General features: G+C 37.7%; 3 protein-coding genes across 3 annotated transcripts; 2 read left to right on the top strand and 1 right to left on the bottom strand.

Annotated features, from left to right (window-relative positions):
- Positions 1 to 982: 982 nt before the first annotated feature.
- On the top strand, positions 983 to 2,134 carry LOC142623130 (zinc finger A20 and AN1 domain-containing stress-associated protein 6-like). The gene has a single exon (XM_075796529.1). It carries the CDS (start codon positions 1,389 to 1,391, stop codon positions 1,914 to 1,916), a length of 528 nt encoding a protein of 175 aa, XP_075652644.1. The 5' UTR covers positions 983 to 1,388; the 3' UTR covers positions 1,917 to 2,134.
- Positions 2,135 to 26,620: 24,486 nt separating this feature from the next.
- Positions 26,621 to 59,213, top strand: LOC142623612 (uncharacterized). Its single transcript, XM_075797050.1, has 26 exons — positions 26,621 to 26,863; positions 27,580 to 27,766; positions 27,878 to 30,139; positions 31,479 to 31,554; positions 32,297 to 32,419; positions 37,257 to 37,512; positions 37,606 to 38,091; positions 38,285 to 38,470; positions 38,688 to 38,975; positions 44,235 to 44,882; positions 45,604 to 46,003; positions 46,135 to 46,262; positions 46,499 to 46,669; positions 49,693 to 49,893; positions 50,005 to 50,562; positions 50,646 to 50,705; positions 50,820 to 51,154; positions 51,302 to 51,734; positions 53,334 to 53,801; positions 54,431 to 54,547; positions 54,626 to 54,747; positions 54,831 to 55,566; positions 55,770 to 56,024; positions 56,426 to 56,608; positions 57,249 to 57,590; positions 57,896 to 59,213. The coding sequence occupies exons 2-26, from the start codon at positions 27,592 to 27,594 to the stop codon at positions 58,643 to 58,645; spliced, it is 9,759 nt and encodes a 3,252-aa protein (XP_075653165.1). The 5' UTR covers positions 26,621 to 26,863; positions 27,580 to 27,591; the 3' UTR covers positions 58,646 to 59,213.
- Positions 59,214 to 60,166: 953 nt separating this feature from the next.
- On the bottom strand, positions 60,167 to 60,520 carry LOC142625221 (uncharacterized). The gene has a single exon (XM_075798911.1). The coding sequence runs from the start codon at positions 60,518 to 60,520 to the stop codon at positions 60,167 to 60,169; it is 354 nt and encodes a 117-aa protein (XP_075655026.1).
- Positions 60,521 to 60,948: the final 428 nt, after the last annotated feature.

A 60,948-nucleotide genomic window follows, 5' to 3' on the forward strand; every position in this document is an offset into this window, starting at 1 on the left:
AATATATATATATATATATATATATTTAACTTCTAAGTGGGTTACTGTCATGCAAAAGACGAAGAGTCTAATATAAATAAATCATAAAAAAAAACCCAATAAAAAAGAGTAAACTCATGTGTATATCCAAAAAAATGATAATAATAAATAAGAAAAAAAGAGTAAAATTCATGCATATATCTATGACATAAGTAAGGTATAATTTGAATCAATATATTTGTAATTGTGTTGTTTTTAACTGTACTGTGCATATACATGGATTATACACTAGTAAAAATAAATTAAGAATTACTTTATAAGTATTCAAATTATTTTAGTAAAATTTGAATAATTATCTATCACTAAATTATATAGATTTATTTAAGCAACTTAACTAAAAATAATATAATTATCATACAAATAAAAGTTACCACCTATCAATTTTGAATTTTCCTCTAAAAAAAAAAAAAACTATCAATTTTGAATGGTGTGAGTCATGTGACTTTATCATAGTTTTTTCCATTCAATAATAAGAAAAGTTAGGTTTGAAACATTGAAACTCTCATTTTTATTTTTATTTTTATTTTACCAAAATAACAATTTTTAAAAATTATGTAACAAATAGCTTTTTTGGTATCTTATAGGAGTACTTTTTTTTAAGACACTTATGAGTCTTATGGCATAAACTTTATTATAATTGCTCTTTATGTTTGCCAACAAAGAGTTACCAAATAAGTTAATTAAAACCTATAAAATTTTAGATAACTTCAAAATTTGTTATTTATTTATTATAGATGCATTATTTATAAATTAAACTTAAAAAAATATAATAAAATTTTTTTTTTTTAAGAATACAAAGTATTTTTAACAGACACGAAGAGAAGAGATAAAGCTTTCGGTGCATATGAATGTGAAACGCAAACATGTACCCAATGTACCCGCGTACACGGAACCACAACCCTTTCGTATAAAAAGGGTAAAACCAGCTAGACTTCCCAACATCCTCATTTTTCTTCAAACCTCGGCACAATAAAGTTCCGTCTGAAAGCACAACTCTCTCTCTCTCTCTCTCTCTCTCCCTGTGCCAAGCAAATCAGAGCCGTTGATTTCAGGTCCGTATCATCGAGATCTCAAAAACAAATTCCCCCCTCAAAGTCCTTCTCTTTACTACTCAGTGTTGTCATCATCTTCTGTGATCTGAACGAACTCTTTTGGTAATTTCTGATCTGAATATCTGTCAAACAAGAACCCAAAAAAAAATATATTATTTATTGAATTTCCAAATTTTGAGTACTTTAGAGAAATGGGTTGTGCTTAGTTTGGGGGTTTTAGGCATCGTGAAGTTTAAATTTGTTGGAATTTGGGGTTTTGGAATAGTGGGTGTGAGTTGTTGTTGGCTGATATTGACAATGGAGCAAGAATCACAAAAGAGGAAGCTTGATGAGATGGGCCGCGAGCCCTCGAACGCACCGATTATGTGTGCTAATAATTGTGGATTCTTTGGTAGTGCAAGTACTAACAATCTTTGCTCCAAATGCTACAAACAGTTCTTGTTAAGTGAAAATGTAGTTGTTGTAGAGAAAAAAGTGTGTGAGGAACAGAATGTGAAAGATAAGGCTGAGGTTGTTGTTAAAGTGGTTGATGAGGAAATGAATGATGATGGTAATAATATTATTGATAAGAGTCAAGTTGAGGAGGAAGGGGCTTCTTCGGTGGTGGTGGAGGAGAAGCGGCCTGCGAATCCCACAAATCGTTGCAACTTCTGTAAGAAGCGCATTGGGCTGATGGGGTTTAAGTGTAGGTGTGATTTGATGTTTTGCTCGATGCATCGCTATTCGGATAAGCACAATTGCGTGTTCGATTACAAGGGCGAGGCACAGGACGCGATTGCCAAGGCTAATCCTGTGGTGAAGGCTGACAAGGTTGAGAAGATATGATGGTTGTGTTGGTGATTGTTCATGTGGTGGTGGTGGTGGTTGTTCACTATACGGAGTAAGCTTTTCAAGATTAAAAATACTTTGATGCATTAGGAAAATAAGCTTTTATATTGAATGTTACTTTGTTTGATATGTACAGTTTGGTTGATTGTGGTCTCAAATAATGATCTTTTGCTGCAAAACATTTGGATTATTTATGAATTAGTAATTTGCAATAAGGATTTGATGCTGTTGCTATTTATCTAGTGTTGTTAGTGTTTCATGTTTTTTTAATAGTTTGATTGCTCCCCGGGTCATTGCCATGTGGGTTAAATTCATTTGGAAAATGATGGTAGTTTGTCAAGAATATGTTAGCTCATTGGAGCTGTTAACACATTTAGCCCTCTTATTGGTTGCTAGCAGCCCGTGCAGATTTAGTATTTTAAGAAGAATAATGTTTGTTTTCTGTGTCCTAATTCCTCTTGATACCCCATTATAAGTAATTGAACTCAGGAACATGCCTACTCTACAAGGCTTAGGCTAGGACTAGTTAAAAGTAGCTTAATATACTTCCATTTAGCACATTATGATTTCGCTGTTAACACACCGTTAATACATTTCAATTTCCTGAAAGACAATAGTTTGCAGGGCTTTTTATTGACTACTACATGGCTTTCAATCTCTTCCAATTGCTTGGTAGTTGGCAGAATGATCCAGTTGTTGCTGTAATACAGTTCATCACTTAGGTTTTAGTGTCTTACTTTTTCATATCTTTTATTTTAAATGTTAGTGTGGGATAGGAATTTCAATTTGTCAACATGTTTTAGCAAGCATGTTATGATTTCTCTAATAATACAAGCACAATTCAGTTCCATGTCTGGAAAGACTCCACCTTGGAAACCAGGACCCTCTCCATTTCAAATGATGCAATATTAGATGTACTTTCAGATAATTCAGTTCCATATCTGAAAATGTTTCACCTTGGAGAACAGGGTCCTCTCCATTTCAAATGTTGTGGCACTGTAAAGATTAAAAGGGTTCATTTCATATAGAATTTGCTGTGTGGTCTTTTGTCTCATTCAATTGTTTAAGAATTTCACTTTGATGTCATAACCAGCTAGCTGGGTTTTGGTATCACATGTTTTCTTGTATATATTTTAAATCTGTTGCCAGTATGGAACGGCAATATTGAGGTGTTGCTAGTTTCTATCCATGCCTTATGCTTACCTGTCTGTATGGTGCAAAATGCGATTCTGAGTTCTTTGGTAAAAGGGTATTTATGATGTAGGTTGTTTATTTCTTTTAGTTAGTTGATGTAGTCGTGTCTGTGGATACCGGGTGGCAATGTGGCATCTCTTCTTCCTCTTATATTATATACTTTATTATAGCTTGTTTTTCGAGGAGTCAGCTGAGCTGACAAGGTATTGAAGATAAAATGGCCAGCTGACAATGGCAGCCTTCGATGATTGACATCACACAGTCAGTAATGACAAATTCTAGATTCCTTTCCCAAGTTCCACGCCTTCATCACTTGCCAGCTGCCACCATGTTTCATCCTACCCTTTATCCATTGATCTTTCAATGATTAATTAAAAGAACCTAACGGAAAAGGGCCATCTCCATTCCAAATCTTATCTATTTCTAATTTCATCCATTTAATAGTTTAGATTTTATTTTCTAGGTCTTCCAATATATAGACTACCATATCATTTAAAATTATAAAAGATGTGGTAGTATGTACACCTCTAGATTTATCAACGACAAAAATGTATACCTTTAGATTTGTAAAATAAAATATCATCGTTGAAATTGACGAAATGGACTGGATTTAAAATGGAGAGGATCTCATGGCTCATTTTATCATAATTTGTTTTCAATTTATTTATAGCATATTTAATCTATTTGTAAATTTTTAAAGATTTATTTCTATTTTTAAGTACAATTATATTTTTTTTAAGCCCAATAAATCAATGAAGATACATTCTTCTAAACAAACACTCAATGAAAATACATTCTTCTTAACAAACACTTGGTTCAAATGACACCTCCTTTACTGTAAGCAAGGTTTTTTGGTCAAAACTCACTAGCATGAATAGCTGATATTTTACTCGAGAAGATTTATAAGCTCATTTGTTAGCAATCCAAATAACAACCATCCTGATTCAGAAATTGTCATTAAAGCTTAGTTTGGATAGGGAGTCTGCGACAGAGACAGCATGTATTGTTCACCACTGTGCGTGAACAGTAACCGCACAGTGATATACTGTTCATGTACTTTTCAGGTTTTTTAAAATTAAAAATGGAACCCACAACACTATTTACATATTTAAAAACTATTTTGCTACAGTATTTTCAGTTTTCAGCTGTATCCAAACGGACCCTAAGTCCTTAAGAGGTGAGGATGAATCTTCTGCTTTTTTTTGGCCATCCAATTGCGAATGCGAGGATCCTTAAATATTGTAGGATTTGAACCCACCTCTTCTCCTTACCAAAGAGAAATTTTATCGTTCAAAGTTAAATTTTATTATTCAACTATATATGCTTGTTCTTGATACACAATGGATGGGCCATATTTGTTCAAAGTTAGATCAAATACTCTTTTTTTTTTTTTTTTAGAATGATTTCAAAATGTTTATTTTCATTAATAAAAAATGATATTAGATTTTTTTTATATATAAATTATTAATAATATTATATTTGAATTGCATACAATTAAATATTATTCAACTAGAAATTCAATATTTCTAATATCAATACTATATATTGTTAACAATAACTGTATGGTTAAATTATGATATATAAATTTAAAATTTTAATAATAATAATAATAATAAAATTATATTGTTATTATCAGATAAAAATATTATTATCAAAATAGTATTATGAATATTATATAAAATTTATAAATAATAATATATTATAAATGTGGGGGGTAAAAAGATCCTGATGGGAACATGGGCCTTTTGGGCCGTGTTAAGGAAGGCCGACCTGACCCTGGGTTTGGAAATTGTTAATACTATGGGTCGGCCCATGCGCCGAGGTTCCGAAGACCCAGCCGAGGGTGAACTTACCCTCGGACTAACACCAGAGAACCCGGGACTTCATGGTACAGGTTAGGGAATGACACGGTCAAGACCAGTGGTTAAAAGGGGTGAACCCTTGAATGCCCCAGAAGCACCAGTGTTGAAGAAATGTCAAAGACAAAGGCTGCTACCTCCACATTAAAGACCTTGCACCTACTACCTTGGCCGCATTAATGGGGAGATGACACTTAAACAGTGGAAGGGAAACTTCTAGTTACTGTTCAAAGGTATTAAGAAAAGAAATATCTATACTAAGGGAGGAGTTGGGGGCAACACGTGTATAAAGTATTAAGAAGAAGAGTATTTAAGAAAGACCTGGAACAGAAATGAGGACGAAACTTTTTGTAACCTAAAAAGAAAAAAAGACAAAGAGAGAGATAATATAAGAACAGCTCTCGGCTTACGTCCGAGGAGACCTATTTACGTTACTCTTTGCTGTTTCCTAATACTGGCAATCTTTAGTTTGTCATTTAATCTTCACTCACTTCTAACCTGGGTTTCAAGCCCACTCTCTACAAGTTTTCATTGTTTAAGGCTCATTGGGCCTGAGCCCATAACTGTTCTTGGGTCCAGGTGCAATTGTGCACTTACAATAAATATAAATTAATATTATAATAAAATTATTTAATTAATATTTTTTTTCTTTTCATTTTAAAATATTTAAATATAAGAAGTTTATTTGACCCCTCACTTTCAATTTTTTGTTCTTTATTTGCATTTTGGGGGCTTATATTTCATTTTAACGTGTCTCACAAAATGAAAATAAAAGAATTAGGAGGGGATCATTTCATTTTTGGATCTAAACGAATAGGTTCAAGAGATGAGAGAATTAAGAATACCCACCAAAAATACTAATCCAATCCACAATGATTTACCAGAAAATACAACATTTTTTTCTATCCAAACAAAAAATAACACAACATTTTTGTTATTTGACCAATCATTAAGTGATGCAAATACATCAGTTACACTGATCAGTAAGATTGATGAAGTAACCATTATTGCAAAAACATCCAATTGGAAAGCAATAGTCATACTTCTAATCCTCCAATCTATCAACAAAAGAAACTATATACCATTTGATTTTTTTATTAGTATCAACCAAAAAATTGTATTAGCCAAAATTCTAATAAAATGTATCATAAAGGGATTTTACCACAAATCTAATGATGTTGTATGATTTATCAGTGCATTTTAGCACTTTATTATATTAAGGCATGAGATCAAAGCACAAAATCAATAAAATCATCAAGAATTAACTAGAAGAAAAAAAATGTTAGTTTCACAATTTTGCTTCTTTGATAAAACAAACTCAAATTTAATAAAATCTAAAAGGCCTATTTTTCTATCAGGTACCAAAATAATACATGTACAGACCTAAGTCTTCCTATAAGCGTGGGACAAGAATACTCTTAGACCTTGAATAATTCCAACTTTCCAAGATTACAGTAGAAACAAAACCAAATATTGAGGGGCTTACCTAAAATTCCAACGCACAGCCACAAAGAAGAAAATAAAATAAATCGTGTGGTGCCGCTAAAAGAGGAGAAACCTCTTATTTATATATACGAAAAGATCAAGGATAAAAGGCTAGGATTTTAAAACGTATCAAGGCCTGTATATTTACTTATACTATCTCTCTTGGGCCTCTTATTCCATAATAATTATCTTATTTCAATATCTTAGACCCAAATCAATTAAAATTCATTTAATTGTTGGCCTCCTCTTTTATTTATATGCATATGAAATAAATTAGTAATAAAATTATGGGTTGTTACATCCTTCCCCCCTTAAAAAAAAAAAAAAACATTGTCCTCGAAATTGTACACTCACGGTGTTGGGAAAGTCTACATAAAGCTTTTGGTACTGATCTTAACTTTAATACAACTTTCCACCCACAAACAGATGGACAATCAGAAAGGACTATTCGGATTTTGGAGGATATGTTAAGAGCTTGTGTATTAGATTTCAAGGATAGTTGGGCAAAATACTTGTCTTTAGTGGAATTTGCATATAATAATAGTTACCAAGAAGCTTCTACCCTCACTCACATTCGTCGGTCTTGCCCAATCAACCACAAATTCAATCTTACTAGGGTCCACAAAAATCTCTGCCATAGATATCACATGCCCTAGAAACACCACTTTGTCAAGCCAAAACTCACACTTCTTAAACTTTGCATCTAGCTCTTCTTCTCCCTCAAAATTTGTAAAACAATTCTCAAGTGCTCCTCATGTTCTTCATACTTTTGGAAAAGATTAGAATGTCATCAATAAAAACAATAACAAAGTGGTCCAAGTACTCATGAAACACCCTATTCATCAAGTCCATGAATGTAGTTGGGGCATTGGTCAATCCAAAAGGCATTACCAAGAACTCATAGTGCACATACCCCGTCCTGAATGTTGTCTTAGGTATGTCTTCACTCTTGATTTTCAATTGGTGATACCTAGAACGAAGGTCAATCTTAGAGAAGACTTGTGCCCCTTGCAATTGATCAAATAGGTCATCAATATGAGAGAGAGGGTGTTTGTTTCTCGCTATAACTTGGTTTAACACACGGTAGTCAATACATAACCTCATAGTCTCTTCCTTCTTTTTTACAAATAACATTGGTGCACCCCAAGGAGATGCACTTGGTCTGATAAACCCTTTATCAAAGAGCTCCTGTAATTGTTCCTTAAGTTCAGTTGGTGCCATTGAATATGGTGCTTTTGATACAGGAACAATTTTATAGATTAAGTCAATGGAGAATTCATAACTAATGAGTAACTGCATCACAAATATATAATCTAGGTATTCCTTCATTTGACAAGTTAGATGACTAGGATCTTGTATTTGGCTACCATACATGACCCCATTCTGTTGATGCCATATCATTCATACTTGTGAAGGGAATATACACGAAATTTCCAGATATGTGAGATGCAAAAATAGAGAAAAATATATATACCAAAGAAAACAACCACACAAGACAATATTTTCATGGTTTGACAATTTGCCTACATTCACGGAGTTGCAAAGATTTCACTATTTACAGGAAAAAAAAATTACAAAATGCGACAGTACAGTTGTGGACTCCAAAACCTCCATAAAGCATCATCAATATAGCTTCCAAAGCTTCTTCCACATTATCCCGTTAGATCTTCTAGTTGTGGACTCCACCCAATTATCCTTCCTTACTAACATGATAACCAGACTTTACATAGTAGAAACCGTGTTTAGTATGGAGCCAAAACAACAAATCTGATGGAAAATTATTACTTAAAAGCTAACCGTTCAAGAACTAGTGAGCTGACCTTATCTCTCATAAGATTAATAAAACTACCATTCAATTCAAATAACTTTACCAAACATGCACTTTCTTAGTCATAAACTTTGAGATTAAATATTTGGGTACTCCGAACTACTTCATTGATCTTAATGTCACATTCTTCTTTGATGGCTGCTACCTCTCACAATAAAAATATGCATTTGATCTTATATTCAAAGTTGGCTTCATTGATAGCAAGGTAGGCACTAGCCCATTAGAGTTCAATGCAAAGCTCACTATCACTAATGGTGAACCTTTTTTAAAGGCCACGCTCTATTGTCGAATACTTGACGATCTAATTTATCTCATTGTCACTCATTCAAAAGTTGTCTATGTCATTCACTTAATGAGCATCTCCAACAGCATAAAACCTAAATACCCTCAATAATAGAGAGTGAAACCAAAAAATAGGTCTCCAACAGTCTCTCTAAATCTCAAATTATGTTTTGCTCATAAACAGTAGCTCACTAATCCTGATGGGCTACTATACATTAACAATCGATTTTTTTTATTAAAAAACTCCATCAGCTAATATTATATAGTTCTTTCTGCTTCTCTTTTTTTCTTTTTTTTTTCTTTTTGGTTTCATACTCATTCTCATTTCTTCTCATAGAACACATGTTCCGATACTCTAACTCTCAATTTATTCTTGATTTCTTCTCAAATTTCCGCACCTATGACAACATAGACTCAACCAAAAAAAATCAAGCAACTGAACAAAAAAAGAATTCTTCTCTCTTCTTATTCTCTTTTTTCTACAAACGATTGCAGATCTCTCTCTTTCACAAAAATTATCGTAGATTTCTCTCACAAAGCTGAAATCAAACTAGTATGCCAACTTCAAGTATTTGAAATCAATTTTCTAATTGGATATTTTTGAGTTTAGAAAAGTGGGGTTATGGGTATGACGGGTTTGTGTTTTGTTAATTGCTCTTGATTTGGATTTTTAGGGTTTCTAGTGAATAGTGGTTGATTGGCTATTTCTAGGTTTGATTGAGTTCAAAATGGGTTGGTTAATCTTCAAAGGAATTTGGATGTGGGTTTTGGGTTTTGAGTATTCGGGTCTGCATAATATATGCAAATGTGTTTGTGTGTGAAATTTGTATTCAATCATTACTATTCTTATATTAGAGTAAACACAATGAATAATTCTTGTTATACTTGAAGCTAGAACTTAAGAGATATTTTATATGTTTAGTTTTTTTATTTGAATTCAACATAACAACCAAGTTATTGCAGTTGTATATTTGGCAATGGTTGTAGCCCTACAACTATGACCAACTTATGGAGTTATGCTTTCAAGTTTGACTTTAGAGATTTGATGCCTTAAGCAGTAGATGTGTCCATAGTAATCTTATGTAGTTTTATTGGTTTAAAAGCCCAGCCCGACTTACGGTGGCCACTTTGAGATATAAGTCTCATTCATTTGGGATATAGATTTATGATTGGCAAGATAGAGTGTAAAAAAATAGAAAATAAAAAAATAAAACTCAAGCCTTGACTATTGATCACAATATATTCTTCATACCCCTGTTATTGGTTGTAATTGATAAGATTTTTTTTTTTTGTCTGCCCTTGTTATTGGTTTCTAACTATTAGCTGTTGATGAGTATGATTTATTCTTGACCACCGATTTAAAACTTGTGGATTAGTTGTGTAGGGTCATTGGGTCCAGGAATATGTGTGGGGTGGCCCAAGAGTATTCTTTGGGCTAAAGGCCCAATTTGAGGACATTGAATAGTAAAGAGGTAATGCCTGAACAAGCATGTTCAAGAAGATGGTCCGAGGAGGATTACGTCATCGGCTATTTAAGGTCGAGGTTGGTAAAAGGCTGGTTAACATCTACAGGTAATATTCTAGAAAATCCTATAGGTAAGGGTAAACATGGTACACGTGGAAGATAAGAAGAAGGGCGGTGGAATATCTATTATAAAGCTGTTACCACCACCCCGCATTGAATGCTCTGAAACTGCTATTCTGGCCGCATTAGTGGAGAAGTGAGACCTGAGCATCATAGTTTAGCCTGACTTTTGTCTCCAAAGATTTCAGGGAAGGTGGATGTAATTGATAAGACTTTAGCCTGGCTCTTGATTCATACCCCTGTTATTGGTTGTAATTGATAAGATTTTTATTTTTGGTCTGCCCTTGTTATTGGTTTCTAACTATTAGCTGTTAATGAGTATGATTTATTCTTGACCACCGATTTAAAACTTGTGGATTAGTTGTGTAGGGTCATTGGGCCCAGGAATATGTGTGGGGTGGCCCAAGAGTATTCTTTGGGTTAAAAGCCCAATCTGAGAATACTGAATGATCCGAAGATGTATAAATGTTAACTCACAAAGCAATACTAAATAGTAAAGAGATAATGCTTGAACAAGTATGTCCAAGAAGATGGTCCGATGAGGATTATGTCCTCGGCTATTTAAAGCCGAGGTTGGTAAAAGGCTGGTTAACATCCACAGGCAATGTTCTAGAAAATCCTATAGGTAAGGGTAAACATGGTACACGTGGAAGATAAGAAGAAGAACGGTGGAATATCTATTATAAAGTTGTTACCACCGCTCCGCATTGAATGCTCTGCAACTGCTATTCTGGCCGCATTAGTAGGGAAGTGAGACCAGAGTATCAGAGTTTAGTCTGGCTCTTGTCTCCAAAAACTTCAGGAAAGGTGGATGAGACAAGTATCTAAACCAGCAATCTAACCCTAATGTGGAAGATGAAGAGGAGAAGAAGGAGGGGATATAAAAGGAAGAAGGGACCTTCAGCAGGGGGGATCGGAAGAAAAGAGAAAAACAACACTGTATACCTCATAATCCATAGTTGAAATCTATCTAAGGAAGAGATAATATAAATGATCCTCGACTTATGTTCGAGAAAAATATTCTTTCATATAAATAGTTCCTTGTGTGTATCATTGTGAGAAAACCCATCATTTTTGTTATCTAACATTACTAAAACCTAAATTTCAAGCCCACTCTCTACAAATTTTATTGTAAAAAGCCTTTCAGGCCCATCCCCTTCTGATTGTGGGTTCGGGCTCGAATTGTGTCCTTACAAGTTGTATATGATGCCTTATTTTTCGGTTAATATGGGAAATATGTCAATTTTTCAATGATGGTTTTGGTTCTAATACTTCATTTATATCTATTGTCAGTTCATTTTCTAGCAAATGTGAATATGCATATCAATCAATTCAATCTATTGACTTCTAATCAACCCTTGGGCTTCTAGTTAAGCATATTATTCAGATAATGAAATGGGATAATAGAGCTAAAATGGGGCTCATTATTGTAGCTAGAAATACCATGCTTCACAAAGTTCTAAGTGCTAGTTGGAATTTTTGTTTGTTTCTTGGTTTTTGCAGATTATGAAATCTGTCTAAAGGTGTTGCCTCTGTTTTTATCAAAGTGTGTAGGCTTTTTGTCTTATTTGTTATATGAAATCTGCTGAATTATTATAAGGATTAAAATATCTCATTTCAATTTCTCTTAAGTGTGTTTGTTTTAATTTATTCAAGTCAAAAGTTAATGAAATGATATTTTATCATACTATTCCATATAGTTGTTGTGGTATCTTATAGTATACTTTCATAATTTTATTAATTGTGTTGCTAATTATTAAGGTGCTGTGTAATTTTTTTTTTTTTTTTGTTGAGAAAGAGATAGTTGCTGCTTATTACTCATGATTGTGAAAATCAGACAAAACATCCAGTGGAACAAGCTCCATCCAAACAACTAAAGGAAAAGAATGTCTTGTTCTCTGGGTTAAGGCATATGCAACTACATTGTCTTGCCGAACAACATGAAAAAAAAAAAAAAATCTGAAAAAAGTTTACAACGGATAAAATATCTTTGATGAGATGACCACCCTGAGAATTTTCTCAACCCCTAAATCTTAAAAACCTGATCACAAACTCGGAATCTCCTTTGAGGACATAATTGATAAAACTTGCTTTAAGAGAGAAGCATACAGCTCGCTTGGTAGCAAGTAATTCCAAGACTTTAATAGTAGTAGGATTCTAAATCTTCTCAAAAAGTGCAGCCATAACTTCACCCTTGGAGTTTCGGATGACCACTCCAATACTAGCCTCATTAGACTCCCTAAACATTGCACCGTCAAGGTTAATCTTCAAAAATTCAGTTGCAGGAGGACACCACTTTTTTGGGACACTGCGACGGGATCTAGGAGGAATATTTACTAGGTTTTGAAAGTCTCGAATATAATCTTAGGCAAACACTGCAATTTTACTAGGTTTTGAGGAAAACACAACGTGGTGCCAACTTCTCCATCCAAGAAGACAACTTCTTGTGTCTACATTTCTCAATATTAACCAAGATGTAATACAAAGTGCTAAAAATAAAAATGAACTTACTGGAATAGAATTTCAGAGTACTACCATAAATGGAGGATTTTTAGTCTACACGTACTCAGACTTCTCTAATGAATTAGTGGTCAACAATTCAACAATGCACCAATAAGTTTTGTGGTTATATGTAACAAATTGATTCAATGAATTAAAGTGGTAGGGTACATCTTATAAAGAAATTCGTGTTAATTTGATAATTTGTTCCAATTATTTGAAGATACTAATTATAATATATTTGTTAATTTTTCAATTTAATAAGGCAAGACAACACTATCACACATTCTATGGTTCCGCATTTCTATGTGAACATTGTTGGAATCTTTTGAATCACTCACCAAACTGGTTGCGTACTATTCAAGAGCATAAACCAAAAAGAGGTAGATTTGAGACAACATCGTCATCTTCTAATCTAGAATTAGTATATTTAAAGGATGAAGATATCCCAAATGTTCCCAATGTATTGGAGAGATCACCGACCAAGAAGGCTGAAAAAGAACGATTGAAGAAACAAAAGAGCAAATGAGGTACATCTTCGAATATAGAAGACTTATTAAATGTCATGATGGAAGAAAGAAGAAAAATGAATGAGATGAAAATAGCCACTATTGAAAAAGGACGTATTGCAGACAATGAGTAGGAGATGACGCAAATTCAGCTTGAGGATAAAAAACTTACAGAATGCAAATGAAAATGGAATTGGAAATGGAAAAATTGAAAGAGGATAGGGAAATGGAAGAATTAAGATTGGAGCAGATGAAAGAGGAAAAATAAATTATGTTGATGGATGCAAGTGTGTTGCCTTCAATGCAACAAAAATATATTCATCAATGCCAAATAGAAATCCTTGCAAAGCAAAGGAATTAGCTTGACATAGGGTGCTCTTGTTTTGTATGATTAGAAGAGCATTTTAAACTTGTTTTTGTTGCAATGTGATCAAACTGACTAGAATATATGGGGTCACTTTTTTTTTTTTGCTGCAATGTAATCCCACTGACTAAAAATAGTAGTTGTTATCTACTATTATTTAATGTATTACAACATTTGCATTTTTCATTGCAAGTAGCGATAGATTTGATGCCATTGTCATTTAAATATTCCCATTAGAATAATATATATATATCAATTAATCTCAAAGATGTTTAGTCTTAGGGTGACATCAATCTTATTTATACTGAAAATGTGTGATTTGGAAAGTATGATAGTTGTTAAACATGACCATTTGAAAAATATGATTGTTTTAAAAAAATAAAAATAAAAAATATTGTTGATAAATGTGAGGGTAAAATGATTAAAATATGTATTTGGGCATTGGGCCTGATTTGGTGGATTAAGCCTGTCCAAGCAGAGCCTTTGAGGCCCGCAAGCCAGTTCATGCTACAAGGGTTGAAGGAGTTGTCCGAGGAGGAGAATCTCCTTGGATGAGTCAAGTAAAAGTCATAGGAAATGTCAAGGTGTTTGGTGGGAGAATTCTGGAATATCTATTGGGTAAAGGCGTGACCCACATGGTTATTGGAAGGAAGAACGTATGAGAAATATCAGAGGGGAAAAAGTTGCAACCGCCACATTAAAGGCCCTGCACCTACTTCCCTAGTCGCATTAATGGAGAAATGACCTCTGAACAGTAATGTTCAGCCTTCTAGCTAGTGTTTGGAGATTTCAAGAAGGTGCTGGATGGGACAAGTATCTAATTGGAAGATCTGTATTACACGTAGAAGAAAAAAATGAAGAATAAGATGGATATAAAAGAACAAGAGAGGTATGAGAAGAGGGGGGGAAAACAGTAGTTGTAATATTGTTCTTAAGAAGAAAAAAACAGTACAATTGGTCCTCGAATTACGTCTGAGGAGAGTTTCTTTGCTATTCCCATCTATTGAACACGTGGATAACGATAATCTAGTCTGATTCTTCTCTTTATCCAACATCCATAGTCTAGGTTTTAAGTCCACACTCTACAAATTTTATTGTATAAGGCTCTTTGGGCTTGAGTCCGTCTAGTGATTGGACCGGGTACAAATTGTGCACTTATAAGAAATCTGATCGTTGGAAAATTTGGCAATATTTATGAGATTAAAAAATATAGCTATTGGAAATGAATAGATGACGACTAAAGAAAGATTAAAAAAAGAATAAAGAAAGATTAAAGAAAGAATATAGAAATAATGAATAAATAATATTTAAATGAGATAGAGAAAAAATAGAGAGTTTGTTAGAAAATGTATTTGAAAAAGTAGGTAAGTAAAGGTTAATGTATCTGTTCATTTTTCAAATAGTACAAAAATTTAGAGAACCTGCTAGAAATGCTCCAAGACAATTTATAATAGCTCTCACATCCACTATCTATACTGCTATCCTCCATATTTTCAAGTATATAAAGGTCACTCCCTTTTGGTGATCTTCACTTCTCCTCCAAATATTTTATTGAGCTACATGCTTAAATGAAACTAAAAAAAAATTAATTGTCAAAATGATATTATTTTAAAAGTATAATGCTCAGATTCAAAACTACTCATAAAACATGAGGTTTAAAATTTAGTTTATAAAAAAACAAGGTTTAAAATCCAATTACCCTTTATTTTGTCATTAACTTTCTAAAGTTTATTATTTTGTCATTTTAGTTTTTAAATTTTAGAGAAGTGCTATATCCATAGTATTTTCACAACAAATTACAGGTGGTAAATTGTTATTGGTTCTTGTAAGTGCACAATTGCACCTGGACCCAAAGAAGATTATGGGCTCAGGCCCAATGAGCCTTAAACAATAAAATTTGTAGAGTGTGGGCTTGAAACCTAGGTTAGAAGTGCTGGAAGCTTGATAACAGGCTTTTATAAATGAATACAGGTAAAGAACGAACGAGAATTGCAAATGGATCTCCTCGGACGTGAGCCGAGGACTACTTCTTTATTATTTTTCTTTCTTCCTTACAGGTTACAATCCTTTATTTCTTTTCTTTTTCTTTTGAGAGAGAGAGTCAGCGAGAGAGAAAAAGATCAAGATCCCCCATCCTTTTGCATTCCTCCCTCCTTAAATACCCCTTTTTAGATGCCCTTTGAGACCCTGACTAGAAGTTTCTGCCCTACTGTTCAGGGGTCACTTCCCCATTAATGCGGCCAGGGAGGTAGGTGCAGAGTCTTTAATGCAGATGTGGCAGCCTTGGCTCTAGATATTTTCCTTAACACTAGGGTATCGAGAAGGTTCAGGGTTTCCCCCTTTAACCATTAGTCTTTCTAGAGTTGTGCTTTGACCTTCATAATGAAGTTTTGAGTTCTCTTGGGCCTGTCCGAGGAGAAGCTCGCCCTCGGCTGTATCCTCAGACCCTCGGCGTATTGGCCAATTCGTAGAGTTCAATTCTGAAGTAGGTCGGCCCTTCATGCTACAGTCCAAAGGCCCATATGCCTATTTGGGTCCTTTTACTCCCCACAATAGCCCCTAAAAACTCTATTTTTAATCGTCCGAGGAGAAAAATAGGGTTTTGATCCGATGAGAACTAACTCTACATACTTTGTGAATGATTGCACGTGTGGAAACCGTTTCGCGTTCCAGAAGATGCCACTTGGCGGTTTTATTTTCAAAAACGCGCGCATTTATTACTATAAGTCACACCTTGTCCCCCACGTTCAACGGTGAGATGGGCATCCAACGATCTTCGTTGTTTCACGAGAATTTGGGCGGGACAAATATAATTTTGAGGCCGCTTCCCACACGTGATGACGCTTCGGGAACCTGCGCCTTCATTTAATTCATCAGGGACTAATCCCATCAAAACATCAGCAATCACCTTTTGTCTGCACAAATCCGTGGAAACTCGCACAACTTAAAGTCTGTAAGTTCCTATTCCTTTTTTTTTTCTCTTGACCCTTTCTTCTCGGACCCTGTCCTCGGCTCCCCTTATAATCATTCTCCCTCTTAGAATTTAGCCTTTCGTTCCTTTCTGATGGGAAAGTTCAAGTGTCTAGTTGATACCGCCGCTGGAATGGAAGGCTTTAGAGCCAAGTATAGGATTCCCAGCGACGTAGGTTTAGAATACTGTCCGGTGGAAGCCGTGGCCGGTTCTAGGAAGGCTGGAGAGGTTATCATCCCAATGGTAGCCTTTGTAGAGGGTGGGATGACCCTCCCAATGAAGCCTGTAACCAGGGAGTACCTCCGCAACCATCGGTTGTGTCCCGATCAGTGCGCCCCAAACGTTTTTAGAGTTTTGGGTAGCGTTGACGCTCTGAACGAGCAAATGGGTCTGAACCTCACCTGGCATGATGTCGTCTTTATGTACGAATGCCACAAACTCACTGGAGTCGGTTATTACATCAAATCCCGCTCCAGCGTAGTTAGGTTGATCTCCTGTTTGCCCAAGTCCAACAAAGGCATGAAGGATGACTACCTCATCGTCTCTGGCAATTGGCACGACGGCCCCCCAGCCCGGGAGTGGGGGAGTTCCGTGCGACGCCTTAGGATTTAACTTCCCATCCCATAACTCCCTAAATCATCTAGGAATGTGCATTTGCATTTATTCGGACGTCTACCTTTATTTTATTTATATGTTCTGCAAATCTAACCATGTTTGTCTATTTGGATATTTTTCTTTGCAGATAAGCAAAACGTACGCCCGCGCCTAAGCCACTGCAACGTTACAGACTTGAATAGGGTGCTGCGCTCCGAGGTGTTTGTTAGCAGAAACCTACAAAAGAGCGGCCCACTTGATTTTGGGATACGATCCCGTCTCCTCGGACTTCCGGGAGATCGAGAACGCCATAATCGCGGGTGACCGAGAAGGCGTAGGAAAATCAACGTAGCCGGACGTCACTTCTTGGACGATTACGACATCCCTGACGCCACTCACACCGTCTCGTACACACAGCCCATGCGCGGCGGTTCCTCTCGCCGTGCACTCTTGGGCTATTGACGTCCCGGAGGACAGCGAGTGTCTTCCTCGAACACATTGGACGAGGAGATAGACCCGGTTCGGCCTCGAGGACTCCCTACGACCTCGCGGAAACCCGTTTGTTATCCTTTCCGACGAGGAAGAAGAAGAAGCCGAGGCCTGCGGGATCGCGGGTCTAGTGATAGCGCGTCCGGATGACGGTTCCCATTGAAGAAGATATGGACAAGCTAAAGGATCTTATGACCGATAGAGGCGCTCGAGTGGCAAAGAAGGGACACGGGGGTCCCGGGTTCCCCCGCTTACCACTACCTCCTCCTCCTCCAGTGACCCTAAGCCTCCAGTAGAGATCCCAAGAAGAAAAGGAAAGCGGAGGTTGAGGGGGCTGGAGGTGAAAAGCAAAAGAATATGAAACAACCCGCGCCGCCTAGCGGAAGTGTTGGACAAGGGCAAAGGGCGCGCCCGCTCAGTTGAAAGCGGGGAGATCAGAGACGTGGCCGAGGTGCGCCGAGCACCAGCTACCTGGTCTCCTGACTTGAGACTGGACGGCGCTCCTATCCCCTGCCACTCCAGTATTAGGGCGGTCCAGCAAAGCCACGCTCACCACTTAGCCAAGGTGCTGAAGCGTCCTCTTCTGCTGCCTAGGGACATGGAGTTCTTGGAGAAGATGGGCTAGCCGCAGCTGTTCCTTTCGTTAAAAAGGGGCTTAGCTCTGGTAAGTTCCATCTTACATTTATATTCTATATTTATTTGTAAGCACTTCACTGCTTTTAACCTCCTAACATATTTGCAGTCCATCCAAGAGGTTTTCGCAGACGAGAAGTTCGTGGAGGATTCTCGGAAGCGCGCTGGGATGGAGCAAGAGCTAAGACAAGAGGCAAAGATCCCTAGGCCAGGCCTTAGCAGAGAACGGGAAGATCACGTTAGAGCTGGCCGACTTGAAAAGAGAAAGAGATGATGACAAGGCCAGCCTGAAGACGATGGAGGGACAAGTGGAGGGGCAGCGTAAGCTTCTCCGCCAAAAGGATGATGAGCTTGCCCAAGTCCAACGGGCACGCTCTGACTTAGAAAAGGAGCTTACGCGTGCGAAGGACGAAGCTCGCGCCCATAAGCACACCCTGGAGGCCACGAAGAAGGCTAGTTATCAGGAAGGGGTGACTAGAACACAAGAAGAGCTAACAGAGGCCTTTGCGGCCTTGTGCCGAGAGTATTGTCAGCTGGTCTGGGGGGAGGCCATGAATATGGCAGGGGTTCCTCAAACTTCCGAGCTGAGGAAGCCCGAGAACATTTGGCTCCCCCTAGACATACAGGAAATTGAAGACCCTCATGTTGCTACCTCTCCTGCCCTCCCTCCTATGGTGCAAGAGCTTGTTCCTGATCCTACAGAACCTGAAGGTTCCTATAAAGAGAAGGACAAGTGTGATGGAGACGAGAAGGAGCAAGTCCAAGACATGGAGCCCCTCGTTCCTTCAACAGACAAAAGGAAGCAAGTTTTGTCAACCTTTGGGCGGAGTTGAAGCACCGAGGCCGGCGAGCCTCTCTCCAAGACCCCCTTCCTTAGTTTAGGGCCTAATGTAGGAATTTTCTGTACTCCCCTTCTTTATATACAATTAATGAAGAAGATTTTTATTCAATTTTTGTTCATGTTGTCTTTGTTTTGCTTTATACTTTTTATGCTTGCCATGAGAGCTTTCAATAACAAATAGTCAAAGGGAAAACAGGATAAATAAGTACAACTCCACTATGCAAATAACTATGACTTCAGAACTGCCGCACAACTTAATTTAGACATCAAATAATGTTAAAGTTTAGACAATTCATATGACAGTTAAACCTTTGTAATCTGACATATTGCCTTCAGTATGACGTAAGGTCCGAAGACCATTCCTCACGAGAATTGATTTGTCACTCAAAAATGAAGAACTTAAGATCCAAATTAACGAATGGAGAGATAATAATTTTCCTATAACATGTGATAAGAATAAGAACAGTGACAAGATTTGTGGTCCGAGGACTGTACTTGGACAAGTCCCTATTTGATTCTTAACAGTTATAACTTCAAACATAAATTTTCCCAAAGTAGGAGGTCCGAGGACCCGGCATAACTAAGGTTCTGTTTAACAAATGAAAAGATATCAATTTTCACAAGGTTTGTGGTCCGAGGACTACACTTAACCAAGTTTCTGTTTGATTCTTAAGAGTAGTAACTCCAAATGTTAATTTTCCCAAAGTAGGAGGTCCGAGGACCCGGCATAACTAAGGTTCTGTTTAACAAATGAAAAAATATCAATTTTCACAAGGTTTGTGGTCCGAGGACTACACTTAACCAAGTTTCTGTTTGATTCTTAAGAGTAGTTGCTTCAAATGTTAATGGTACTTATAACTTCGAAATGTTAACCAACACAAGCACGTTTTATTAATAATAATACCTTCTAAGGTTATTTACATTCCACGGACGTGGTACAATTCTTTCATCTAGGTTAGCTAGCCGATATAACCCTATGCCTGCTACTGAAACAATACGATAGGGGCCTTCCTAGTTGGGTCCTAGCTTACCCCAAGCTGGGTTCTTAGAAGTCCTTACAACCTTTCTTAGTACAAGATCACCAGGTGCAAGTGGCCTTAGCTTCACATGGGCATCATATCCCCGTTTTAGCTTCTGTTGATAGTAAGCCATTTGGACCATAGCTGCCTCACGTCGTTCCTCGAGTAAATCAAGACCTTTCTCCAGGAGTCCATTGTTATTCTCCGGGCTAAAAGAGCTCGTCTTTAGGGTGGGAAAACCAGATTCCAGAGGTATCACCGCCTCGGCTCCATAAGTCATAGAGAATGGCGTTTCTCCCGTGGACCTGCGCGGTGTGGTCCGATACGTCCATAGAACATGAGGGAGCTCTTCTACCTATCTGCCTTTCGCATCGTCCAACCTTTTCTTAAGCCTACTGACTATGACCTTGTTAATGGCCTCGGCTTGCCCATTCCCCTGAGGATAACCTGGGGTGGAGTATCTGTTTATGATACCCATGTCACCACAATATTGCCTAAAGGCCTTGCTGTCAAATTGAATGCCATTGTCGGAGATAAGTGTGTGTGATATACCGAATCTAGTGACAATATTTTTCTAGACAAACTTCTTGGAATCAATATCTCTGATATTTGCTAAGGGCTCGGCCTCAACCCATTTGTTGAAATAGTCTGTTCCCACAAGAAGCCATCTTTTATTTCCTGCTGCTCTCGGAAATGGCCCCACTATGTCCAATCCCCACTGCGCAAAAGGCCAAGGACTGGAGAGAGGGTTGAGAACCCCTCCAGGCTGATGAATATTAGGGGCGAACCTCTGGCATTGATCACATTTTTTGGCATAGTCCTGAGCCTCCCTCTGCATGTTGGGCCACCAATAACCCTGAGTCAGGGCCCTATGGGCTAAGGACCTTCCCCCAGTGTGGCTTCCACAAATCCCTTCATGCAGTTCTTCGAGAAGTGCTTCCGTTGATTCAGGGTGCACACACAATAAGTACGGTCCTGAGAAGGATCGTTTGTACAGTTTCTGATCCTCGGATAGCCAAAAACGTGGCGCCTTCCGACGCACCTTCTCTGATTCAGACTTATCCTCAGGAAGGATGTCGTTCTTAAGAAAAGATACGACTGGATTAATCCAACTAGGTCCAAGCCTTATTAGGTGGATGCGAGCCGCCTTGGGGGGATAAGAGTTGGCTCCAGCAAATCCTCCACAAGGATAATCCTGGGCAAATCCTGAGCCGAGGACGTTGTTAACGTAGCCAAGGAATCGGCATGAGTGTTCCCACTCCTAGAGATGTGAGCTAAGATAAAGGAGTCAAATTCTGCTTGCTGATGCTTGACCTGGGCCAAATATTCTTGCATTCTTGGGTCCCTGGCCTCCATGGTCCCCATGACCTGTCTGACCATTAACTGAGAGTCCGAGAACGCATGGACTTCCTTTCCACCCATCTTATGCAACATGTTCATGCCTACCAGAACTGCTTCGTATTCGGCTTCATTATTAGTAGTCGAGAATGACAGCCTTAGAGATTTTTCGAAGATAATTCCCTCTAGGGATATTAGAACAAGTCCCACACCAGACCTTCTCTAATTAGCTGCCCCATCCACATACATTTTCCAAGTCGAAGGCCCTGCGGCCGTGATCACACCAACTGATTTTCCATCCATGTGTGCTTCTTTTAGAGTCTCTTCTGGTAATGGTTCAATAAACTCTGCCACCAAGTCAGCGAGGACCTGGCCCTTCACCGAGGTGCAAGGCTTGTATTTAACGTCAAAAGCTCCTAGTATGGTTCCCCACTTTGCCACTCTACCAGAGTAGTCGACGTTGCGTAACACTGCCTTGAGAGGCAATTGGGTCAGAACCACCACAGTATGAGACTGAAAATAATGAGGGAGCTTCCGCGTGGCATGAACTATGGCTAGAAGCACTTTCTCCAAGAGCAGGTAGCGCACCTCGGCCTCATTCAAAGACTTACTAACATAGTAGACTGGTCTTTGCACCCCACTTTCATTCCTGATAAGGACCAGGCTGACTGCGTGTACGGCCACTGCCAGATAAGCAAACAAGACCTCGTCCGCCTAGGGGCGAGATAAAATGGGTGGCCGAGAAAGATATTGTTTAAGCTGCTGGAAAGCTAACACGCAGTCCTCGGTCCATTGAAACCCTTTCCACTTATTCAACAATTGGAAGAAGGGACGGCATCGGTCACCGACCGAGAGATAAACCTATTCAATGCGGCAATCATCCTGGCCAATTCGGATTTCTTTTGGGGTTGCGAGGAGGCTGCAAGTCTGAATAGCCTTTACTCCGTGCCGGGTTTACCTGCAATGCCTCTATGAGTGGTCATGTACCCCAAAAACTTTCCCGTACCCAACGCCAAAAAAGCATTTTGAGGCATTAAGGCGCAGCCTTGTACTTTCTTAACACCCGAAAGGTGTCGGCCAGTCTCTCACGTGTGAAGGTATCGTTTTGCTCTTTACCACCATATCGTCTACATACACCTCGATAGTCTTCCCCACCGATTGTATTCGAACATCCTTAGTCATCATTCTTTGGTAAGTAGCCCCAGCATTTTTCAAACCAAATGGCATGACCTTATAATGATAATTCCCCGTCGGAGTAATGAAGGCGATCTTCTCTTGATCCTCCAATGCTAAGGGTGAATTTGGTGGTAACCCCGGAAGGCGTCCAAAAAACTCATCCGAGGATGTCAGACGATGGCATCCACCACTGATCAATACGCGGCATTGGGAATGAATCTTGGGACAGCCTTGTTCGGATCGGTAAAGTCCACACATACCCTCCACGTTCCATTCTTCTTTTAACAACAACTCGTATGGGCTAACCACTCGGGGTAGAAAACTTCTTTGATAGCCCCAAATTTCGAGTTTAAGCACCTCTTCCTTCACGGCCTCGGAATGTTCTCCGGAAGAACGCCGAGGTGGCCGCCTTCTCGGAACAATAGGCTTGGGTTGACATTTAAATAATGACAAATGAAGCTCCTGATCGACGCCCGGAGCTTCTAAGGATCCCACGCAAAAAAATCAATATTGTCCTTCGAGAAATTCTAACAATTCGATCTTCTCTTGGTGTGGCAAAATTATGCCGACTTGGAAGAACCTCTCGGGTTATTGGCTACCGGGAAACTTCTCTAACCCCTCACAATGTGTCTCCTCTCCCCGTCACCATCCCGGAGTAAACAGAGCCGTTAGCTGCTATAAGTCTTTGGTGATTAAAGCGAGAAGACTCGGCCACGTACGATGCCGATCTGCCGGCCGATATGCATTTCCTAGCCACTTAGATTAGTCGCCGAGAACTTCCTCAACATATTCCCCCGAGGGGAATTTAACTTTAACATGCAAAGTAAAGGAGACAGCTCCCAGAGCGTGCAGCCAAGGCCTGGCGAGGATGGCCGTGTATGGAGAGTACGCATCAACCACGATGAAATCCACTTCAACCGTTTCTAAGCCGGATTGAACGGGCAAACGAATCTGTCCCTTCGGCACAATGGCCCTCCCTTCGAAGCTTATAAGTGGTGAGTCATAAGGAGTAAGATCTTCCAGCTTCAATCTTAACCCCTTAAATAGATCAGGGTACATGATATCTACACCGCTGCCCTGATCTATCATCACCCTCCTCACATCGTAGTTCCCTATCTTAAGCGTAACTACAAGAGCATCGTCATGGGGTTGGATAGTCCCTACTTTATCCTCCTCAGAAAATCCCAAGACGGGCAAATTGAGTTTCAACCTCTTCGGCCTGCAGCCTGCCTCCTCGGCCTGAGAATGGGAAACTGCCATCACCCTAATGGGAGCCGAACCGGTCCTGCCAGGTGCAGCAAAAATAACATTAATTGTTCCTAAAGCCGGCTGAGATGAATTATTCCTCTGATTGTTTGAACCAGATTGACTGCCTTGCCCGCTAGGTTGGCACAAGTGTTGCTTCAGTTTTCCTTCACTGACAAGCTGCTCCAAGTGGCTCCAAAGGGTCTGACAATTCTTGGTAGTGTGGCCCACATCCTAATGGTATTGGCAGAAAAGGTTCTGATTCCTCTTCGCAGGGTCTCCTGCCATCTTACCAGGCCATTTGAAGAAGGGTTCCTTACGAACTTTCTCCAGCAGCAGGATGTACCGGTTCTCGGAACACGGTGTTCAAGGCCTGAGGTGCTGCCGAGGCGGACTGCCCAGCGTAATCTCTCCTCGACCTGTTATTGTGGTACCTGTTCGACCTGAAATCTCTTCTCTCCTGCGGGATAACCTTCTCCTTACCCTTTCCTTGCTGTTAGTCTTCCTCCACTCTCTTATACTCGTCAATACGGTCCATGAGGCGACGTACACTGCGGACGGGCTTTTTAGTCAAAGACTTTCTCAGGTCGTGATCAGTAGGAAGGCCTACCTTAAAGATATTAAGCGCCACCTCATCAAAGTCGCCATCTATTTCATTAAACATCTCCCAATACCGGTCGGAGTATGCTTTCAACGTCTCCCCCTCCCTCATGGTCATGGATAACAGCGAGTCCAATGGCCGAGGTACTCTGCTACACGTAATGAACCGCGAAGCGAAAGCTCTAGTAAGCTCCCCAAACGAACCTATAGACCCCGATTTAAGGCCGTTGAACCACCTCATAGCAACAGGTCCCAAGCTAGAGGGGAAAACTTTACACATCAGGGTCTTGTTGTGAGAGTGCACCGCCATCCTTTGGTTAAAGTGACTCACGTGCTCCACCGGATCAGTCCGACCATTGTAAATGGTAAAAGTGGGCTGGGTAAACCTCCTGGGAAGCCTTCCTTTCTCAATCTTCTGTGTAAATGGAGATTTGGAGAGTTGGTGCAACGCCCTACTCATAGCATTGTTGCCTAAGCCCCTAGAATGAAGCTTCTTACGTTTGCGAGTTGGCTGATCGCCCTCCTCACCGGAGGACGTTGCACTGGTGGGGGAGCGCGACCTCGAGCTGTAGCCACCTCCCCTATCCTCCTCTGAGGAAGGATTAGATGAGGACGGTGAAAACCTACGTTTAGCACGTCGTAACTTTCTCTTCAAACGATTGATTTCCTTCTGCATGGATTTAGAACCCTCCTCGTGGGTGGTGCTACCCCCACCATGAGTATGGCTAGCGCCGGGGTATTCTGTATGGACATTTCCCTCACGATCCCTTTGACGCTCAAGGTGCTCGAAACGATCCTCCGGTTGTGATCCCTGTGACTCTGCATGGTGAGAACCTAGGCCTGCCATGGTATCCCAACCTTTTCTAGACCAGATTTCCCACAGATGGCGCCAATTGTAAGTGCACAATTGCACCTGAACCCAAAGAAGATTATGGGCTCAAGCCCAATGAGCCTTAAACAATAAAATTTGTAGAGTGTGGGCTTGAAACCTAGGTTAGAAGTGCTGGGAGCTTGATAACAGGCTTTTATAAACGAATACAGGTAAAGAACGAACGAGAATTGCAAATGGATCTCCTCGGACGTGAGCCGAGGACTACTTCTTTATTATTTTTCTTTCTTCCTTACAGGTTACAATCCTTTATTTCTTTTCTTTTTCTTTTGAGAGAGAGAGTCAGCGAGAGAGAAAAAGATCAAGATCCCCCATCCTTTTGCATTCCTCCCTCCTTAAATACCCCTTTTTTAGATGCCCTTTGAGACCCTGACTAGAAGTTTCGCCCTCGTTCGGGGGTCACTTCCCCGTTAATGCGGCCGGGGAGGTAGGTGCGAGTCTTTAATGCGTATGTGGCAGCCTTGGCTCTAGATATTTTCCTTAACACTAGGGTATCGAGAAGGTTCGGGGTTTCCCTTTAACCATTAGTCTTTAGAGTTGTCTTTGGCCCGTAATGAAGTTTTGAGTTCTTCGCCGTCCGAGAAGGCTCGCCCTACCGTATCCTCGACCCTGGCCGTATCCCTCGCGTACCCCGGCGTATCGGCCAATTCTCAGTTGAGAGGCCGATTCACAAGCCGTCTTCTGATCAGCGCGTATACGTTTCTCGGCCCTTTTACTCCCCACAGTTCTAATTTAAACTTACTACTAAAATTATTTTTTGCCCTATCAATAACAATCCTACTTATAATGTGTCGTGAACATATTGTGAATATTACATTCCTCTAAATTTTAATATATTTGTTAAATTGATAATTTTGTAATTCATGTAAAAAATTAATCCACCATGAATGTAAAGACCAACTTAAAAAAATATACTTTCTCAAAAAAAGAAAACTTAATATATATATATATATTAAAGTTTGATGACCAAAATGATAAAAAAAAATTAAGGGACGAAAATGATGACTCAATTTGAAACTATATATAATTTAATTTGTATTTAATGTTAAACGGTAAAGTTTAATTTTTTATTTTTTATTTAAAAAAAGAGTAATTTTAGCAAAGACTTAACTAAAAACAAAAAAAGACAGTATAGACTAGAGAGTGAAAGAAGGAAGGAAGGAAGGAAGCATCGTCACGAAACGTTGGCCGTAACAGGAAAAAAAAATCAAACAAACGAATCTTTCAAAAGTGAAATTACCAAAAACCCCATGCTCTCCCCCCTTCTCCTTTCTCCCTCTGTAAACTCAGATTGCGCTTTCCTTCCTTCCTTCTGTAAACTCAGAACCAATCAAAAATTCCCTCTCTCCTCGCCGGACAGAAATATCTCTTCCTTCCAAAACCACTTTTTTTTTTTTTATACTTATATTTATACATATAAATTAGAAAGAGTCTCTCTCTCTCTCCTCTACACAGAGATTCTAGAGAGAGAAAGAAAGAAAGTCGCGAATCGAAGAAAATGGTGGCGCTGATCGATTAGAGCTTCACCGTCCGTACACCTCACGGTTCGTTCCCGAACTTTATCTTTCTCTGCGTTAACTGTTCTAACCTAACCGTTTTTCGTTTTTCATTTCTCGATTTTTGATTCCACTAATCTAAAGCTTTAGCTAGCTGGCAATCAATTCCTATTTGATTAGGTAATTTAGTTTTTGTGTTAGTTTTAATCTTAATCTAAGCTTGAATTAAAATTGAGTGAAAGAGTAGTAGCGATCGAAATCGAAGTTTATATAGCATAAATTTGTAGAATCGTATGTATAGGTGCTTGCGAAATTTCTAACATTCGTGAAGATTTGTTTTTTTTGATTAAAATTACGAGTCGAAATGAAGTATGTTGGTGTGGACTGTGGATTACTCAAGAGTTTAAAGTGGCACAATAGTTTGTGAAGCTTTACATTGTTAACACACATGTTGCATTATAGCAAAGTTTTTTAGTCGTTGCGGTTCAGTATGCTTTTACTGGTGTTTAGCTATTGTGGTTGCATGGGAGGATTTGAAGATTCGTGATACATGTTTGTGTTTTGCATCAATCATAACTTTTGATTGAATGGTAAATTTCAACTTTTGATTGAATGGTAAATTTCAACTTGATTTTTATTTTTTGTATTTTAAAGCTATTACACAAGTTTATTGAGTTTAATATGAAATTTGACGTGCATGTTAAGAACAATGAGAATGTGTTTGAAGCTTATAATGGGTAATTCTGTTTTTTTTGTTCACTTAGGGTACTATCGAAATGGGTGTACCTTTGGGTGGTGAGAGTCCTGCCATACTGCAATTGCACAAATGGGGTCCCTCACAGGCCCAACTCAACCTTTCAGAATTCCGTGAAGCTTTTATTTCTCCTACAAGACAGCTTTTATTATTGCTGTCATATCAGTGTGAAGCTCTGCTTCTTCCTCTGAATATTGGTGAGTTTTCTTGATTCAATTTCCTTTCTCATATATGTGCTTTGATGCATTGAGACTGCTGTGTGTGATTCATAGTCGTTTAATTGATCTTCCTTTTTTATTTGCCTGCAGGGGACCCTGTAAAAAGTGATGGTCTGGAAGGTAGTCATGACAGAAGTTCTAAAGATCCAGGTTCACTTTTTGAAGCACCTGCAGTATCTAGTAGGTCAGATTCTAGGGACAATATGGCTGGCACTTCTGGGTCAGTTGTGGATTTTGATAATGATTGTTCTCCTCAAGGTGAATCTTCCATGTCTGATTGTTGTACTTTTCTTGGGGATGTAAACTCACTGGCTTGGGGTATATGTGGTGATACCTATGATCAACACAAAGATACTTCATTTAGAGAACTTTTATTTGTATCTGGCAACCATGGTGTGACCGTCCATGCCTTTTGTCTACCCAATAGAAGCAGTGCAATGACTACAACTGCTCCGGAGGGTGACTTTGGACAAGGGAGGTGGGTGGAGTGGGGGCCTTCTGCTACCCTAGCTCAAAATATGGAGGTGCAGGAACCTTCCACCTTGTGTTGTGAAGCCCCTGAAAACGTTGTGGATCTAAACACAGCCCAGAAAAGTAATGAAATTCGAAATAATATTTCTGAAGTAAGTGGGGATGATGAATTGTCAAAAAGTATTGCTCCTAAGAAATGGTTGCAATCATTTTTTACTGAAGTTGAAAGCATCAAATCTGATGGCACCACAAGGACCAGGTTCCCAGATAAGTCATCATTTCCTTGCTCTGCAAAGGTTGTTTCATTCAGCCTTTTTAATAGTAACTTACCACTTCTGGGCTTCAATTACAAATGCAATTCCGTATCAAGTAAGGAAACAGGTCTTGATTCAGAGAATGACACATCTATAAAGTCAGATTTGGCTTCAGTTTCAAATTTGAAGTCTGATGTTTTGTCCAATATTTTTGGTGTTGGAGTGAATAGTTTATACAAGTGCTCCAGAGTGTTCTCTAGCAATTCACATCGCTTTATTGGATTCTTTTTAACATTGGTGGATGCTCTAACTGTCAATACTAGTGATGAAAATGGTAGTGGCATTTGCAACAATTTACTTCTTGTTGCTAGGTTAGAGAGTTGGGGAATCCAGTGGGTTTCCTCGGTGAAGCTTGAAGAAAGTCTAAATGTAGGCCCAGTGGTTGAGTGGATGGACTTTTGCTTTTCTGATGATCTTCTTGTTTGTCTTAATTCATCTGGCTTAATATTTTTTTATGCTGCAGTATCTGGTGCTTATGTTACACGCATAGATGTTTTACAGTCATGTGGACTTAACCCTCAATTTGATTTGCTGGAGAAAGAAAAATTTTCTAAAGGTGCTGATAAACAAAATAAACAAGTTGGTGAAGTTCATGAGAAGTCAACTTATCAACATGGTGAAACTATTAGTAGAAGATTGTTTAAAAGATTGCTTGTTGCTTCACATACTTCCCTCTTAGCTGTGGTTGATGAGTATGGTGTAATATATGTAATTCGTGCTGCTGACTATGTGCCTGACAATTACTATACATCTGAGAAATTGCTTCCACATTTTCAGCATTTCGGACTTGGTTTGTTGGTTGGTTGGGAAGTTGGCGGTTCTGATATTGGCCCCCAAAGGGTATATCCTAGTTATTCTGGTTGTCTTAAATTTAGTATTTCATCCATGATGGATGGAAGATTTTCCTTCATGGATAATATTGGAGGTAATGTACTTCAGAATATCCGAGACTTGGACCTTCATGAAAAGAGGAGCCATTGTGACTCATATTTAAGTGGTTTTTCTGCTGCTTCGAAGACAACGGACCAGAGGATTCATGATTCCGAAGTTCCATCACACAGTATGCGGAAAATATTTCTTTCGACATATAGATTTAATGAGGATGATTGTGTCTATTTTTCTCCCTTGGGAATTACTCGGTTCATTAAAAAACACCATATGAAGAACCAAAAGGGTTCTCAAATTGTTCATTTTGATCTGCATGCAGAGTTGGCAGTGCGTGATGACAGCTGCTTGAGTGGGTGTGAAATGTTCTATCTCCAAGGGATAAAAGAAGTCCTCATTGGAGAAGCAGTTGGTTGCACATTCCAGGGATCTTTTTATTTGGTGACAGAAAATGGTCTTTCAGTGGTTCTTCCCTCAATTTCAGTTTCATCTAATTTCCTTCCTATTGAGCCCATTGGATATCAGTTGCCAAGCATCAGTAGAGGCATTGAATATCAAGTTAGAGACATATTGGAAACTACTGAATCAAAGCAGCCATGGCCGCTGTGGAAACTTGAAGTTTTGGACAGGGTTCTTTTGTATGAAAGCACTGAAGTGGCAGATTGCTTATGCTTGGAAAATGGTAAGAATAGTTGAAATTGAACTTGTTAGTGATTTCTAGTTTTCTATTAGATGAATTCGATTACATAGTTTCTGTTCTTAGTATTGTGCTGGACCAGTGCTTTAGATTCTGCATTATCACCCTGGAAGACTGTCTTCAATTTTTAATTCTATGATAATCTCGTGTAATCATTGCTTGATATGTCATCTCTTTCTTTGTGGTAGGATAGCTGGTGATTTGTGATCTTTTAGGATTTTGTATAAGCTTATTCAACTTCTTGTCCAAATGGGATAAGCTGATAAATTTAAATATGCTTATAAAACTCATTAGATATTCTGCAAATTAATTGCATTGGTTCTTTTGGTTAGATATGAGTCAGCTGTGGAGTTATATCAAATGTTGACTGTCTGGAATCTTGTTTCGTTATGTCTGTTGTGGACTATATGGAGGGAAAGAAATTGATGTACTTTTGAAGATGTGGAGTTTATGTCAGCTCAACTGCTAGCATCCTTCTATAGTTCTCTCTATGAGTGGTCTTTTGCTTTGGGTTTCACAGATAGTAAATTTATTCAATTATTCATAGAGTCTATTCATATGTAGATATTTTCTTCGATTGTAATTCTTTAGGCTATTCCATGTATTTTTTCACAAAATAGTCTTGTTTCAACAAAATTATTCTTACCTATAAAAAAAAAAACGTTTTGCAATTGACAACTTGTTAATTGGTTCAAACAACAGTTTTATAGAATAATATGTAATATAGTCTGTCAAAGTTGGTTGCCAAATTAAATTACAGTTGTCATATTTATATAGGCTAAATCTATCTGCAGAGAACACTAGAATGACTAGAGTTTGATTGTCAAGCACAAACATCCTTCATGTCTTGAAGGTTTGTGCAAGACCCACACACACACACACATATATATATATCAGTTTGATTGTTGGAGGATCTTCCTTTCTTTGAGAATATTTCTGTCTCTTTTACTAATTACGTAAATCACTCATAAACAGTATACTTTGAGAGAGAGGGGGAGGGGGGGGATGCAATACTTCAAAGAAATCTTTGATTTTTTGCCCCCTCTATTTGAAAAAAGCATAGAACCAAAATTTTTAAACAAGCAATAGGAGAAGACTTTAGAAATCCAAGTACATGTGGAGCTACAATTTCTAAACAAGCAATATAAGGAGAAGATTTTATAAAGCCAAGTACATGTGGAGCTACAATACCAAACTAATTTTATTGGTTTTTGCTCTATGATTTTAACGTGTGATGGATGTTTTTCCCTCAAATTGCTGCATTTTAGGATATGCTAAACTGTGTTTTGAGTGCATTCATGACATCTGGATACTGCCATGCCAGGGTGGGACTTAAAAATTTCGCGGATGCGTCAGTTGCAAATAGCGTTGGACTACTTGAAATTTGACGAGATAGATCGGTAAGATTCTATTTTTGCTTTATCTGGTTGTGAAATGGCTTTTTGGCTTCTTGTTTTAAGTACTTGATAATAGCGTATATGTATCTTGGTACATAGTGTAATATAGAATATATGCTAAAGAAGGAAAGGGGGTGAAAAATCTAACAAAAGGTAGATCTATTAGGGTAGGATCAAATTTCTCTTTTTGATTAGTAAGTTATCATACTTGGTGGGTTTTGAATCCATGGCCTCACTCTCCTCCTTGCTCTTACAATAGGAGTAGGTGCCATTTGAGATAGAGCTCATTGGTGTAAGGATTTCATGGTTGTTCATTATTCTTTAGTTAATACAAGCAGTAATGTAATTATAAGATTTAATTGTAACTAGCCTACAGAGGAGGATGCTCATTAGGCCCCACACCAAATTTAGAGTATATATTTGAATAATCTGAGTCTTTAAGGTTGCTTTTTTGGGAGCTTCTTGTTGGCTTCATCACCCAGTGTTCTTGCAAACTTCTTCCCACCTCCTCAGAATAGGACCAAAAGAGAGATCCAATTGAGAGGAAAAAATTTGATGCTGTACTTTGAAACTTGATTTTCAGAGAATCTCATTTCAAATATCTAACAACCAGACCAATGCATTTATTGCTTAAGTATTTTTTATGTAAGGATTGCATTTAGGTTTTGTTCTGGGCCAATGTTTGGGTGTATGAACAATGTTAACCAATGGATTTTTCCCCTTTTGGACTTTGGTGGATTAACAGATCTCTAGAAATGCTTGTTGGTGTAAGTCTCGCTGAAGAAGGGATTTTGAGGTTGCTCTTTTCTGTGGTCCATCTGATGCTTTGTAAATCTGCCAATGAAAATGAGGCTTCTGCTGCATCAAGGTAAATTCCTTTTCCATTTCCACTTATTCTCATGGATGTCCTGCAGTAGCTGTTTCCATTTTTGAAAGAAGTTGACAGAAAATCACATTAGCTGCTCAAGAGGATCTCTGATGGGGCTATATAATTTTCTGTGAATCTTATATTTATTTATATTTATACTACTTATGCACAAAGTCAATTGATGTCTCTGGATTTTGAAATCTCTTAATAGGAGAAAAATGGGGTGATGCTTTTAAATACAAAGGCAGGATTTGTTGGTTTTATGTTTTGTTGTTGTTTTAATTTTTATTTGGATTGGTAAATTACAAATGCTCCTTGCCCCAAGTTCAATGATTTAGGTGAAATTAAATTAAAACTTACAGCATATTCACCAGAGATAATCCCAGCCATCAACTAATCGAAAAAAGCTGATAGAATTTGATCCCTTTGCCTCCCACAATGAGATGTGGTGAGGATATCAAGTCAGGATCTTGATCAACCAACCCTAACTTTACAAGACCAGTGTTGCTTTAGGTAGTGGTAAATTTAATTTTATTACTTTACATATTAAGTATCACTTAATTTTTGTCCTAATGTGATCCTGTTTTTTTTTTTGAAATATTATTCTTCCCTTATTGTGTTGTCTGGTCAATTTGAACAAGAAACGTCCAGCCCATTTTGCATTTTTCAGCTGGTTATAGACAGCCACTCATGTTTGCACTTTACAACCAGCCTGTTTGCCTAATGAAAAATGATTTTATTTTTTGAGGATATGCGTTAGAAGTCATTATGCTAATAGTGCATAAGCTCTGAATGTGCAGTCCCTTCTCCAGCATGCATTGGTGGACTTCCTTCAAGTCCATCCAGCAGAATATATTCCTAGTAGGGTTAGGGTATTCCCTCCCTGCTCTTCTCAACTTTTGAAATCTAACTTTAATATATTATAGTGGCATACTTGTGAGACCAGTATCCAGAATGGTATATACTTTGTGTGCTTAGGATACTTTTTTGATTAGTAAGAAATTTATTAAATGTATGCTTAGGATACTCCCTCCTAGATCTTTTCTGTTTTTAAAAATTCAATTGTTAGAGTAAGTATGTAAGAGCTTGAAATACATAGTTGGCCTACTTCTTGATTGCTTAAGTTTTGGGGGTTAGTGTTAGATTAACATGGTACTAAAACCTTTGTTTGGCCAATAGGTCTTGTATTCATACCTTTATTAGTTTTATTCTTAGTTTCAGAGGTTTTTGTTTTTATCTTTTTGGGGTTCTACACATGCATGACCGCATTTGGTTCATTGTTTTTGGGTGGGCTGTGAGGGGAAAAGGGGGGGGGGGGGTTACATTTATGATAATCTACATCCGAGGTATAATTATCAGATTGTTATTGGACTTCAATTCAAATGATCATAAGCCTTTTCCACATCCAATTTGCACAACACCCCATTAATGATATATATATATATATATATATATATATATATATATAAAGTTAGGTATTCTATATTTTATGTTGCATGAAGTGTTACATATATGGTCATAATACATGAAAATGTACTAGGCTTCCATTTCTGTCTTAAGCTTGCAATTGTGGACCTCAAGTAAATCTAGATGCTTCTTGGAGTTGATGGTTACTTTTTTAATGGATGTGTGTGTGCGCGCACGCGCAGTAGTGGGACCAAGGTTTGACTTCAGGTAGGAAAAATTTATAACTAACATACACATATCTCCATACTTTGTGGACATACATACACATACACATCGTGCAGGAGCACAATGCACTCTATATATATAATACTTTCGATGATTTTGGACAATAAAATGTCACTCTTGTGAATACTAAGTGGTATTTAATATCAAAAAACCCATAAGAAGTGGAGTATCCATTATCTTGTGTTTATTTATTTTGATTGGTAATAAAAGTTTTATTGATAACAAAAATGCAATGTGTTTACGATTGTAAACACACGGCAAAGAAAGAATACAAACAAATCAAATAGTAGATCTAACAGAAATAAGGAAATTAGATAAGAAAATACAATGTGTTAAGGCCCCAAATTCGAGACCGCTCAAACAAAGTCCTAGCTAGCGATGTCTTCAACAGTTCAATAGGTCTCTCAATGTTCTCAAAAGTTTAGGCATTGCGTTCCTTCCATACTAACCACATAAGACACGCCGATACCATATTCCAAACATTTTAAGAATAATTCCCCAACCAATTCCTCCAAGCAAAAAGAAGAGAGGCAATTGTATACAATATCACCCACTGAACCCCAAACATAAGGAAAACCTCACTCCACAAAACACGAGCAAACTTACAATGGAGTAAAAGGTGATCCATAGTTTCCTCATCACACCGACAAAGTCAGCACCAATTAACAAGAGGCAAGTTCTTCTTAACAAGGTTATCTATGGTAAGAATCCCATCCCTAGCAGCAGTCCATAAAAAAAAGGACACCTTTTTAGGTACCTTAAAATTATATATTGTGTTTATTTGTTAGGATTTTTCAATAAATGAATAAGCTGTGTTATAATTTTTTTTAGTCAAAATCCCAGTTATAAGTATCGTGTAATGATTTTTAGTAATTAGATGAACCTCAAACATAGCTTATGCCAGTTTTTGTTAAACTAATAAAATGCTTACATTTTAACAATTTCAAACCACACAGTAACCATTTGGGTGTCTAAACCTTTTGGAGTTTAAACTTGAAAACAAATTATGTATTCATTGTACAATCAATTTCAAGTTTTATTAGTCATACACTCATTTTTATAGAAAATAAAAAACTATTTCATAAAGAATATAAACTCTTAAAACTTTTAAAATGTAACAATATATATATTGTATTTTTTTTCTCTTCAATTAAAACTTTTGCTTGTATTTTTTTTTTCTTTCTCTTCTATTACATTATTTCCTTCTTTATTTCCATTTTTTGTAATCACTGTTTTTCTTTTATAACTTTTGATCCTTAAAAAATTAGTGTCATTGTTTTTTTTATAAAAAAAAATGTTAAAATAGGACAGATTTTCTTCCTGTTTTGTTCAGTGAAACTTTGCATATAAAAGAGATAAATATAAAAACATAAAAGAATATAGAAAATAAAAGAGAGAAAATAAAGTATAGAAGGGGAATTTTTGGTGGGGTTAGGGAGGGAAATTGCCAGTTTGCCACCCACCTCTCTTCGCAACCCTCCTGTCTGTACCATTGTATATAGAAGTGTGTTTTTCACTTTTGCATAAAGCTTAAATTTACCAAAATGCTTTTCTTGCCAAGAGCCTTGTAGCTTAATAAGCACCTTCTGGTGTTACCAACGAAGACATGCAGGATTCAAATCTCCCCCTCCACCTTTGTAACTATTGAATTATCAAAAAACTTCTCTTGGTTTGGTAGTTAATGATGTCAGTTTCACCCTTCAGCCTGGTTTAACCTATCATGCTCTGTCCTGACTTGTCCATATTTATTATAGTAGGTGTCTGACTTGAGCCTTGTCTCATCATGTTGAATTTGGTGTCTGTCTTTTGATTATCTATTTGTTTGTATTTGCAAGCTAGTGCTTGATAATTGAAATTGGTTGGCATATATAGTATGGTAACATTTGGAATTGTTTTGAAAACATGTGTGGTTGGTACTTGACTATTAGAGATGTGGTTGGAAACGAACAATAAGAGATTGCAGTAGTACAGTCTAGCCAGACTTGAATTTATGCGAAAGGTGTGGGGAGTTGTTCTTTGCGGTGTGCTCATTGCTCATATGGGTTTGGTGTTTGGTAGGCAATCAGAGTGGGTTGGGACGCAATTCATTAGATTTGTTGGATATGGTGATAGGAACCTAGAATCCTTATTTCCTGAGCTATTTCAGATAGCTTCTATTGAAGTTGCTTTGGTCTCAGATTGCATGGAGATACATTTTGGGGGAGATCACCAAAAACCTATTTTTGTGAGGTCAGCCCCAGATTGGGAGTTGGGAACATTTGCCTTTTTTTTTTTTTGAATTGCTATATTTTGCCGGTGTCCAAGTGGGTATGGGGGATAGGTGCTTTGGAGATGCAGCAAGACTGGGTGTTTTGGTGTTCAAGCATTTTATGGAGTAAAAACTCCAAATGGAGTATACATACAGGCTGTATACCCAAAGACTCCTTACAAACAGTTACAGATACAATGAATTGATAAAATCATATATGGTTGGTGGTTTAATTGAATCCACAGACATCCTATAGAATTATAACCACCCTATGAACAGATATTCAAATTTGTAGAGATAGTTTTTGTTTATCAAATGTGCTCCTATTCCTCTCCATCCATATGCCACATTAAACAAGAAGCAACACGTCCAACTTCTTGGAAGTCTTGGAACCTTGATGCCAACATAAGTGAAATCCTGCCTGTCTTTGATTAATGAAATTATTTATTACATATAAAAAACAAAACCCTTTATTATTCTTTTTTATTTTAATAAGTACTCTAAGCAACTAAATAGAATGGTAGGAAAAAATACATTTAGCCGGCTTTGATTGGTCTGTTGAGGATCCATAGCTGACCCCAAAATTTTGGAACTAAGTCTTGGTTGTTGTTTCAAGATTCTAAGCAACTACATCTTTAGAAATTTGTCATGTGTCACAGAGTCACAGGTTCACAATTTTAATTTTGGGTGTCAACTATGTCAAGTGGATCCTTGTTCATCTAGTACATGGAACTTTGATTATGTGATATAAAATAAATAGTTATTATGCTTTTCAAAGGGGAGAAAAAGCAAGAAAAGAAGGATGAGCAGAAGCACTCTATGTATGTTTTTTGGGGTTAAATTTTCTTTAGTCCATAATCATGTTTTGGAACTTACTTTACTCAATTCCATCTATAGGCTTCTTGCATTGGCCACCCGCTTTGTAACCAAAATGATTCATAAATATGGATTACTACAAAACAAGGAAAATGCATGCATGCTGCAGAGCTTTAGTAGGACTCGCATACTTTCTCTTCCACCAGTTAGGCCAGAGAAAGTACAATATGATCAGGGAAATTCAAGAAGGCTCCATGAGATGGCTCACTTCTTAGAGATTATTCGAAATCTGCAATATCGACTTAGTACAAAATTCAGAAGGCCAGGCCAAGGATTGGTAAGGGGTTGTATGATCCTGCTACTCTAGATATTTCTGTACTTGTTGCATCTAATTAGTATACTTTTGTTAATACTTATTTCTATATTGCAGGTGGATGGTAGGGAAGCACCAAGTTTGGTAGATACAGATTTAACTCAGGATGAATGTCATCTTTCTATTACTTCCGCAGATGTGGTGTCATTAGACACACCAAACCAACTGGAACTTTCTTTTCCTTTCTCTGCTTCAGCCTCTAATAATACTGAGAATCTTGCATTGATGCCTGTGGATACCGAATCCCATTTGGAACTAGAGGATTTTAGTGAAGTATCTGCGCTTGTGCCACAAGGGGGAGTGCCAGAAAAGAAATTTATTCCCTTGGAAAATCCCAAGGAGATGATTGCTCGTTGGAGTTTAGATAATTTGGACCTGAAAACTGTTGTCAAAGATGCTTTACTCTCTGGTCGTCTCCCTTTAGCAGTTCTTCAACTGCATCTTCATCAATCAAGAGGTTCGGTCACTGACAAAGAGCCTATTGATACTTTCACTGAAGTTCGTGACATTGGAAGAGCTATTGCTTATGACTTATTTTTGAAGGTAGCTTATTATTAGTTTTCATGTACAGATAACATCATTTATCTTCCCTAACTAATATGGACATGATCACCTATGGCCTTTGGGCCAGTTGGCACCTGGGTGCCTGGTTGTGGTCTTATACGTTATTCTGGGGTTCTATCCCCCACAATTATCTAGCAAAAAAAAAAAAAACTAATATGGACATGATCTACAGGGTGAAACTGGACTTGCTATAGCGACTCTGCAAAGGCTTGGGGAGGACATTGAAACCAGCCTCAAGCAGTTATTGTTTGGCACTTTAAGGAGATCTCTTCGAGCACAAATTGCTGTGGAGATGAAAAAATTTGGTTACATGGGACCATATGAATGGAAAATATTGGATAGGATATCACTCATTGAGGTAACTGGAACTTACACAGTTGTTTATCTTATGTTTCTCATACAATAATGTGCATTGCAATTATAAGTTCCAATATGTTATTTATTTAACTAAGACTTCCTCTTTTCTTGTTGTTTGTTCTTTTTCAATTTATTTTTGGAGAGTTCCAATATGTTATTTATGAAGCTAAGACTTCCTCTTTTCTTGTTTTTTGTTCTTTTTCAATTTATTTTTGGAGAGGCTGTATCCTAGCAGTAGTTTCTGGAAAACATTTCTTGACCGGCAGAAAGAATTCATGAGAACTTCATCAAGTTCAAATTCACCAGAAGGAATTTATTTGCACCTATTGCGCCCACATTTGTTCGACAATCTGATCATTGAGTGTGGTGAGATTGATGGAGTTGTCATAGGGTCTTGGACAAATGTCAATCAAAGCTCTTCTGTTGATGTAGACAATGCTAATGCTAAATATTGGGCTGCTGCTGCTATCTGGTCTAATGCCTGGGATCAAAGAACCGTTGATCGTGTAAGTTACTTCTAATTTCTTTCTTCAATTTCTGTTACCATTGGGAGATACTTTTTTTATTGTGTGTGGATAAAATCATTGAGAGATACTCTATAAATTGATTTAAAGAAAGTGCTCTCTGTTGTGCTGTAACCTGAGTGGAAGGAAAATTTAATGCTATGATAAGCTTTGACCTGGTCCCTACTTAGAGCTTGCATGATGTAGGAGGACAGATTTCAGATTCTGTCTGCTTGTGCTTGTGGTAGGCTTAAGGGTTGGAGAGTTAGGGGTTCAAAGTTTATCATAGTGGACAATTCTATATAATGGATAATTATTCCAGCTTTGATTTTATTGAACTCATTTTCTCGTTCAACTGATCCAAAATTGTCTTTGTTTTTTTAAGAAAAAGCCTTGAACTTGGAATCTAGTGCTGCGTTATTTACCATTATATTCGATGAGAAACTTCATCAAACATCATTCATTAGTTTTCTTTATGAGTCGTCTTTTGTATCAAGTTTCACCGATAGTAATTCTGTTCATTCCTTCATAGAGTCGATCCATATGTAGATATTCTCCAATTGTAATTCTTTAGGCTACTTTGTGTTCCTTTTCATGAGGTAGTCTTGTTTCAATAAAATTATTTTTACCTATAATAAACATGAAAAACTTTGTCCAGCGGTTGATAGAAAAAATTTTCAGCAAAGAACTTTGACGTAGGATAATCACACTATTTCCATGGAGTAATTAAACAACAATAGAACGAAAGATAAACCCTAGGAGTCAGCACCTAAGGGTTGCTAGGAGTCAGCACCTAAGGGTTGCTTGAAGTCAGCACCAAGCAAACTGGAGTCAGCACCAGTGTAAAAGAAAGCACACGTTTTTTAATAATTCTCAAAAGCTGTTTTACAATAATCAGAAAAAGTGTTTAAATAGTTAACAACAAAATGCATAAAGAAACCCTAATTATTAAATGCTCGGGCTTGCTTAATCTCAAGCCCAATAACCAACAGGCTCCATCCATAAGGCCACAGGTTGGGGCGTCTTCTTTTTGCTCTTCCTCCCATACATGCGTATAATTTGGGGCTTGTATCTTGTGTCCACACCAACTCCCCCCGGGTGAGAAGAACTCGACCCTGTCGAGTGGAATTCTGAAGAGCTCTGATAGTACTCTAGCAAGTCAGGATCCAGTCGTTGTAGCTCATCTCTAGTAATCCATGTGCAATCAGAATCTGGTCGCCCGTGCCACCAAACTAGGAAACAGTGAACTCCTCCATCCCTAGTAGAAACAATCTGCTCATCTAAAATAGCATCAATAGATTCTTTATGTGCATAGGGCAGATTTAAGGGTAAAGGGGTAGGAATAGGGGCATCAATAGGATCAAGCAAAGGCTCATCAAAAGGAGTATCAGGAATAGCTGTAGAGCTTTTATAAGCAACTAGATCCTCAATATTAAAGGAGGAGCTAATACCATAATCATGAGGAAGGTCAATGACATATGCATTTGGGCCCATTCGTTTCAATACCTTGAACAGACCGGCACTACGAGCCTGCAGTTTCTTAACGGTCCCAGAGGGAAACCGTCCAGGTCGGATCCGAATCATGACATAATCCCCTACCTGAAACTCTGCATGACGCCGATGAGTGTCAGCATGAATTTTATATTGAGAATTACTTACCTGAATTTTTTTGCGAATCTCATTACGCAAATCATGAACATGTCGTGCAAATGCCTCAGCAGATTCAGAAGTTCTAACATGTGGGGACATGGGCAAAAGATCTAAGGGCCTCCTAGGTGTATATCCATGCACAATCTCAAAAGGACTAACGCCTATAGACCTATTGATAGAGCTATTATATGCAAGTTGGGCTATAGGAAGAATTGAATCCCAATTCCGATTGGCTTCACCCACTAGACATCGAAGGAGGTTGCCTAGACTACGATTAACCACCTCAGTTTGACCATCAATTTAAGGATGAAATGCCGTGGAAAATATCAATTTGGTGCCTACTAAATGCCACAAGGTCTTCCAAAAATAACTCATGAAGCGAACATCTCTATCAGACACTATGGTTTTGGAAAGATCATAAAGCTTGACAATCCAAAACTAATGTAGGACAACCACACTATTTCAATGGAGTAATTAAACAACAATAGAACAAAAGATAAACCCTAGGAGTTAGCACCTAAGCGTTGCTTGGAGTCAGCACCTAAGCGTTGCTTGGAGTCAGCACCAAGCAAACTGGAGTACTAGTGTAAAAGAAAACACATGTTTTTTAATAATTCTCAAAAGCTGTCTTACAATAATCAGAAAAAGTGTTTAAACAGCTAACAACAAAATGCATAAAGAAACCCTAATTATTAAATGCTCGGGCTTGCTTAATCTCAAGCCCAATAACTAACAGGCTCCATCCATAAGGCCACAGGTTTGACCGTCTTCTTTTTGCTCTTCCTCCCATACATGCGTATAATTGGGGGCTTGTATCTTGTGTCTGCGCCAAACTTGTTGCAAGATTTCCTTTCTCATACCAAATTGATGTAGGAAAAATTGGAGAATTTGTCTATGTGTGCTTTTGGTAGGCTTAGGGTAGGAGAATATATGATTTTATGGTGTAGAACTACAGAAAAAATGGTTAGGTTCAAGAATGTCCATGGTTTTAGTAGGGAGTGAAAAATATTTGATTTAGGGTTGCAATAAAGGTTAGAAAAACGAAGATCGAATATGGCCACATGTTGTGAACAGTATGCGTAAACAGTAGTGTGAATGGTCATGCAATGGCAAAGGGAAGAGAAGGTGAGAAAGAGCTCATTAAGGTCAACGTACCTGCACAAAACACCAATGCTTTGAATTCCGTGTCGTTCTGGCCGGAATGGCCGAAATTTTTCATTCCGGAGTGTAGATTGGTGCAACTAACCCCCCTGTTCGGTTTCACTTCAAATTCTGGCCTGTGCCAGCCGAAACTTCGGCCAAAATACTCATTCCGGGCTGAAATAAAAAGATGGCCTTATTTGCTGATTTGCTCGATTCTGTGTACTTGATCATGGGGAATGAGTAGGTCCAAATGTTATGAATTGCTCAGCACTTGACTTTTGATTCAGCGAGAAGGTTAGAGAGGCTAAAGTCTAAACTAAAAGAAGGTGAAAAAAAGATGAGAAGAGAAAGTTTGAGAAGGTATTGTGAAGTCTGTGATAATGAAAAAGTAAAAATAAGAGGAAGAAGAGTAGTGTCAGAGGAGAGATGGAGCAGTGAGTCACGTGTTTGGGACTTGGGGGAGTGATGAAGTTTTGAATATTTAAGTTAAAAGAAGTTTCTGGGAAAGTTGCTTTACTAATACCCTTGTTTTCTTTGCTTGTGTTCTAAGTTTCCAACAAAATAAAACCAATTAGTTTTGAATGTAAGTAGTTACAAAACATGCCTACACATTTCAGGAGTTCTTTCATTAGAATTTTATATATAATCAAATAATTTTTTTTTTGAAGAGATCAATTTAAAAACTTTAGCTTAATAATAATAAATAATAGTAATTTTATTATATACATATACATACATACATACATATATATATATATATATATATATATATATATATATATATATATAATAAAATATATACCTGGTGCGTAATCCCGAAACAGTGCACCGGCACACATCCAGCAGCCAATCTGGAATGGCTGGTGAAACGGAATTCAAAACTTTGCAAAACACTCAATTTTCTATTAATCAACCTCCTTTATTTGAGTACAATCACAAATTTATACAAACTATACACCTTAATTTTATTATTAGAACTAGAATTTTTACGTTGACTTGTAAACAAACTCCTAATCGAAGGTCACTGACCTTCTGTTTGGTTTGGCATAATTGGGTGGGCAATCATTCTTCGGATATTTGGAACATTGTCCTGTTATGTTTGATTTGGACATTGTGGCATGAACATAAGGTTCCCTGGGAGGATTATTTATCAATTGCTCAATCAATTATCGCCACACATTTGGGGATGTGGAAAAATTTGGAACAAAATTGATAGGGTTGTTTGCTGGATCATTGTTTGATTGGTCTCAAGCGTGGGGTTTTACTAACAGCAACTCAATTGTTGATTTTCTCAAATCATTATATTTCTGTACATAACCAATGTAATTCTTTAGACTCCTTTGTGTTCATTTCCATGCACCCCTGATAATTGTGTTGTTTTTCCTGGGCTGTGAGAACTCTTAGCCACATGGATAGTTCAATGTGCTCATCAGCGCATAATTGGACCTTGAGATGTGGATCACCCAAGACACATTGGCATGGCGTACTTCTATTGTTTGAACTGGGGTTTGAAACCAAACTTTCCCTTAAGAGGATAGATGGGGCCATTTAGGTGATATTCAATGTGGATCCAACTTTCTATTCAATCATGGTAGCCGAGTGGTCGGGTGGACCACCACGGCTCCTCTCTTCTTGAGAATCCATACATCCCTCATCAGTATATGGACAACTGTCTCTCGAGCATTGGTTTAGGTAGGTTCAGCCTCAGTGGGAAAATAAAACAGAGCACCTAACAACATGGAAAATGGAAAGATTTGTACAAGTTATACCTTCTTTCGTCACCACATAGTCTTTATTCAATAAAATTTTGTTATGTATCAAAAAAAAAAAAGCTAGTGTAAAAGCCCCTAAACTTAACTTACCTATTAATATAATTTGAGTACCAATATATCTCTCTCTCTCTGTGTGGCAGAACTTATGTTCCATTCTTGTTCCTACCTTACTTTAGATATACAGATTGTAGTTTATGGAATCTGAAGTCAAAACTCTTGCCAGCAAATCTGTGGGAATTTGGTTAAACTCTCATACAACTGTCATATGGAAGCAGATTTGTTTGTCAGTTTATTTTAATTTAAAATTGTTTAGACATGAAAAAGAAGAAAGATAAAATTTTAAAGCCAAATAGGAACTTTCTAAGAGAGGACTTCTTTTTGTAATGTTATATTCTTCACTACATACTGTTTTCTTCATTTTCACTCCTTTTGGTGTGGAAATGCGTAGGAACATGCAAGTGCCTTACAAGGCCATGATATGGATTGCTATATGAATTTATATCAACTCTAAGGGTTTTTCCTTTTGAGTTATTGAAATTATAAATCAAGACTTATTTGAACTGAACATTCAATGGCGTTGGCAATATGTGCAAGAGAGTTTCTTATTTTTCAATTGATTTTCTTTTAGAGCTGAAAGCCCTTCTTGCATGTTTGAGTTTGCCTTTTACCATGGACTTATATATCTTTTTCTGCACAGATACTGCTGGATCAATCTTTTCTTATGGGTGTTCATGTATTGTGGGAATCTCAACTTGAGTACCATATATGCCATAATGCTTGGGAAGAAGTGTCTAAACTCCTGGACCTGGTTCCTACATCTATTTTATCAAGCGGAAACCTCCAAGTCAGTATAGATAGTTTGCAGCCTGCTTCAACTGCTGGGTACAATAGGGAGTCTAATGATTATGGCAATTACCTATGCTCTCTTGAAGAACTGGATCTTGTGTGCATGGACATTCCAGATGTCAAAATTTTCAGGTTGTCAGCAAATATTATGTGCTCCATCTGGTTACGGTTGCTTATGGAGGAGAAGCTTGCAAAGAAATTCATTTTTATGAAGGAATACTGGGAAGGCACGGCAGAGATAGTACGCCTTCTGGCTCGTTCAGGCTTCATCGTTAGCAGATATAAGACTCCTGTTGAAGATGATAACATTAGGAGTTCATTGGATTTAAAATTCTCAGATGGTGGTCAAACTTCTCATGTGGATACTGTTCAAGCTTTGCATAAATTACTTGTACACCACTGTGCTCAATATAATTTGCCAAACCTTTTGGACTTGTATCTTGACCATCACCAGCTGGTTTTAGATAATGTTTCACTGTGTTCATTACAGGAAGCTGCAGTAAGTTTCTACAAATCTAGTGAGTGTTACTGTTCTTTATATTGGGTCTTTTTAAATAGTTTTATACATCAGAAATTTTCACCAATCCCCTCTGTTGGCTATCTATACTTTTTTGTGTCTGAAGGTTAATAAGATATCTATGTATTGCTGGTTGTATTTTCAATTCATTTTCTTTTTCTTTTTTGGCTAAATGAATCCATTTAACTTTTTTAATATGAAAACTGTATGCAGAGATAGCAGCTAAAATCTGATGATAAACAGAATTACTCTCTCTCTCATATATCAAATACACTGGTTTGGATGCCTAAAATGTTGAATCTAACATACCAGTCCCAGGATATTAATTGTGGATTTTAAAATGCTTCAATGTTTTGATGTTTCTGCAACATCCCTTTTATCGTTTTAAGTTAGAGATCTTGAATATTTTAATTGTGTATTTTAAAACGCTTAAATTTTTTGATGTTTCCGCAGCATCCTTTTATCATTTAAGCTAGAGATCTTGAATGTCTTAAAGAAATTCAGAAAACATATAGCAATGTCATAAATTAATTTTAAAGAGTTGCTGCCTTTAAAAATTTTCCTCTCTAGTTCACTGAACCTCCTGATTTATTTTTAGTTTTTGATCTTCATGTATCATGTGTGCGCTATCATGTTGAGAGCTCTCTGATAATATGAGTATGGGCTTACGTGTGTTTTTTGTTCATACAATTTATCTGCATAGGGAGACTGTCAATGGGCAAGATGGTTGCTCTTATCTAGAGTAAAGGGGCGTGAATATGATGCCTCACTTTCTAATGCTCGTTCGATAATGTCACATAATTTAGTTCCTGGAAGTAACCTGAGTGTTCTAGAGATAGATGAAATAATTCGTACTGTTGACGACATTGCGGAAGGAGGGGGGGAATTGGCAGCACTAGCGACCCTATTGTATGCCCCAGCACCAATTCAAAATTGTCTGAGTTCTGGCAGTGTTAACCGGTACAGTAGCTCCTCTGCCCAGTGCACCTTAGAGAACCTTAGACCCACTCTTCAGCGTTTCCCAACATTGTGGCGCACGCTTGTAGGTGCATGTTTTGGAGACGATACAACTTATAATGTTGTGGGCCCTAAAGCAAAAAATGGTTAGCCTTCTGCTTTTATTTTCTTTTGGTTTATTCTTTCATGAATGTATATTAAATTAGTTTGATGAAATTTCTAGTATGTTGTATACAATTCTTGCACTGCGCATTACAATTTACAATTTGGTCTTCAGCTTTATCGGATTATCTAAATTGGCGAGACAACATCTTCTTCTCTTCTGGACGTGATACTTCACTTCTACAAATGCTGCCTTGCTGGTTTCCTAAGGCTGTGCGAAGATTGATACAGCTTTATGTCCAGGTCTCTTTGTACTCTCCTTTATGTTTAACTGAACTTATTCAATGAGTTTTGCTATCTCTCTCTCTCTCTCTCTCTCTCTCTCTCTCTTCAAGTAAAAGTATATGCAATGTCAGGTTTCTCAATAAACTAGGCTTGAAACTGAATTTCCCTATATAAAAAGTTAGGTGTTTTACTTTGATGTTCCTGTTTTTTATATGAATGGATTATCATGTCATGTAGTTTACATGATGTTTCAGGGTCCTCTTGGATGGCAATCACTTTCAGGTTTGCCTGTAGGACAATCTCTGCTAGATAGAGACATTGAGTTTTTCATAAATAATGATGAACATGCTGAGATCAGTGCAATCTCCTGGGAAGCAACTATCCAAAAGCATGTTGAAGAGGAACTCTATCATTCTTCACTTGAGGTTTGTGCTTCATATTTCTTTTTAGAAACTTAGTTTAGGTTTCCTCTGTCTTACATTCAGGACTATTTGAACTATGTCCTTATAGAAAAGGGAAATAGAAAATGGGATAAATTACGAATTACACCCTCTTCACTTTGACTTGTTTTCAATTAATTCCTTCGAAGTTTCCTTTTTCCATTTCGGTCTGTTAACTTTAATCCGTTTCGATTTAGTCATTCTTTTTAGCTCTATCCAATCTCACTAGTAGTTTTAGTACTTCTCAGTTTTCACTTTCCAAAATGATGTTGTTTTGGTGGACATAACTGTGTTGATTGGATAGAGGTGGACATAAGGACTACATTGGAAATGAATGGAAGTTAAAGGACTCAAAAAAAAAAAAAACCCCTGAAGAACTGGATTGAAAACAGTGAAAAGTTAGAGAGTGTTTAATTTGTAATTTTGCTAATAAAATTTTAGACGAGTTGTTAAGAAAAGTTTTCCTTGCCTTGTAAGCATCCAAATCAGAAATGCAATCTTTCATGTACTGCAATTGCAAGTGGATCTCATATTTGCAGAGTTGCTGTCATGAATTTGTGTACTTAAATGGAGAAGGTGCCAATGAGCTCTAGCTTGAGTGGCACTTCCTCCTTCTATATTATGGGATGGCGGGTATGGTCATGGATTCAAGACCCACTAGGTGCATGTAACGTACCAATTATAGAAAAACTTTTTTATTTAATATTTATTTATCAAAAAAATATATATTTGAAAAGGCTTAATGAAATTTCATGCCCTTTAACTAGACATGCAAAATCCTTATCATCATCATGATAAAAAAGCATACAAATGCTCTTTTATTATTTTTTTTGATAAGTACAAATGCTCTTTTATTTATTGCTAGAGGCTTCCATCATTGTGCTGTTTTTTCTTTTTTCTTTCTTTCTTCTTCCTTCTTTTTTAATAATTCTTTTTCAGTAACAGAAATGTCATGCGATGAGCACACAACAGGTTAGAAGTTTTCATTTTACAATTTTACCTACTTAAAGACATTAGTGAAAAATTGTGTGTGTGTGTACTGCCTTCACTCATCCTATTTTCGTTAAAATATTTTACTGTCTCATCCAAAACCCCTGCTAGAGTCAATTACATAATTTTTCTCACAAGATGCGATGAACTCTTAATTTTATTTTAAAAAATTTTCTTTAAGTAAAAGGCTGGCTTGTTTCCTGGGGAAGGGAAAAATTCTTGGTTCTTTGTTTGTTTTTGGCTTTCTACTGTTTCTTGAAATCCTGGAAATAATTTTGGTTACAAAAAGGTTGCAAATATTTGCAAAATTCATTCAATTGGTTTTTTAGAATTGGGATTTTGATATGAAGTATTAGAATTCAAGTTGAATTCAAGTTTTCTTTTGATGTAGAAAATTGGTGTCAGTGATTGGGATAGAGGGTTAGTGGGGTTGGCATGAAATTTGGCTATGATTCTTGTTGGTTTGAAATGGAATGTGGCTTGGCATTGTTAACAATAATTGGAGTGAGTTGTGGGTTTCTTGGTGTTGGTGTGGATGATGGCTTTGCTATTTTAGGATATAGGGAGAAGTTTGGTAGAATGATTTCTACCAAACTCCATTATCCATGGTCTCTTTGTCCTATTACCCACACCCTGCTCATAAATAACGCCACATTATCAAACCCTTTCCATATTTGTGACCTCAATTCAATATGGTCATAGGCTGTGTGTGTTCATGGGATACCATAGTGGCCATGAAGCATAAGGTGTTCAACATGGTCACAGTCTGTATGTTCATGGGATACCATTGTGTCCATGAAGCATAACACAGTTAGACACTCCAAAATCTCCGACAAAACGTGTTTCTGTCAGATGCACCAGGGATGCTCCTACATACATGTCCTAGGAGTTTTGGAAGGAATATATATATAGATAGATATAAAATTAAAAAAATATCCTTTGGTTTCAGATACGTTTTTAAAGATTTTGATAGATATCTATTTTGAAAACTTAAAATAAATATAAGACTAAAGTACACTTTTGGTTCTTAAAGTTTGAGCTGTTTTCATTTTGGTCCTTTTACTTTTCAAAATTTTCATTTCGGCCCGTCATGTTTGATTCAGTTCTTTGTTTGGTTCTTTACGTTTTAGAATTTTTATTTTAACCCTTCATTTTAGCCCTTCATGAAAATGAAAATTTTGAAATGCAAAGGGCCAATATGAAAACAAATCAAACATGAAGGCCAAAATTAAAATTCTGAAACGTAGAGGGACAAAATGATTACCATCCCAAACTTTTAAGTGTCAAAACTGTACTTTAGTCCAACCATAAAATATTCCTATAAATAAATAAAATATATTGAAAGATATTAATTAAGTAATTTTCATATCACCATTGTGTCGTGTCCGTGTCCATGCTTCTAATGTGGTTATGGTGCTGGTCTCTGTTATAGGGAGTTTTGGAAGCTGGAGGCAATTGTAGAAAATTCAAGTTTTTATATGAACAAAGTTCTAAAAAGTAATACCTTTCTATAGTTTTTTGTTGTTGTTTTTAAATTAGTTAGTTACATACACACTTAGTGGGTCTTGAACTCATGATCTCACCCTCCACCTTACTCTTACAAGGGAAGGAGGTGCCATTTGAGCTAGAACTCATTGGCAAAACCTTCCTATAGCTAGAAGGGTGGGAAATGTAATTTTTTATTTTATTTTTTCCTGTTGGTGGTGTTGCAGAATTAAATCCCTTAGATTGTTCGAAGTTACTTGTAGTGCAGGGTTGATTAGTGATTTTGCGAACTTCACAAGAAGGAAATGTGTAAGTAGAAGCCTTTTCAGCAATGGAAAGAAAACATTGTTGTGTAGGTGAAACTTCAATAGCTGAAACACCTCTAAAGCTAATAATCGAAACTGCAAAGTACCCTATCTAGATGGTGTCTCAGTTACTCTCAGGCTTCTCGCTAGCTAGCTGTATGATGCTGGAATTTCTTCTATGGTTTTTGTTGTAGCTATCTCTCATGACAGAGGTTTTATTGCCTTCAGGAAACTGGACTTGGATTGGAGCATCACTTGCATCGCGGACGTGCACTGGCAGCCTTTAACCATCTCCTTGCTGCTAGGGTTCAAAATTTTAAATCAGAAGAGCAAGGTGGTGGTTCAGCACGTGGACAAAGTAATGTTCAATCAGATGTGCAAACACTTCTTGCACCTTTAACACAAAGTGAAGAGTCTCTTCTTGCATCTGTAGGTGTTAATTTTCTATTCTTTTAGATATATTCTTGAAATTAATGAGAATTAATTTTGTTGCATCTATTTGAAGCGTGCCTTGACCTCCTGCCCCACTTTACTTTTCAGGTCGTGCCCCTTGCTATTATGCATTTTGAGGATTCTGTGTTGGTGGCTTCATGTGCTTTTCTCCTTGAGCTTTGTGGGTCATCTGCCAGCATGCTTCGTATAGACATTGCTGCCTTGAGACGGATATCTTCCTTTTACAAGTCCACTGAAATCAATGAGAATTTTAGACAACTTTCACCAAAGGTTTCTGCATTTCATGCAACATCTCGTGAAAGTGATATAATACAGTCTCTTGCTCGAGCTTTGGCCGATGACTATCTGCACCAGGATAGTGCTATCAAAACTAAGCCAAAGGGAACTCCAAATTCAGTTACTAGTAAACAAGCTTCACGAATTCTCATGCTTGTCCTACAACATTTGGAAAAGGCTAGTCTTCCAGTGATGGAAGGAAACACGTGTGGGTCTTGGTTATTAAGTGGCCATGGTAATGGAACTGAGTTAAGATCTCAACAGAAAGCTGCAAGCCAGCATTGGAATTTAGTTACTGTTTTTTGTCAGATGCATCAGCTTCCACTGAGCACAAAGTACCTTGCTGTATTAGCAAGAGATAACGATTGGGTATCTCTCGCTCCCTTGTATTGTGATTCATAATATCTGTAGATTATAACTTCGAACCTTACATTGCCATTTTCATCTGTAAGGTTGGGTTTTTAGCTGAAGCTCAGGTTGGAGGATACCCTTTTGACACAGTATTGCAAGTAGTAAGTACTTTCATTTTGATATTATTGCTGATATTTTCGTTCAGTACCTCAAGAAAATTATGTTTCTAGTCAAAACAGTGCCATTTTTATACTTTTACAAAATATGTGTTTCAGGCATCAAAGGAGTTTGGTGATCCACGTCTCAGAATTCATATATCAACAGTTCTAAAAGGCATGCAGTCAAGGAAAAAAGCAAGCTCTTCATCATATTCAGATTCTACAGAACAAGGGAGTGAAACTTTCCTTTCAGATGACAACATATGTATCCCAATTGAACTCTTTAGAATTTTAGCTGAGTGTGAGAAGCAGAAAAATCCTGGACCTGGAGAGGCCCTTTTGATGAAAGCAAAGGACTTGTCCTGGTCAATTTTGGCCATGATTGCATCATGCTTTCCTGATGTGTCTCCATTGTCTTGTTTAACAGTTTGGCTGGAAATTACTGCAGCAAGGTTACTGTCAATATCTCCATGTTAATAAATTCTTCCATGATTTTATGTTTTGACAACACCCCCCCCCCCGGTGCGCGCGCACCCAAGAAAAGTTTGCATGTGCATACTTCTGATGTTTATATCTCATTGCAACTACATTCTCTACAGGGAAACATCATCCATTAAGGTGAATGATATTGCTTCCCAGATTGCAAATCATGTTAGAGCAGCTGTGGAAGCTACTAATACTCTACCAGCAGCTGATAGAGCCCTTACATTTCATTACAACCGGTGTAACCCAAAACGTAGGCGGCTTATGGCCCCCAAATCAGTTGATCCTGCAGCTGCCCCAACATCTGATATTTCAAGTACTTCTATAAGTGCAAAAATATTTGTTGCTCAAGGCATTATTGCTGAAGAGGAAAGAAAAGTGGAACTTGATGAACATCTTAATGTTTCAAGTGATTTTGATGAAGGGCCTGTTTCTCTTTCCAAGATGGTTGCAGTGCTATGTGAACAACATTTGTTCCTGCCATTGCTAAGGGCATTTGAAATGTTCCTTCCTTCGTGTTCACTGTTACCTTTCATCCGAGCTCTTCAGGTTTGTGAAAAAACTTAAACCCAGCTTTTCCATTTGTCTCTTGATTCTTTTGGTTGGGGGGACTTTCATTTTATTATGGGTCTTGAATATGTTAGATGCAATGTTGATCATCTTTCCAGCAAAAACTGAGTCCCAAAATGTCATTAATATTTCTTTGGCTTATTGCCAATGCATTCCAGCTCAAATGACCCCTCTTCCCTTTGTAAGAGGAAGCTGGAAGGTGAGTGTTGGTTCAAGATCAATTGGATGTGTGTGTAACTTTAACTTATTGCTTTCTTTCGAAATACTCCAGGACCTGTAGAAAGGATGAGTTGTTGGTTCAAGATCAAAGGATTACTTGCTTATTTTGGAAATGAAGCAATTCTTTTATGGCCAATGTAGAAAGGATAGAGTATGGTGCTAATTACTGTTCTTGTTTTTCTTTCCAACAGCTACAGAAAATAAAAGTTCAGGTGCCTTTCCCTTCTTAAGGCATCTCTGTCTGGTGGCATGTGTGTCCTCAACTTCTCACAACTTCTTAAAGGCACACAAAAGCTTCTATCCTAGTCAGTGCTATATAGTCTTGACCAGATCAGTGTCCAATGGGTGGCTAAAAATAGACCTTCGTGTGAATTATTATGGAGGAAAAGTTAACTAAGAGTGTAATACATAGACATTAACTAAACAAGAAAAATAGTTTCTTCAACTTGTCTTTCTTAGTGCATTAGCTCAATTGTGGATAACCCTGGAGGAAAATACAGGGAATGTGATGGTTTTCGGTGTGAACATGGATTTTTTTTTTTTTGGGGGGGGGGGGGGGGGTTGGTATAGGGGTAGATAAAAGTCAATTGTCATAAATTTTGTGGAATGACCACATTGACCAACCATTTAATTTATTGTTAAAATGGTATTACTGTGTCACGTAGCTCAATTTGAGCTAAATTTTTTATTTACCAGTTCAAGTTATTGTCAATGAGCTTAAGCTCAAATAACACTATTTCTTCCATAAGAATTAGAGGAGGGTGAAGTTGTGAGTTCAAAACACACTAGGTAGTAACAATTCAAGAAAAAGTGCTAGTCACATCTACGCAATACCCTAAAAGGACTAATTCAATCACAATTGAAGCTCATTGTAGCTGTTCATAAAGCCTAGATTAACCTAGCATATGCCTAATGTGGGACTCAGCATCCTCCCGCACAATACACACTCAACTAATTTAGTATCAATTTGGGACATCACAATATCCATCCCTCACTTATATCCTTGACTTCCTCGTCAGGGCCCACATTGTTGGGCAATGACTCCAAGACCACACAAGGTTACCAGGTTCACTCTGATACCATTCGTAATGATTCAAGGAAAAGCAGTAGTCATGTCTGCACTATGCTCCAAAAAGATTAGTCTAGCTACAATTGAAGCTTCTTGTAGTTGTTTCTAAAGCCCGGATTGACCCAGTATATCAATTGGGTGCATCACATGGTGCTGCATAAGCAATTAAACTAAAAGACTTGTTCAAGTTATATAGTTATATATTTTTTGACTGTGTTTCATTTAATATTGAGTATAAATTCAGTGGGATTATTTCATATAGAAATTGATCCTTTTTTTCTCTCTCCCAGGCATTTTCACAAATGCGCCTTTCTGAAGCTTCGGCACATTTGGGTTCTTTTTCTGCCCGAATTAAGGAAGAACCTGCCTGTGGACAGGCAAATATAGGGAGAGAAGGGCAAATTGGAACTTCATGGATTAGCTCCACTGCTATAAAAGCTGCCGATGCTATGCTTTCAACTTGTCCATCTCCTTACGAGAAAAGATGCTTGCTACAACTTTTTTCTGCTACTGACTTTGGTGATGGAGGTTCTGCGGCAGCACACTATCGACGACTTTACTGGAAAATTAATTTAGCAGAGCCTTCATTACGCAAGGATGATGGTCTACATCTTGGGAACGAGACTCTAGATGATGCTTCACTTTTAACAGCATTAGAAAAGAATGGGCATTGGGAGCAAGCACGCAACTGGGCCAAGCAGTTGGAGGCCAGTGGGGGATCTTGGAAATCTACTGTTCATCATGTTACCGTGACCCAGGTACTATATTTTGCCCCTGCCTACTTGGGTTGTAAATCATGTTGCAGGCATTGTTTAACTTTTCTGATTTTGTTTAACTTCCCTGATTTGGGCAAGCGTCTCTCATTTAGGAGTTTTATAGGTTTATGTATTAATGTTTTTTTTTTGCAGTTGGTATGACAGGGATGAAAGGCTTTTATAATTTTTAATATACATCTAAACTGAAATTTGATACCTATTATTCCATAAGAGTCCTGCTCTCCTATTCTCTCTTAAGCTATTTTATAGCATGATGTTTGCATGGTGCTTACGAGGTTTTTCTGATAGGCATTTCCAGTCTCTTGATAACTCATGTTATAGGTTCCTAGACTTCCTATATAGCTTTTATTTGATTTGTATCATGAGGTAAGGCATGTTGTGTTTCAACTTTCAACATGACCATAGGGTGTGGGAATGGAAAATATGTTATTTACATCTTATTTGTGTGTTATGAGAACTATAGAAATATGAAAATAAGTTATTTCGTACAAGGTTCTTTAGAAAATAGTTAACATTCTCATATTTGTGCACCTTTATCAACAGCAAAAAAATCTCATATTTGTGCACCTTTATATTTGATTATCACCTACGATTTCAATCTTCAACTTTAGGTTGAATCTATGGTAGCTGAATGGAAGGAGTTTCTTTGGGATGTCCCAGAGGAGAGAGTTGCTTTATGGGGCCACTGCCAGACGATGTTCATAAGATATTCCTTCCCTGCTTTACAGGTAGGTTTATTAGTCTTCGACCCAAGTGGTTATTCTGGTGACTAGTGTATTTGATGAGTGCTGTCATATGGCTTGTAGGCTGGATTATTTTTCCTTAAACATGCAGAAGCTGTGGAGAAAGATCTCCCCGCAAGGGAGCTTCATGAATTATTGTTGCTTGCTCTACAATGGTTGAGTGGGATGATAACCCTGTCTAATCCGTAAGTTATTTATACCAAATTTACTTGCTGCTTCAGATCTTGAATTTTTAAATAAAAAATATGACATGTGATAAATTTATCAGAGTATATCCGTTGCATCTTCTGCGGGAAATTGAGACTAAAGTTTGGCTCTTAGCAGTAGAATCAGAAGCTCAGGTGAAGAGTGAAGGAGACTTCAATTTAACCAGTTCCACTCGGGAGACTGTTATTAAAAATTGCTCCAGTATTATTGATAGGACTGCAAGTATAATAACTAAAATGGATAATCATATGAATTCAACAAGGAATAGGATTTTAGAGAAAAACGACGCAAGGGATAATAATCAGACAAATCACAAGAGCCAAGTATTAGATGCAAGCTTTCCAACCGCAGCAGGGGGCAGTACAAAGGCAAAACGTAGGGCCAAAGGCTATATGCCCTTAAGACGGACACTAGCAGACTCAGTGGATAAAAGCACTGATCCTGATGATGGCTTTGGGCCTCTTAAATTTGGCAATGACTTGCCATTGCAAGAAGACAACTTTAAAATGGAAATGTCCTTTTCGAGGTGGGAGGACAGTGTTGGACCTGCTGAGCTGGAAAGAGCTGTCCTTTCTCTATTAGAGTTTGGGCAAATATCTGCTGCCAAGCAACTCCAACATAAGCTTTCTCCTGCACAAGTACCTCCTGAATTTGTTTTAGTGGATGCTGCCTTAAAGATTGCAGCTGACTCAACTCCTAGTGGAGAAGTATCAATATCAATGCTTGATGAGGAAGTCCGTTCTGTTATTAAGTCAGATAATCTACCGACCGACCAACTTAAGGTTGACACACTGCAGGTTATTGTTCAAATCTCTCTCTCTCTCTCCTCTGTGTGAGTCTCCTGTTCTCATAGTGTCATTTGCTTCCTTGAGTCTCATTGTGCATATTTTGTATACAAGGTTGCCTTGTTAATGACATACTGGTTGTTTGCTCCCTTTCTGTCTGTTTCTCAGTTTTGCAAAATCCTCATATTAATGTAGTTTTAAATATGCAAATATAGGTTTTGGAGAGTTTAGCAACCATTTTCATTGAAGGTAGTGGACGTGGACTATGTAAGAGAATAATAGCAGTCGTTAAAGCTGCAAACATCTTGGGCCTTTCATTTTCAGAGGCTTTTGATAAGCAGCCAATTGAATTACTACAGCTGCTTTCCCTTAAAGCACAAGAGTCATTTGAAGAGGCAAATCTCCTAGTGCAAACACATTCTATGCCAGCTGCTAGTATTGCTCAAATTCTTGCAGAATCATTTTTAAAGGTTTGTACTCTTTTCTCTAAATTTTATTTCTATTGGCATGTTGCACAATTTCTTATTAGTATTTTGTCATTGCACTAGTGGTGGATGAAAGTCACAGTTTTATGTGGACAAATGAGTGACAATATGCTAGGCCTTTATTCTTGATGGACTGATCATGTTTAAACCTGCATGTTTCTGGATGTGCTCCATGTCGGCTACTCAGATTGGACAAAAGAAATCAGTTGGGATCTTTTAATTTCCATTTTGAATTTGAACCTTATATTAAAGAAATTATGTTCAAGCTTACTTTCCCTGAGATGGAGTCAGAAAATAAATTCTCACTCTTAATTTTTTGAGGCCAGAGGAGAGGAACTATTAATTTATGTGTAGTGCTGATATTGCATTACTTTTATGTACTCCAGGGCCTATTGGCTGCACACCGTGGGGGATATATGGATTCTCAAAAGGAGGAAGGGCCTGCTCCCCTACTGTGGAGATTTTCGGACTTCCTGAAGTGGGCAGAGCTCTGTCCTTCCGAACCAGAAATTGGCCATGCATTGATGCGTTTGGTGATTACTGGCCAAGAGATACCACATGCTTGTGAGGTATTCTATTATAGTGACACATTGATAGTTCATACTATGCCAAATATGATACAGGTCTATCTAGCATGACAACATACAAAATTGGATATATTTGATATTATGAGAAGTTATTCAAGAAAATTATTACAATCAGTTATTATTGTCATCATCGACATTATTGCTATTCCTGCTATTATGAGCATCACCATGAATACAAACATCATATTCTGGAAAATGATTCTTGTAGTAGATTTGTAATCAGTCTTGTTAGCATGTTTTGTTAGTTGATTCTGCATCTGGCACCATCATTAAAACTATAACTTTGACTATTCATATTGCATTATTTTCTGTAATGTCACTAATGCAATAACCAGCAAGAAAATGGACTCTAATTCACATCTTTTCCACCTATGAGGACAGAGTGGAGGGTAAAGTTTTGGTTTTATGACCAACGGGTGCATGTGTAACTTAACACTAACGTATCTATGAAGTGTTAGAACCAACAAGAAAACAGTCAAACACTAAGTTATAAACCAGGAAAAAAAAAGATTTTACTATTTATATATATTTTTCTCATAATACGGAGCTATCCCCCCCCCCCCTTCTCTCTCTCTCTCTTTTAGCTTACACTTCTTTGCTGTTTGGGAAATTATGTTTTCAGGTTGAGCTTCTTATTCTGTCTCATCACTTCTACAAATCATCAGCTTGTCTTGATGGAGTTGATGTTCTTGTAGCCCTTGCTGCTACCAGGGTCGAAGCTTATGTGTCTGAGGGTGATTTTTCATGTTTGGCTCGCCTAATAACTGGAGTCGGAAACTTCCATGCCCTAAATTTCATTCTGGGAATTCTTATAGAAAATGGTCAACTGGATCTTCTTCTTCAGAAGTATTCAGCTGCTGCAGACACAAACTCTAGCACAGCTGAGGCTGTCAGGGGATTTCGAATGGCTGTTCTCACATCATTGAAGCAGTTTAACCCTAATGACCTTGATGCATTTGCAATGGTTCGTATTTTTAATCATTATTCCCTGATATTCTATTTGAACAATTTTCATTTGTCTAAGTTTTGTTTGTTTGTTTTATTTTATTAATTTACTGTGGAGATAATTAGGTAGTAACACTTTTAACCTCTAGCTAGTGCAGGTTGAATAACAGTTAATAAAAGTGAAATTAAGGGTGTCTTTTTTCAAATTTCTTATAGCAAAGTTCAGTGATGCTTTCCAGAAATACTCGAGTCTGGCATAAGCCAAGAAACAAGTTGTTGTGTAATATGTCATCTCTTTTATTAATGTGCACATCTTTTTCACAGGTCTACAACCATTTTGACATGAAGCATGAAACAGCTGCTCATTTAGAGTCAAGAGCAGAGCAGTGTTCTGACCAGTGGTTCCAGCGTAATGACAAGTACCAGAATGAAGATCTGTTAGATGCCATGCGCTATTACATTGAGGCTGCTGAAGTTCATTCTTCTATTGATGCTGGCAATAAAACACGAAAAGCTTGTGCTCAGGCTTCCCTTTTGTCCCTTCAAATTCGAATGCCAGATTTCCCGTGGTTGTATCTATCTGAAACCAATGCCAGACGCGCCCTAGTTGAGCAGTCCCGTTTTCAAGAGGCCTTAATTGTTGCTGAAGCGTATGGTCTTAACCAGCCAAGTGAATGGGCTTTGGTTCTTTGGAATCAGATGCTCAAACCAGAGATAATGGAAGAGTTTGTAGCTGAATTTGTGGCTGTGCTTCCTCTTCAGCCTTCAATGCTTGCTGAGCTTGCAAGGTTTTACAGGGCTGAGGTTGCAGCCAGAGGGGACCAGTCCCAATTTTCTGTTTGGCTAACTGGAGGAGGGATGCCTGCAGAATGGGCTAAATATTTGGTCAGATCATTTAGATGCTTGTTGAGGAGAACTAGGGATTTGAGGTTGCGGTTGCAGATGGCTAATGTGGCAACTGGGTTTAACGATGTGAATGATGCATGCATGAAGTCATTGGACAAAGTCCCTGACAATGCCGGGCCACTTGTGCTTAGGAAAGGGCACGGTGGGGCTTACCTCCCACTGATGTGAAGTAAATGTTAATGGCAAGATTTTTTGGCAGATTATAATATTGATCTTGAGATGGTGATAACAAAATGGTTACAATTTATAATCCTCTCAATCTCTTTTGGTGAGCTTGTTGCGGGATTTGTGATTTGGGGAATGGTGGTGTGGGGAAGAGAATCCAAAAAGTTGAAGGGGGAAAAGAAAAGAAAGGAAAAAGGAAATTCAAGCAGGTTATATGAAAATTGTGATAGTTGTAGATTAGTCAACACAGTTTTTAACAATTTTTATATTCTTTTTCAGCTTAATTGGACCAGCCAGAAGCAGAAAGAAGTTTGAAGAATATATGTAGGTTAGGACAATTAGTCATGCTAGCAAAGTCTTTGTGCTAGCAAAGTCTTTGTAACATCATTTTGATTTAGCTCTGCACTTTTTGTTTTTGTTTTTGTTTTTTTACCCAGTTAATTTTTTGATTGACAATTTGAGGCCAGTTGTAAATCCCCATCGAAAATGAGTGCTTGTTTCATTTTTGGAAGAAATGTACAATATGTTCATATCAATATCATATACTATATAACAAAATTTGTGTCTAAAAGCCGTGGTTGCACTAAGTGACTATCATGACTATCATGTTTGATTTGCCAAGTGGTTGCACCAAATTACAGCAATTTCATAGAAACCATAGCTTAATTTTTCTTATTAACCTTTTCTTTTATTGCTTTATACCATTTATGACAAAGTCTTCTTCTCGAGTTGAGAGTCCAAGCATGGAGTTTAATGATGAGCAAAGAATGCCTGAGTTTCCAGGTTTCAGGTACTATTGCCCAAGTGGTTTCCAATATAAACGCAAGTGTACTGGCATAAAGAGTTTCTGATCAAGGGCATAGGCTTGCTTATTTGTGCATGAATTACCATTGAGCCTGTCCAGATCAAAGTGAAGGTTATCAATAGCATCACACCAGTTGGGAGATTTTTACACATCGCAGCCATGGCCCATGGAGCCACTCCTTCAAAAATAATATTGCTGAGCCCAAGATCTCTAACGAAAGTATCTGCCTCATGTAATCTTTAATCTTTTTTTCTTTTTCTTTTTCTTTTTCTTTTTTAAATCAAATTCTTCTTAATACAAGGTCTTTTATTGTCATGACTAATTAATGATAAGCACAATAATACATAAATTAAGTTCCTATATTCTTTAGATCTAATTCTTAAATAACGATCTGATTCTCTTAAAAAGAAAAAAAGAAAGAAAAAGAAGAAGAAGTTAGTATACTTTAGATTTGATCCTTCGAAGCTTTATCTTTAAGTCATGCCTTTTTTTAATTGATAAATAAATAAAGTTAATTCACTCTACCCAACCTATTGCAACACTCATTTTTTACTCTTATATATCCGGCAACATCATGCAAGAGGCGTCCTTTATTACCATTTGGATGGACTTTGAGGCTTGGAGTGTGATAAACTCATCACGGTCCTCGGTTTTTGGTTTTTATTTTTTATTTTTTTATTTTTTGAGAACCAAACCAACAAACTCTCATTCATACATATTCAAAATGTCATGATACAGAGGTGGAGAGTCTTCCATCCATACATATCACTGAAAATATTCCTAGCATGTCTAGCAAGAACATGAGCTACCTTATTTCTCTCCCTACTAATACATTTGACAGATACATATTGTAAGCCGGTCAAAAAACATTTAACATCTTCGATAATATTGCCCAACAAGGAGTGATTCGGAAGTGGTGAACAAACTGCCCTCATCACATTTGCGTTGTCCCCTTCAATGATGAGCTCCAAGAAGCCAGCATCAATGGAAAATTCAAGTGCCTTTCTGCATGCCAAAGCCTCGGCTTCCTCGTTATTTGTCACCGGTGGTCCCTTAACTGACATAGCAGCCATTACCTCACCATTTTCGTTTCAAATAATTAGACCAAATCCAGAACAATTCTGGTCTGCAAAGATAGCTGCATCGAAGTTCATTTTGAAGACTGAATGTGGTGGTGGCTGCCACTTCTTTCCCACCGGTGCTGGTGTCAAGATTGAAAGTTGTAGTAGCTGCTGGTGTTGAAAGTCCTTGAGAAAGTCCATAGCTCTTTTGTTTAGCCAACTCGGTTCTTTAAAGCTTACTCCATACAGCACCGCGTTTCTTTGGTTCCATATAAACCATGCCTGAACAAGAAATACCTCAGGTTCTGATTTGGGCAGCCTTTCCATTTCCATGAGATTCTCAAACAGGTCCATAATATCGCAGTGGCTGTTTGTAAATTTCTGGAGTCGTGGGATGCATCTGCCCTCACGTCTTGAGCGGCGCCACACTCCCACAGAGC

The sequence above is a fragment of the Castanea sativa genome, chromosome 2 (assembly GCF_040712315.1).
Source record: "Castanea sativa cultivar Marrone di Chiusa Pesio chromosome 2, ASM4071231v1".
Lineage (NCBI taxonomy): Eukaryota > Viridiplantae > Streptophyta > Magnoliopsida > Fagales > Fagaceae > Castanea > Castanea sativa.

Excerpts from the sequence above, each read along its gene's own strand:
- LOC142623130 (XM_075796529.1), top strand. The coding sequence starts at position 1,389 with ATGGAGCAAGAATCACAAAAGAGGAAGCTTGATGAGATGGGCCGCGAG.
- LOC142623612 (XM_075797050.1), top strand. The coding sequence starts at position 27,592 with ATGGGTGTACCTTTGGGTGGTGAGAGTCCTGCCATACTGCAATTGCAC. Across the intron at positions 50,563-50,645 it reads TAGCAAGAGATAACGATTGG|GTTGGGTTTTTAGCTGAAGC; the intron begins GTATCTCTCGCT and ends TTCATCTGTAAG. Across the intron at positions 51,735-53,333 it reads CTTTCATCCGAGCTCTTCAG|GCATTTTCACAAATGCGCCT; the intron begins GTTTGTGAAAAA and ends TCTCTCTCCCAG.
- LOC142625221 (XM_075798911.1), bottom strand. The coding sequence starts at position 60,520 with ATGGCTGCTATGTCAGTTAAGGGACCACCGGTGACAAATAACGAGGAA.